Consider the following 57,009-nt stretch of genomic DNA (forward strand, 5'->3'; position numbering starts at 1 on the left):
TGGTGGTGAGCGACGGTTGGCGGCGGCTGGCCGTGTTAGTTGGTATCTTTTCCGGGGGGCGGAGGGGCAGCAGCATACAGGGACGAAATCTGCCTGCAGCCGACGCCCAGCATGCTCCCCTCGCCATGCAAAGCCAGTAGCCTCCGACGCTACTTCCCTCCACCAAAGCGCAGCCACCCGTCCCGGAGCCCACCTCTCTCCTGTCCCTGCCTGCCGGTGCCTCCCGCTGACACCTGCCCCAGACGCCTGCCACCACCGCCGCCCTCCAATGCCTTCTTCCACTGACGCCGACGTCGCTGCCTTGGCCAACGCTCACGGCCCTGCACTGCCAGACGCCCTCAGACTCGTACTACAGCCAGCAGGGACCCCCTTACCAGGGACCCGGCTCCCTGGTTCCCACGCAGGCCTCGCTGCCTTCCAGCAGCCTCAGGTCATAGTAACCGCCCCCACGTTGGCTTGGCTTTTTTATCAGGGGTTTTGAGGGTGTTGCATGGGCCCTGGGAGGAAAGTGGAAAGCTGTGGGTGGGCATTGGAAAGCCATGGGCAGCACACGCACCTACCCAGCCAAGGTGACTGGGTCTCAGCCGGGAACTCCCCAAGCCTGCCAGCTTCTCTGACTTAGGGTAATGGTTTGGATGTCTGGTCGGTGGGCACGGGGGCATGGCTGCTGCAAGGGTGCATCCGCAGGGCCGGGGGGCCTCCCAAACGGGTCAGCGCAGGAGTCCAGGGAGTGTGTCAAGGTCCTTGCGGCTGGTGAGTGCATCGCTGTGGTGTCAGCTGTCCTCCTTCAAGTGTGTGTGTGTGTGTGGTAGCTCTTGCACATGTGGTGGTGTGTGTGTGTGTTAGAGCACTGTGCGGCCTGGGACAGTGTTTGTGTCTGGGTGCCTGTGCACTAGGAGAGCTTGAGGAAGGCAGCTGGCTTTCCATAACTGCCTAGCAGAGTAGTCAGGTGGGGAGACTGGGGCGGGCTGCTGGGGAGGTTGGCCTCAGCAGGGAGGCCCCTGGAGCATGCATAGTCATAGGTGAGAGCATCCTTCCCCACCCCCTTCCCCCTGCCAGGTTGCCTGCAAATCAGGGCTTCCCCTGTGACCCACTCTCCCTGCTTCCAAAAGGGCATCTGCTAGTTGACTGTCCCTTCTTAGTGGGGAAGCCCAGTGGGTCAGGTTCACCCTCTTAGTGACATTTTTGTTTTTCCTATGAGGTCTCCACGGGGAACAACTTCGTCTCTCTGAAGTCAACTCATGAAAGTTCTACTTGATCCATTTCTGCAAACATCTGCTGTTCCCTACCTCCAGGGTCACACGAGGCAGGTAGGTAATTCCTTTTAGCATCCTTAGCAAGCCACCATTCAGTGCCCTTCCTCATTCCATAGCATGACACAGAGCACAGCTGTTTTCCGAGAAACCTCCTTCCTGCTTTCCACAGTGGCTGCACCAACTTGGAGCCGTTGTCCCACCAGCGTTCCATTGTCTCCACATCCTTGTTGATACCTGTTATTTTTGTCTCTTGGATTTTGGACATTCTGACTGATGTGACGTGACATCTCAGGGTTTAGTCTTGCATTTCTCTGATGATGAGTGATATTGAGCATCTGTTGGCCATCTGCATACCTCCTTGGCAAAAATGTCTTTGAAGTAGGTAAGGGGTGAGAAAATGAGAATATTTGATATCTTGATCTAGGCGATGGTGATGTGTGTACATATGTCAGAATTCATCGAACTTTACGATTTGTACATTTTATTGTATGTATTTTGGTGTAAAGTTTTTTAAGAGCAAAAATTGTGGTCCTTTGACAAGGGTCAGTGTTGGAGAGACACACTGTGTATTCTGGCACTCTGTGGAGGTGAATTCGGGCTGCTCTAATATACATGCATCTGTGGGTGTAGGAATGGGTATTTTCTGTCTTGCAGCCATCTAGGCAGGCTACTCAGTGAAGTGGTCATTCCTGCTTGCTGATGCAACTCAATCTGGTACATGCTATTAGAAAATTCATGGTGAAGTACAGTATAGTTAAAATTTTGTTCCATGGTTCCGTCAAAACAGAGGGTAGCTTTGGGACAGAGAAGGCGAGGAGGCCTGAAGTGCACATAAACCCCTGGCCCCCCTCTCCTTGGTGTTACTTACAGACCCTGATGGGCACCATGAAGCCCAGCGAGAGGGTCAGTTTCCTGTGGTAAATATCAGGTAGCGTCGAGTTCATTCTCCCTCTACGCTTGTGGCTCCCAAGGCCTTAGCCTGAGTTGAAAGGGGCATGCCATGGAAGTATAAAGGACATAAACCTATAATTTAACTTTGACTAAGTTATGTAAATTTTGCTAATACTTCAAAAATTGAGAAAGAGGTTATGATACTGGCTTGACACCATTTTTTGGGGGTTTGATTCCTTGTTTGCTTAAGTTTACAAAGGCAGGCTCCTTAAATGTATGGTAAGGTGGGGAGCAGCTGTGTAATCATTCAAGATTAGTATTAGTTCTACTAGGTGCACCTCTCATTTAGAAGCAAAAGCTTCTCAGGTTATAAAAATTATAATGGCATTTAGTGAAATAAAGGATCCTATGGATGACACAGTATTTCATGTTGTGTAAGCATCTGGGTAATCAGAATAACACTGGTATTCCTGAAAGTCCGAGAAAATGTTGAGGGGAAAAAAATTATATTAACACCCACAAATATAATTGTAAAGTGAATCTTTGCTCATGTAGGGTTGAGGGTATATCCTGAAAATATAGGAAATCAATGTACAAATCCCCCCATAATAGCAAAAACTGCGCCTATGGAAAGCACATAATAAAATGGGCTCTACTACATAGTAAGTATCATGAAGAACAATATCTAATGATGAATTAACTAATACAATACTAGTTAAGCACCCTGCTGTAAACAAGAAAATAAAGCTCAGGGCCCATAATATGGCCAGGGATCATTTTATATTTCTGCCGTGCAGAGTTGCTAATCAACTGAATACTTTCACACCTGTTGGAATTGCAATAATTATAGTGGTGGATGTAAAACAGGCTTGTGTATCAATGTCTATGCCTACTGTAAATATATATGCTCACATAATGAAGCCTAGAAAGCCAATTGACATTATTGCCCAGACTATGCCCATATACCCAAAAGGTTCTTTTTTCCCAGAATAGTAGGTTACAATATGAGAGAGGATTCCAAAGCCAGGAAGGATTAAAATATACACTTAGGGGTGACCAAAAATCAGAATAAGTGTTGATATAAAATTGGACCCCCTCCCCCAGCAGGATCAAAAAATGTATTTAGGTTGCAATCTTTTAAAAGCATAGTAATGCCGGCAGCTAGAACAGGGTAAAGACAGTAGTAGGAGTACGTCTGTAACTAGAACTGATCACACAAATAGTGGAATTTGATATTGGCTTATAGTGGGAGGTTTTATGTTAATAATAGTTGTGATGAAGTTAATAGCCCCTAGAATTGATAAGACAACTGCCAAGTGAGGAGAAAAAATAGTTAAATCCACTGAGGCCCTTGCATGTGCTAAATTTCCTGCTAAGTAATTTATACGGTTCAGCCGGTTCCAGCTCCTGTTTCGACTGTAGAGGATGCTAGGAGAAGAAGAAAGGAGGGAGGGAGGAATCAAAAGCTTATGTTATTTATATGGGGAAATGCTATGTCTTGGGCACTAATTATTAAAGGCATTAGTCAGTTTCCAAAACCCCCAATTATAATAGTATCACCATAAAGAAAATTATTAAAAAGGTGTGCACGGTTACACTTAACATTATAGATGTGGTCACCACCTAAGAGGGTCCCAGGCTGGCCTAGTTCAGCACCACAAGGAGGCTTAGAGCGGGTCCCACTATTCCAGCTCAAGTGCCAAAAAGAAGGTATAATGTGCCGATGTCTTTGTGATTAGTTGAAAATAATCAATGATTGATAACATGGGTAAGGTGACTGAATAAGTATTAGACTGTAAATCTAAATGTAGAGGTCAAGTCCTCTTCTTGCCAAGTCCTGATGTGTTTTACATACTGAATTGCAAATTCAGAGAAGCAGCTTCAATTCTGCCTGGACTTCTCCTGCCACCTTTTTTTTTTTTTTTTTATGGCGGGAGAAGTAGATTGAAGCCAGCTGATTAGGGTTTTTGGCTGTTAACTGAAGTTTCATGGGTTTGTATCCCATCAATCTAGTGAAGATTTAGCTTAATAAAAATGTTTGATTTGCATTCATGTGATGTAGGATAGAGTCTTACAGTCCTTAGGATCAGAAATTAAGTGTTTTATACTTGCTTAGACCTTTGAAGGGTCTTGGTCTGTGTAACCTAAATTTCTAGTTTAGAATTGATATGGTTGGAATTAGTGGACGTAGTATTATGGATAGAATAATTAGGGGTGGAGCTAATTTTTATGTGTTTTGTAGTCTCCAATTGTCACTTTTATGTTGTTGGTTATTGGGAATATTGTTCATGTTGTGGAGTAAGTCAGTGCATATAAAAATTTAAGTTTAGTAGAGCTATCACTGCTATTATTGGTAATATTATGTTGTTTCTGCAGAGTTTTTGAATGTTCATTCATTTAGGTAAAAATCTGGCTAATAGTGGAAGGCCTTCAAGTATAGTTAGGATTGTGAGCATAATGTTTATAATTAGGAGTGTCTTATTTGATAGGTGAGACAAAGATAAGGTTGTTGTCGATGAGTTGGATACTAGCATTATGAATATTGATAGGGTCATTATAATATAAATTAGATTTAGAATAGTAATAGTTGGATTATATGTTATTATTCAACCTATGTGGGCAATTGAGGAGTGAGCTATAATTTTTTGTAATTGTGTTTGGTTTAGACCCACTCAGCCTCCACTTAAAATTGAGAGTGTTGCTGTAGGTATTATCAAGTTTATGTTAACTGTGGGTGAAATTTGACACAGAACTGAGATGGGTGTGATTTTTTGTCATGTTAATATTAGTATGCCCTATGACAGCAGGGTTCCTTGTGCTACTTCTGGAACTCAGAAGTGGAATGGGGCTATTCCCAGTTTTATGGCTATGGCTGTGCTAATGATGATAGATGCCATGATATCATACATTTTCGTAATAGCCCATTGTCCAGAGAATATGAGATTGATAGTGATGGCTAGCATTAGTAATACAGACACAATGGCTTGTACTAGGAAATATTTTGTTGTTGCCTCTATAGCTTGTGGATTTAATTTTTTCGTTAAAATAGGAATCATAGCAAGTGTGTTTATTTCGAGTCCTGGGGGAGACCTGGAGAGAGCCAGCTGGACTGCAGTGCTGGAGGAGATGCGGCAGTGGCAGACGCTGCCCAGGGACGGGAAAGGGGAATTGGAGAGAATTCAGGCGCCCAAGGCCCTGGGTTAGGAGTGGACGCCTGGCCTCACCTGCTTTTCCAGGAACGTGCTGTGGGTCCCTCTCCTGTACAGCAGCAGCTGAATGCTGGTGTTGCTGGGCAGGTCTCTCCCTGGGTACTAGGTGAAACCTCAACCTGGATTGGGGACAGTTCTTGACTCTGATAAGGAAAGAATTCTCGACCAGGTCAAATGTGTGCCAGGAAGAAAGGAATTCATTACAGCAAGAGTAGAAGCAAATGTCAGCCCAGCTGTGCAGGCAGTAGAGAGCAAGGCAGAGCAGAGGGAGAAAAAGAAAGTTCGTTGAATTGCTCTCGGCACAGGGCATATTTCTTGGCAACTCCTGAAGCCAGGGTCACCTGGCATCCGGTGTCCACTTGATCTGCATGGCGTGAGACTTATATCCCTACAATCCCAGAATTTGGGGAGCCCTGGAGCCCTGGATGGAGTGAGATTATGTTCTAAGAACTACTGCTTCCCCAATGGCCTTAAATAAAACAGGGAGAGAGAAAAGGATTGTAAAACTAGAAAGCTGAAGTAGCCAGGTGACAGAGACGTTTACCTCTGGATGTGGAGGTCAGAGGGTTTTTGTCTTGATTAGGTAAAGAGTTCAGATAGAAGTCCAGTTGGCTCTTGCAACAATAAGGTTCATTTACTGTTAGCACACACCCAGATGGGAGTGCAGGTGACCTGAGAGAGGAGGCGCAGTTAAGGGCCTTTTGGGTAGCTGTGGGCGTAAGGCATGCTGCATACAGGTGATTCCTAATTCCTTTGAAGTTTTGTCTTAAGACTAGGGTTATTCAGGGGACTATGTTGATCCAGATCTCAGCATTTTTTATCCCCCTAGGTTCATGTACACTTTGGAGGTCGATCTCCATCCTGGTTACAAGGTTCCTTAATTGATAGAGGGGGTGGAAGAAGCAGAACAGCATGTAGATGAAGTTAAAGTATAGAGTGGGCTTTTTTCAGGCTGAGTATATTTCACAGTGGCATGACCCTCGTGCCATTTCCCTGCTCTGTCTCACTGCGAATGCACAGAGTGGATTGAGAAGGTGTCTCAAAAACTTCTGCACTTTTGTTTGACAGTCAAAACTTCCTAGTAACATCCAACTAGTTCTCATCTTCATCACCAGAGGCAGCAGTGAACAGGTAACATGGGTGCTGTCACTCAGAAGTGGGACCTGGTGCTTAGACATTCTTTGTGCTCCAGTGTAGTCAGAGCAGCAGAAAGTCTACTCATACTCAGGAAATCAAAATTCTAGATTTGGGAAATTTCCCCCCAGCTACACCCAATCGTGCTGCCTTGCAAGTGCTCAGACAGCCAGGAAGCATCTCTGGCGGAAGTGGAGCTTGTGCTGCCCCATTTGACATGGCGACGGGGAGTCACTGGGCCACCTCCTCTTCCCTGTTGGGTTTTTCCAATCTGAACCCTGAGAGGAGTGGAGCCCCTCGCGTTGCAAAGCTGAGCACACACGGTAGCTGTTCAGCTGCTCTGACTCCAGGATTTTGTTCTTCACAGGCCCCTGTGTGTCAGGCTGGGTGGTGAGGTGACAGCTGAGGCTGGGGTGGTGGAGAGCGGCTGACAGGAAAACAGACTCCTGAAGCCCTTTCTCCCATCTCTCTGCCCCATGTCCCTGGGGAGGAGGGCCTCCTCGGCCTTGGCATATTCCAGAAGCCTTCACTTTATCCTCCTGAAAGGGATCGTCTTTGGTGCAGATCAATGTCACAAGTAGGAAGGAAATTATGGTGGGAGTGGGAGTTCTGTGCCTCCTCTCGGGGAGAGAGAGGTCCCTGCAGGCATTATGGGTATGTGGGGACACCTGTTGTGATACAATGATTGATAAGAAGTAAATATTTGGTAATTCTGATGACCAAAATAATTTCCTAGGTATTTTTGCTCCTCATCCAGTTCCTGAAAATCCTTCTGAGCCATAACTGTCCAATGGGTGTCTTGTTAGATTAATGCAGAGGCTTTGGGGCCCTATCCCAGGGTAGAGGCTGGTTGCCAGGGGCACCAAGCTTGTGATTAGAGGATGGGAACTCTCGGCCCTCAGCCCCCAGGGAAGAGGAAAGGGATGAGGGCTGGAGGTTGAATCAGAAACGGCCTGTGATTCAGTCAGTCATGACTCTGCAGTGAAGCCCTCACAAAACGCTATGAGAAGAGCACATCTCTCTCTCATCTCCTGCTTCTCTGTCGGACCTTCCATGCTTGGGGAACCAGGTTACCTGCACAGGCCACCATGCCAGGCCCCAAGCCCCGGGAGGATAGAAGCTCTTTTATTTGGGACCTAGCCATATGTGTGTGTTCATCCGGCTGTTGTGTCCTTTATGGTACTCTTTGTTAAACTGGTAAACGTGAGTGTTCTCCTGAGCTTCTGAGGCACCCTAGCAATTTGGTCAGACCTAAGGGGGAGGTTGTTGGAACCCCCAATCTTAGCCTGTAGGTGGGAAGCACAGGCTAATTGCACCGGGCTTGCAACCGGGTTCTGGAGCTGGGGTGGAGGGCAGTCTTGAGGATAGAAACCTTACCCTGGGGAATCTGGTGCTGTCTCCAGGCAGATAGCCTCAGAATTGAGTTCTCAGATACCCTGCTGGTGTTTGAGAATTGCTTGGTGTTGTATGCATTGGAAGCAGGTCTGGTATCCTGAAAGGAGTTACACTGCTGTGTATGAAAAAGAATGCTGGGTCATATGATACCGCTATTAATATTTTGAGGAACCTCCACACTGTTTTCCATAGTAGCTGCACCAATTTACATGGTCACCAACAGTGCCCAGGGTTCCCTTTTATCCATATCCTCATCAATGCTTGTTATTTCTTGTGTTTTTGGTACTAGCCATTCTGACTGGTATGAGGTGACAGCTCGTTGTGATTTTTTTTTTGTTACCATTAATGTACAATTACACGAGCAACATTATGGTTACTAGACTCTCCCCCAATATCAAGTCCCCACCCCATACCCCATTACAGTCACTGTCCATCAGTGTAGTAAGATGCTATGGAATCACAACTTGTCTTCTCTGTGTTGTACTGCCTTCCTTGTGCTGCCACCCCCCACCCAACACACATACATTATATGTGCTAATTGTAATGCCCCCTTTTCCCCTTTCTCCCTCCCTTCCCACCCATCCTCCCTAGTCCCTTTCCCTTTGGTAACTGTTAGTCCATTCTTGGGTTCTGTGAGTCTGCTGCTGTTTTGTTCCTTCAGTTTTTGCTTTGTTCTTATACTCCACAGATGAGTGAAATCACTTGGTACTTGTCTTTCTCCACATGGCTTATTTTACTGAGCATAATACTCTCTAGCTCCATCCATGTTGTTACAAATGGTACAGTTTGTTTTCTTCTTGTGGCTGAATAATATTCCATTGTGTATATGTACCACCTCTTCTTTATCCATTCATCTATTGATGAACATTTCCATTTCTTGGCTATTGTAAATAGTGCTGCAATAAACATATGGGTGCATATGTCTGTTTCAAACTGGGCTCCTGCATTCTCAGGGTAAATTCCTAAGAGTGAAATTCCTGGGTCAAATGGTATTTCTATTTTTAGTTTTTTGCAGAAACTCCACACTACTTTCCCCAATGGTTGAACTAATTTACATTCCCACCAGCAATGAAAGGGTTCCTCTTTCTCCACATCCTCGCCAACATTTGTTATTGTCTGTCTTTTGGATGTTGGCCATCCTGACTGGTGTGAGGTGATACCTCATTGTCGTTTTAATTTGCATTTCTCTGATGATTAGCTATGTGGAGCATCTTTTCATGTGCCTGTTGGCCATCTGAGTTTCTTCTTTGGAGAAGTGTGTGTTCAGATCCTCCACCCATTTTTTAATTTGATTATTTGCGTTTTGTTTGTTGAGGTGTGTGAGCTCTTTTTATATTTTGGATGTCAACCCTTTATTGGATCTGTCATTTATGAATATATTCTCCCATACTGTCGGATGCCTTTTTGTTCTATTGATAGTGTCCTTTGCTGTACAGAAGCTTTTCAGCTTGATATAGTCCCACTTGTTCATTTCTGCTTTTGTTTCCCTTGCCCGAGGAGATGCATTCAGGAAAAAGTTGCTCATGTTTATATTCAAGAGATTTTTGCCTATGTTTTCTTTTCAAAAGTTCTGTTCTTTCATGCCTTTAGGTATTTAATCAATTTTGAATCAAGTTTTGTGCATGATGTTAGACAGTGATGCAATACCAGTCTCCTGCAATTAGCTCTCTGGTTTTCCCAGCACCATTTATTGAAGAGACTGTCTTTTCCCCATTGTATATTCTTGCCTCTTTTGTCATGTTTTAACTGACCATATACGTGTGGGTTTATTTCTTAGTTATCTGTTCAGTTCATTGATTCATGTATTTGTTCTTGTGTCAGAACCATACTGTTTAATTCACTGCAGCTTTGTAGTATAGCTCTTTACCCCCAGCATTGTTCTTCATTGTCAAGATTTCCTTGTCTCTTCAGGGTCTTTTCAGGTTATGTATAGATTTTAGGATTCTTTGCTCTAGTTGAGTGAAAAATGCCATTGGTTTTTTGATAGGGATTGCATTGAATCTATGGGTTGCTTTGGATAATATGGCCATTTTAACAATATTCATTCATCCTGTCCAGGAGCACGGGATAGCTTTCCATTTATTTGTGTCTTCCTCAGTTTCTTTCATCAGTGTCTTAGAGTTTTGAGAGTACAGGTCTTTATCTGCCTTGGTTGAATTTTATTCCCAGTGGTTTTATTCTTTTTGAGACAATGATAAATGGGATTCTTTCCTAAATCTCTTTCTGTTAGTTCATTTGTATGTGTAAATGCGGCAGACTTTTGTGCATTGGTTTTGTTTGCTGTGACTTTTACTGAGTTCATTTATTAATTCTAGTAGTTTTTTGATGCAGTGTTTAGGGTTTTCTCTATACAGTATCATGTCACCTGCAAATAGGGGAAATTTGACTTCTTCCTTACCAACTTGGATGCCTTTTACTTGTCTGGTTGCTGTGGCTAGGACTTTCAGGACTATGTTTAATAAAAGTGGTGACAGTGGGCATTCTTGTCTTGTTCCTGATCTTAGAGGAAAAGCTTTCAGCTTTTTGCCATTCAGTGTGATGGCAGCTGTGAATTTGTCATATATGGCCTTTGTTATGTTGATGTATGTTCCCTCTATACACACTTTGTTGAGTTTTTAGCATAAAAGCATGTTGGGTTTTGTGATCCTTTTTAGTACCTATTGTGATGACGATAGTTTTTTTTTTTTTAGACTCACTAAATGAGCTTTATTTCATTGATAGTTATTAAAATTTCTGATCTTATTTTTCAAGAATAATAGATTTATAGGAAAAATACATCAGGCTTAACTAATTAGCAAAAATATATTTGCATTTGTCCACAAATTCTATAAAGTCAAGAAATATAAGACAAGATTCAATCAAATTACCATCATTGTGCACATTTGTCCTTTTTTTTTTCCATTTGATTTTTATACTTGATTTATATGTGAATCCCACATTTCTCCCTTATTATTATTATTATTATTTTTTAATAAAATGCTGAAGTGGTAGGTACATGCAAGATAAAGGTACATAACAATTTAGTGCTGTAAGAGGGCAAATGTAGACGATCAGGTCTGTGCCTATAGACTAAGTATTAATCCAAGCTAGACAAGGGCAACAAAACATCCACGGATGCAGAAGATTTCTCTCAAAACAGGGGGGGGTGAGGTTCTAAGCCTCCCCTCTGCTGCTCCCCAATTTCTCTCCTGATGGTCCCCCTGCGACTGTGCTTGTTTTAGGTTGTTCCTCCCTTGAGGAATCTTACCCGTCTCTGGCTAACCAGTCATCTTCCGGGGCCATACAGGGAAATGTAAAGTTGGTAAGTGAGAGAGAAGCAATATTCTTTGAAAAGGTTAGCTTTTTACTTCTTTGCAGATTTATGCCCTGTGGCTTCTATGCCCAGCATTTGTCTTGAGGTATCTTTACCACTTGGAAGAATTATGATACTCGGTAAGTTTCGATATGAGGCACTAATTCTATTTAAGGGTTGTAATTAGGAAGGAAGAAGAAAAGCTATAGAAGTAGCAGATGGAAGAAAACATGGGAAGATTGATTATTTCTTTGACATATCTTCTTGTAGAGTAACATAAGCATGTATAGGTTTTAAACTACTAATTAAATTGCGCACATGCATTAACATAATAGGAATACAGCTACATAACAAAAGCAGACCTACAATTACCAGCCATATCCAGTGAAACCAAGAAAACCAGTTGGGCACCTTAGGCATTTCTGAAACTTATCAATGATATGATGGATGTTGTCTAACTGAATTTGAATAGTTTGAGAAAAATCAGACAAATTAAAACAACCCATTCCTGGGGACTGTTCACATCCCATATGTTCTTTTAACAGTAGATAGTCTATAGTCGCACGATTTTGGAGCACTGCAACTTGCACTTCTCCTAATTCTTGGTTGAGTTCCGACAGTATAGATCAGTCAAATTTGTTGTTTTACTATATGCACAGGCCAGCTTAGATATCTCCTTCTTCATTCCAATGGCAAGTCCAGGAACCGGTGGGATGAATGCAGCTACAACTGCAGCAGCGCCAGGATCTTTGTTGAAGTTTTTTGATGTTCATCTTCTGGAATGGCTCTTCCAGAGGATGTTGATGTTGGAAGTTCTTCTTCATATCGTATCTTAATTCGTTTTCTGTGTAGCCAAATTAGGCTTTGATCCTCTGTATAAACACAAACAAACCCTTTGCCCACACTTTGATATGCCCTTTATACCATTGTGAAGAACCTAGTGGAGATCACCACACAGGAACTGCTTTTTTTTTTTTTTTTTTAAAGAGAAAGGAATATTATCAGAAAAATGTACTTCCATAGCTGATCATTTGACACCCTTTGAAAGATCAAAATTAAGGATATGTAAAGCATGCATTAATCGTTGATTTGCAGTTAGTTTTATCCTATCAGGGAGTAATCCCCCTTTTCTTTTTCTTTTTTTTTTTTTTTTTTGTTATCATTAATCTACATTTACATGAAGAATATTATGTTTACTAGGCTCTCCCCTATACCAGGTCCCCCCTATAAACCCCTTTACAGTCACTGTCCATCAGCATAGCAAATGCTGTAGAATCACTACTTGCCTTCTCTGTGTTGTACAGCCCTCCCTTTTCTCCTACCCCCCCATGCATGCTAATCTTAATACTCCCCTTCTTCTTCTCCCCCCTTATCCCTCCCTACCCACCCATCCTCCCCAGTCCCTTTCCCTTTGGTACCTGTTAGTCCATTTTTGGGTTCTGTGATTCCGCTGCTGTTTTGTTTCTTCAGTTTTTCCTTTGTTCTTATACTCCACAGATGAGTGAAATCATTTGGTATTTCTCTTTCTCTGTTTGGCTTATTTCACTGAGCATAATACCCTCTAGTTCCATCCATGTTGTTGCAAATGGTATCATTTGTTTTCTTCTTATGGCTGAGTAATATTCCATTGTGTATATGTACCGCATCTTCTTTATCCATTCATCTACTGATGGACACTTAGGTTGCTTCCAATTCTTGGCTATTGTAAATAGTGCTGCGATAAACATAGGTGTTGGGAGCGAGCCTGTGGACTTTGGGCAATGCCAGTTGTGTGGGTCTTGGGACAACAGCAATCATTTCTGCAGTATCCTGGAGGGAGCGGAGCTGCTCTCCTAGCCAAACAAGTGTAGGTCTTGCGGTCAAGTTGCTAGGCAGTGTTTCCTCCTCTGTTCTTTCCACTGGCCTTCTGGTCCTGCCAACACCCTGCTTCTCGGAACGCCTGCTGCCCCAGGGGAAAGCCCCACCCTTAAACCTCCCTCCTAAGGGACCCCACCCACAAGATGGCGAACTCCCTGCTTCTCTTCCGGGTCCTCCGCTCCTTCTGGCGCCAGCTGAGGCTCAATCACCCCTCTGCACCTTCCCGCCGGCGCCACCTAAGGCCCAATCACCTTCTGACCCACCCCTTCCTCGCTACCTGTATAAATTGAGCCTGCAAACAATAAACTGCGTCAGCTTGATCAGACATCCTGTCTTGCTGTCCGTTCTTTGTGTCTCTTGCCCCTTCATTCTCTCCTCCAGGTCGTCGACCCCCATTGACTGTCCTGTGGGTCGGGACACATAGGGGTGCATGTGATGACGATAGTTTTTATCCTTCCTTTTGTTAATGTGGTGTGTCACATTGATTTGCAGATATTTCACCATCTTTGCATCCCTGGAATAAATCCTACTTGTTCTTGGTTAATGAGTCTTGTAATGTATTTTTTAATTCAGTTTGCTGCTAGTTTTTTTGAGGATTTTCACAAATGTGTTCACCAAGGATGGTGGTGTCTGGTGTTCCTTTTTTGTACTGTTTTTCTTGGATTTGGTATTGGGGTGTTGCTGACCTAATAAAATGGCATGAAGTTTTCCTTTGTTTTCAAGGTTTAGAAGTAGTTTGAGAAAAGTAAATATTAACTGTACTTTAAATGTTTGGTGGAAGTAATTTTGAAACCATCTGGTCCTTGACTCTGTAAGGAGTGTTTTTTTTTTTTTTGATTATCAGTGCAGTTCATTACTGTCAATCTGTCAGTGGAGATTTTCTATTTCTTCTGGTTCAGTTTTGGAATATTGTGCATTTCTAGGAGCTTACCTTTTATCCTGTGTTTCCCAATTTGATGTCGTGATATTTTTTATAACAGCCTCTTGCAGTCCTTTGTGTTTCTGTTGTGTCAGTTGTGACTTCTCTTTCATTTCTGACTTGAGTTGTCTGTATTCATTTACATATGGCCATTCTTTTGCCTCATCTCCATTTGTTGATGGTGGTGAATTCTAAATAAGACAATGGAAGAATAAAGACTAAACGCTCTATTTTCTTTATGGAAGTGCTTTCATTTCTTGGGCCAGGTTCAAGTTTCTGTAATTGTTGGGTCCATTTGTGAACTTCTGTTCTATTTCAATTATTAGTGTGTTTTTATTTATTTATTTATTTATATTTTATTAATCAGGGGAAAAGAAGTGCAATTTATAGTGTGGCTTGACATTTAAATCAGAAGTTTCGTCTCAACACACCTGCCCAATAGAAGGGTGAATGACCTGTGGAAACCTCTGGTAGGTGTTTGTTCTAGACATCAACATCAAGGAAGCTGGGTTTTTAAGTGGAGGGTGTCAAGTACACATTTGGTTTTGACTGGTACAACAGATGATTAGAACTAGTTGGGTTTTAGGGGTTTGAAAATATTCAGGCTAATGAAGACAGGTTTACAGATCAGGGTAATACTGCAGAATGGAAAAACAATTTGTTCACTTAATCTAGTGCAGTTTTATAACTATCTAATCTGTAAGTTGCTTGCCTCCTGAAATTGGAGTAACATGCTTGGCAAGTCTGTTATCCACTTGCAGCCAGGAGGATCCTTGTTGGAGCACAGATAACAAACAGGGCAACTAATAAGAAGTGTTCTGTTATTTTTTTTCTAGAAGTTTAGTAGTCAGTTTGATGATTTTTTAATAGCAAGACAAAATCTCTTCTCAGTCATCTTCTGGATCCATTAGGATGAAATTGCTGCTTTGGGCAATTACCATGAAGTCTCAGTCAAGGGCTGTCAAGTTCTGTTTCTTCAGTGGTTTCTATCAGGGTAGAGAAGGTGTCAGTGCTTTTGTGGTTAGGAGACTTGTTTTGGGTCACTCTGATGCCGGGGTTCTTGTTCACGGAGCCGAAGAATGAGCTTCATAAACACTCAAGGTAGGAGAGCAAGGTATAGGCTTTTATTTAGAGATAAAGCGAAATGACAGAGCTCCTGGCTCACACCAGAAGGGGACAAGAGAGCCCCTGTGTCTATTCATTTTAAATATTATGCTCCTTTAATTATTGTAACTGTGCAATTAAGCTTGAAATTTTAATGTTTGAGTTCAACTTTTTCTTTATCATTGTTGCAGAGATGAACAGGTATTCAAATGAGTTGTCAATTCCTGCAAGATAGTGTGGTAAGGTTATTGGGATTACTTGAGGTCTCTAAGTCAATTTGAGGAAAATAGACATCTTAGTAATGGAATTTTGATCATGGACAGTATATCTCAGTTGTTTAGTTTTTTCTTTCATTGCTCTCAAAAATGTTTCACATGTTTTCCCCCAGAGATCTACAAGTATTTTGCTGCATTTATATTTGAGCATTTGTATTTTTGCATTTTTAATTTTTGGTGGATATAAATTATACTGTTTCTTACATATTCCAATCATATGTTAATGGTTGACTGAAGATCAGAAATTTTTATGCTCACTTTGAACTTAAGTTTATGGTATATGTGTAAAATCCCATCTGGGCACAGAATGGGCTCCATTTCTGTTTGAACTTAATCATATATTTTCACTGAATAATCCATATATTGAATTTGAACCCTTTACCAGGACTTTTAAGAAGGGACCCAACCATCAATAGTGATTATGTTTGAGCTATGGGATGCCTGAACCTGCCTTTTCTGTCACGCATTGAGCACGTGTGCTCCTCCCGTGCACTCTGGTACCTTTGTTAGAGTGAAGACTTGAGCTTTTCTATCTGCAGGACCCAGGAGGCTGGGCTGCAACTTTGGGATGACTTGGAGCCCAGTCCACCAGGAGGAAAATGCTTCCCGTAAGGGGTCCTGACACCTGCAGAGGGGGCTTTGCCATGATTTCTTCTGGTTATTTCTGTAAGGAGTGAGTATGGAACCTGCCATTTTCTATCATATTCCTTAATGCTTTCTTTATTAAATTCTCATATAGTTTTGTAACTTTTTTTTACATGTGTTGTATAAAATTTCTTAGAAAGGTAAATAGGGCTGGTGTTATCTATACAATAAAACTGTTATGAAAGACCAGAATTAGATTATATAATAACTCCAGGGTCTGGGGAGTAGTGTGTGCCCAGAAGGCATAATATTTTGTGAATTTAAAATGTTTTATGGAAGCAGATCAAGTGAGGAATGAGCCAGCTCTTAGAGCTTTGTGCCCTTCTGTGAATCATCTTTAAAGATCTGACCCTGTAATAATTAATGTGCAATATTTGTCATTCACTGAGGGTTTCTAAGGATTAACTTTGTATTATTCTGTATCATTTTGATTCAGGATTGTTTTGGTAAAGAAATCCCTATTCAGCCTCATGTACAGTCATAAAATTCATATCAAGAAATGGGACCAGCCAGTCTTCCCTGCAACCTGAGGCAAAGAGAGAAAAGTCACATCCTAATAAGTCCCTTCACTCACCTGTATTGTTACTTTTCCAACATTAAAGTAATTGAGATCCACTGAAAAGTGGAAGTTTTAAGTACATTAAAATTCAGAACATTATTTTGAGTTCTGCTATTTTATTAATGCCAGACCAGAATTTAGTATGCTTTGATGTTCCTAGCTTTCAAAAAGCTAACTTATCAATATGTCAATATCCCCTGTAGCTTGTCATTTCAAACGGGATTATCATTGTGCTTGATGATTTCTCCTGAATTAGTGTTGAACATAATTTTTAAAAATTATCTTCATCCACTAATATGTTCTTTGCCAGACCTCTGTGTGAATGTATTTGTTAAAACATACATAAATGAATCAAGGCAACATCTGTCTATTTTGATACACGATTAGAGTGAGCAAATTTCATGAATCAGTTTTAGAAGATCAAAATATGATATCTTCTCTCTTCATGCCATCTACTGCAAGCTGCTTAAAACCATCTAAGGTGAAGTTGTTACCAAATGAAACTAAGCTGTTTCCACTCAGCCAACATACAGCAAAGCCAAACACTGACATGAGCAGTGAAACCAAACCCTGACATTGGGATGTGGTGAAAGAAGATGGGTGTTCCCCAAGCAAGGAGAATGGATAGCTAAAGCTTAAAGTCCTGCACTCACTATTGCCTTATAAGCAAGGGCTTTTAAAGGTTATGGGAAAGGATTGCAGGATGTGTGATGAGCTTGTGGCATTGTTCTGACAGGTCTGTGGTGAGGTGATGGGACTGTTTCAGGAGTGTTAGCTGTCAGCCTTCTGGCTCCACTGAGGCTGGAGTCCACGTGCTCATTGTCAGGAGGTGGCATGTCTGGTGTGGCCTAAATTCCTGCAAAACAAGTCAAGGGATACCTGAGTCAAGAATCTGTCCATGGCCTTGAGGGGGAAATCAGAGTCCTGGGCCATTTTAGTTTGCTTTACCTTGGTTTGCAAACTCCCATTTTCTTTAATCTTAACTTATACATTCTGATTCCCGTACTGTGAGTCATAATTGATGGACCCAGTCTTCTGTATCAGTGAGATGTCTGAGGGCCTTTATCAGATGGGAAATGCCTGCACAGTTACAAAACATCTTTAGGACTGAAATCACTGTAACGCTTAAGAGCCAAAACATTGGCTGCTTTTTCTAAATGAGATGCATTTATGGAAAACAAATTTTCTCAGGTTCCAAGTAGAAAGTCTGAAGGTACTTTACTTTTGTGTATCTTGGTTTCTGAGATGACAGTGAGATGTTTCTAATCTCCTTCCTTTTTTATGTGCTTCCTTCTTGTAATAATGGAAAATTCAAGTTTCTCTTTAGCATGCTCATTCCTTTACTTTTTGGTCTATTTTGAGCTTCAGAAAAAAATGTACATAAACCTTGCTTTAGCTTTACATTCCTCTAATATACTTTCTACCTAATATGTTTTTATTGGTAAGCTAGACGGCAGGCATTTTAATAAGCATGAGGAATTACATATTGTCCTGGTTTTTCACTAGAGCTGTTTTTTAACCATTTGCTTATGATTCATATGATCATCTCATCATGATCCATTGCATTAAATTTGAGAGTGTATCTGTGCCAGCGTGCTTGTGAGTTTAGCACTGTGTATTTTATGTGTTACAACTCCTGAGGAAGCTTTCTTAATTACTTAAGGAATCTAAAATTTTCTGGACTATTAACATGGGTTTTGTTTTAGTTTCTTATAACTATTGTATAGAATCTTTATTTTACAAGGCTGTCTATGTCTATAAAACCTATAGCATGCTGTAGGTTTTACTTCTTCTGAATTGTTTTCATGGAGGAAGCCTGACACAGATTCACACACAGGGGAAGTAGGTGTACATTCAGGGGATTGTCTGCTTGAATTGTGGAAAGTATGACCATGGAATTCAGATGCTTTTTACCAATGCTTCTATTAATTCTCATAATGGTTAATTTCCTATCACATTGGAATAATTGAAATTCTCTTAAATATTTAAAGAGTGTATGTATTATGTCTCACAATGTAATATTTCAAGTTCACATATTTATACTAAAACCAGAAATATTTTCAATTTACTGTTTTTAATTTTCAAATTCATAAAGTATATCCATGTGCCTTATTAAAGTTTTACATTCATACAACATACTTCCAAATTTATATCCTCTCATTATTTTTTAAAAAATGAGTGAACTAATAATCATGCTGCTTGATTAAATTGTCAGTTTTCAGGAGAGTCTTAAAATTGTCAGGAGACACCTAAAATTTATTTCCAGTCACTTCAAATATCATTCCACATTGCTAATTTGCATACAATTTTATAATGATTTTGCATCAAGATTTGGATTCAGCATAGTGGATATTCTCCTTTGATATTCCATATATTAACTTTTGAGTCATGTTAACCTGTGTCAAAGTGCACCAATTACATGTAGTCCCCTACAGCAGCACAAAGGGGTTAGTCTCTTCATCACATAGCCCACATACCTCTGCACCATAAATTCCCCGCAAGGTCACGTTGCTCCTTCCTGCCGCTTACACGGTAATTTGTCCTAAGAGAATCCCACCTCAACAGAGCCAGAGTGGTGATTCTAGCTCTCCAGTCCCCTCTCTTCATGTTGCTGGGTCATACCTGCAGGGACAGACTCAGAGCAGCACCATGCAGAAAAGCAAAATGACAGCTGAGACCCCAGCTTCCGTCCTCTGTCGGACTTGTGGAGAGGACAGGGTGCAGTGGTTCGGGGGCTCCATGAGCCTTAACGGGAGGAGGGGCGATAAGAGGGAATGCCCTTGTCCCTGTCCTGTGCCCTGTGGCAAGGGTTAGAGAGTTTTCATAGTAGCCAGGTGAGGAAAGGCATCATGATAGAAAAAGGGGTTTAAAGTTCTCAGTGTTTCCCCAGGCTCCACAAATTATCCATCACACTGGAGGTACAATAACATTAATACAATACTCATGTACTGCCTTCTAAATGTTGAGTTTCTTACAAGGTTGACTAGCTTTAGCTTTACAACTTGGTTCATCTGGGGTAAATCAAGCTCTTCATCTGTAACATATTTTGCCGTCAGATAGGCTTAATGGCTTAGTGTGAACACAGTCATTTAGAAGAGTGTTTTCAGATAATTTCAGACTTTCAGAAAACCTGCAATATCCCTGATATTCCTTCATTCAGATTTTCCAGTGGTCAGTGCACCACTACATTTGCTCCGTCATAGAAAATTGTCCACTGTATTTTTCCAGTTAGAGGCACAATTTACCACAGAAATACTACATGGCCCACATTATGAAATCAAAATTGTTGATAATTCTTACCTGAAGACCAGCTTTAAATATCAGCAAGTGCATCAACTATGAGAACAATATGTCTGCATTCTGGTCCATAGACTTTCCATCATTTTCGTGACCTCAGTTGAGTTAGGGTCTAAAGTTCTGCAACATCATGTGTGCAGGCTCAAGAGTCCTTGTCTTCTTGGCCTTAGAGGGGAAGCTTTCAATGTTTCACTGCTGAGTATAATGTTAACTATAGGTTTGTTGTATATGGACATTATCATGCTGAGGATGTTCCTTCTCTGCTGTTTCTTGCAGGTTTTTATGGTAAAAGTATATTGTATTTTGTAGCATGCTTATTCTGACTACTGAGATGATATGATTTTTTTCATTTACTTCTACTAATCTCATATGATTTGCATATTGAACCATCCTTGCCTCCTTGGGATAAGTGTCAGCTGGTCATGTGGGAAATCCCTTTAATGTGACCTTGAATTTGGTTTACTAATATTTTTAGAAAATGCTCATCTATTTTATTTTTTATTTTTTTTATTAAGATATCATTGATACATAATCTTACGAATGTTTCACATGAGCAGCAGTTGTGGTTACTACATTCCCCCTTATTATCAAGTCCACAACATATACCCATTACAGGCACTATGCATCAGCATAGTAAGAATTTTGCATCTATTTTCAATAAGAATATTGGTCTGCAGTTGTGTTTTTTGATGGCATCCTAATCTGGATTGATATCAGGGTAATGGTGGCCTCATAGAGTGAGCTTGGAAGTGTTCTGTACGCTTCAATTTTTTGAAAGATTTTGAGAAAGATTGACATTAAGTCTTTAAGAGTTTGGTAGAATTCTCCAGTGAAGCTCTCTGATAACGGAATCTCTTGTACAGCCAGTGTTCTCTGTCTTTTTTTTCATTCATTTATTCTTTCATCAAATACTTATTTATTTATTTTGTTATTTATTTTGGTATCATTAATATACAATATACAATCACATGAGCAACATTGTGCTTACTAGATTCCCCCCATTATCATGTCCCCACCACATACCCCATTACAGTCACTGTCCATCAGCGTACTAAGATGCTACAGAGTCACTACTTCTCTTCTTGGTGCTATACTGTCTTCCCTGTTCCCCCGACTACATTGTGGGTGCTAATCATGATGCTCCTTATTCCCCTTCTCCCTCCCTTCCCACCCACCCTTGCCAGTCCCTTTCCCTTTTGTAACTGTTAGTCCAGTCTTGGGTTCTGTGAGTCTGCTGCTGTTATGTTCCCTCAATTTTTGCTTGGTTGTTAACGCTGCACAGATGAGTGAAATCATTTGGTACTTGTCTTTTTCCACCTGGCTTATTTCACTGAGCATAATACCCTCTAGCTCCATCCATGTTGTTGCAAATGGTAGGATTTGCTTCTTTCTTATGGTTGAATAGTATTCTATTGCGTATATGTACCACCTCTTCTTTATCCGTTCATCTACTGATGGACACTTAGGTTGCTTCCATTTCTTGGCTATTGTAAATAGTGCTGCAGTAAACATGGGGGGTGTTGCATGTGTCTTTTTGAATATGAGATTTTGTTTTCTTTGGGTAAATTCCTAGGAGTGGAATTCCCAGGTTACATGGTATTTCTATTTTGAGTTTTTTGAGGAACCTCCATACTACTTTCCACAATGGTTGAACTAATTTACATTCCTACCAGCAGTGTAGAATGGTTCTTCTTTCTCCCCGTCCTTGCCAGCATTTGTTGTTCCTAATCTTTTGATGTTGGCCATCCTAACTGATATAAGGTGATACTTTATTGTGGTTTTAATTTGTACTTCCCTGATAATTAGCGATGTGGAGCATCTTTTCATGTGCCTGATTGCCATCTGAATTTCTTCTTTGGAGAAGTGTCTGTTCATATCCTCTGCCTATTTTTTAAAAGGGTTATTTGCTTTTTGGGTGTTGAGGAGTGTGGGTTATGTATTTTGGATGTTAACCCCTTGTCGGATATGCCATTTACAAATATATTCTCCCATACTGTAAGATGCGTTTTTGTTCTGCTGATGGTGTCCTTTGCTGTACTGAAGCTTTTTAACAATGATGTAGTCCCATTTGTTCATTTTTTATTTTGTTTCCCTTGCCTGAGGAGATGTGTTCAGGAAAAAGTTGCTCATGTTTATATTCAAGAGAATTTTGCCTATTGCCTATGTTTTCTTCTAAGAGTTTTATGGTTTCATGACTTACATTCAGGTCTTTGATGCATTTTGAGTTTGCTTTTGTGTTTGGGGTTAGAGAACAATCCAGGTTCATTCTCTTGCATGTAGCTGTCCAGTTTTGCCAACACCAGTTGTTGAAGAAGCTGTCATTTCCCCATTGTGTATCCATGGCTCCTTTATTGTATATAAATTGACCATATATGCTTGGGTTAATATCTGGGTTCTCTAGTCTGTTCCATTGGTCTATGGGTCTGTTCTTGTGCCATTACCAAATTGTCTTGATTACTGTGGCTTTGTAGTAGAGCTTGAAGTTGGGGAGCATGATCCCCCTCATTTTATTCTTTGTTTTCAGGATTGCTTTGGCTATTTGGGGTCTTCTGTGGTTCCATACAAAATTATTTGCTATAGTTCATTGAAGAATGCTGTTGGTATTTCGATAGGGATTGCATTGAATCTGTAGATTGCTTCAGGGAAGATGGCCATTTTGACAATATTTTTCTTCCTATCTGTGAGCACAGGATGTGTTTCCATTTGTTGGTATCATCTTTAATTTCTCTCATGAGTGTCTTGTAGTTTTCAGATTATATGTCTTTTACCTCTTGGTTAGGTTTATTCCTAGGTATTCTTTTTGATGTAAATGTGAATGGAATTGTTTTCCTGATTTCTATTTCTGCCCGTTTATCATTAGTGTATAGGAATGTAAGAGATTTCTGTGTATTTTCTATCCTGCAACTTTGCTGAATTCAGATATTAGATCCAGCAGTTTTGGAGTGGGTTATTTAGGATTTTTTATGTACAATATCATGTCATCTGCAAACATGAGAGTTTAACTTCTTCCTTACCAATCTGGATGCCCTTTATTTCTTTGTGTTGTCTAATTCCTGTGGCAAGGACCTTCATAACCATGTTGAATAAAAGTGAGAAGAGTGGGAATCCTTGTCTTGTTCCCGATCTTAAAAGGAAAGGCTTTCAGCTTCTCTCTGTTAAGTATGATGTTGGCTGTGGGTTTGTCATATATGGCCTTTATTATGTTGAGGTACTTGCTCTTTATACCCATTTTGTTGAGAGTTTGTATCATGAATGGATGTTGAATTTTGTCGAATGCTTTTTCAGCATCTATGGAGATGATCATGTAGTTTTTGTCCTTTTTGTTGATGTGGCGGATGATGTTGATGGATTTTCTAATATTGTACCATCCTTGAATCCCTGAAATAAATGCTACTTGGTCATGGTGGATGATCTTCTTGATAATATTTTTGAATTTGGTTTGCTAATATTTGGTGAGTATTTTTCCATCTATGTTCATCAGGGATAGTGGTGTGTAATTTTCTTTTTTTTGTGGTGTCTTTGCCTGGTTTTGGTATTAAAGTGATGCTGGCTTCATAGAATGAGTTTGGGAGTATTCCCTCCTCTTCTACTTTTTGGAAAACTAAGGAGGATGGGTGTTAGATCTTCTCTAAATGTTTGATAAAATTCAGTGGTTTAGGCATCTGATCCGAGGGTTTTGTTCTTTAGGTAGTTTTTTGATTACCAATTCAGTTTCGTTGCTGGTAATTGGTCTGTTCAGATTTTCTGTTTTTCTTGTCAGTCTTGGAAGGTTGTATTTTTCTAGAAAGTTGTCCGTTTCTTCTAGGTTATCCAGTTTGTTAGCATATAATTTTTCATAGTATTCTCTCATAGTTCTTTGTATTTCTGTGGTGTCCATAGTGATTCTTCCTTTATCATTTCTGATTCTGCTTGTGTGTGTAGACTCCCCTTTTTCTTGTTAAGTCTGGCTAGGGGCTTATCTATTTTGTTTATTTTCTCTAAGAGACAGCTCCTGCTTTCATTGATTATTGTTTTATCCTTCTCGATTTTATATATTTGTGCTCTAATCTTATGTCCCTCCTTCTGCTGACTTTGGCCCTCATTTGTTCTTCTTTTTCTAGTTTCACTGTGAGTTTAGACTGTTTATATGGGACTGTTCCTCTTTCCTGAGGTAGGCCTGTATTGCAGTATACTTCCCTCTTAGGACGGCCTCTGCTGTGTCCCACAGATTTTGTGATGTTGAATCATTGTTGTCATTTGTCTCTATATATTGCTTGATCACTCTGTCTTTATTTGGTCATTGATCCTTTGATTATTTAGGAGTATGTTATTAAGCCTCCATGTGTTTGTGGGCTTTTTTGTTTTCTTTGTGTAATTTCTTTCTACTTTCATACCTTTCTGATCTGAGAAGCTGTTTGGTAGAATTTCTATCTTTTTGAATTTACTGAGGATCTTTTTGTGGGCTAGTACATGATCTATTCTTGAAAAAGTTCCATTTACACACAGGGAGAGGCCTCTATGATTTGTGTTTGTAGCTGCTCTGGGTTGGCCATCCTCTTTCTAGCCAGGCATGATTGCCGGGGCAGTGAATTATGAGCCAATGCCGGCTGGGAGGAAGGTGCAGCAGGCTGTGTATCATGGTAGGGGGCCTTGGAGCTGCATAGCCAGCCAGGGAGGTAGAGCGTCTGAAGCTCCTAAAAGGTCCCCCACCTGTTGGGCAGAGTGCACCCGGGCAGTTTGGTGCACCTGTGCTTTCTCCTGAGCAGCAAGCTCTTGTGGAAGCCTTGCCCCTTTAGCAGCTCTCTCGCTGTTAGGAAGTCTCTCAGACTGCCCACCTTTCTTTTGTCCCACAGTGGCCAGATGTGGATCCCTGTGTTGTCCCACAGTGGCTGGAATCTCAAGTCTCTCGAAGTCTTCTGCCTGCCTTCGCATTCCAACCCCACCGATCCTCCAGAGCACCATGTAAGGTAGGTTTGTCCTCCCACAGCAGATCTCCAGGGCTGGGTGTTCAGCAGTCCTAGGTCTCCAGCCCCTCCCCAGTCTGGTGAGCTCTTGTGGGCGAAAGGCTTGGGTGCCCCTGGATCACAGCTTTGGTACATCCCCATTCTCAATGAGGTCTGCTGGTCTCTCCAAGTGTAGGCAGTCTGCTGAAGCTTTCTTTCCTGTTGTTCTTCCAGGATTCAGTGTAGTTGTTATATTTTCATATTATATGTATGTGGTTTTTGGAGGTTTCTTCCTCAACTCTCAAGCCGCCATCTTTAATCCCATCAGACCATCATTACTTTTTTCAGTTTCACTTGTGTAGGTTACCTTTTCCCACCTCCCTTCATCTTGTAGTTTGTTTCTCTCCTTGGATCTCAAGTGAGTCTCTTGTAGGGAGTGTGTAGATGATCTTGAGTTTTCATCCATTCATTCAGCCTGTGTCTTTGGATTAGAGCATTTCAAGTCTTTTCCATTTACTGTGATAATTGATAGTTGTGTCCTTATTGCACTTTGTAAGTTTGATTTCTTTCTTCTTTTTGGTTGTAGTTCTCTCTAATTTAATCGTTGTTCTCCTGGTTATGAGCGATACCTTTGTTTACTGTTAGACTTTTTCCTCTTTATTTTTTTGTGTGTATCCATTCAAGATTTTTGGTTTGTGGGTATTATGAGGTTCACCTATGATATCCTAAGTGTAGAGTGGTCTATAAGAAATAGATGGCCATCTAAGTTCCATACATTCTAATGGCAGTAATGGTTGCAGCCACTCACCCATGTTTTGTGCATACAATTACTTGCTTTTCAGGATGATTTCCTTACCCAATTTGTTACATAATATGGATTTCCTAGTTTTGTCTTTGAACCTTCCTGGTAACTTTTTCCTGCTGACGAAACTTTTCATCTGTTCTTCAACTCTGGATGAGCTTGCTGGGTAGAGGGTTCTTGACTGAAGCTCCTTTCCTGCCAGGACTGTGAATATATCCTGCTGCTCCCTTCTGGCCCATAGAGGTTTTTGCTGAACAGTCATCTTGACAGAATGATACAGTTACCCCAGCATCATGCCTTTGCTGCCTTTACGGTTGTCTCTTTATCTTGAGCCTTGCACATACTCATCATGAATGGGTCTTGGTGTGGCCTCCTTGGCTTCCTCCTGTTTGGGGTTCTTTGTGATTCCTGGGCCTAGGTGTCTGTTTTGTTTCACAGATTGGGAAGTTTTAGGCTATTCCTCAGATGAGTATACAGGACATTCCACCCTCTCTTTTTCCAGAAATCCTGTCACACGAATGTCTGTGTGCTTGATGTTCTGGTAGTCGTTCCTTAGACCATCCTCATGCTTGACAAGTACTGTTTCTGTTTGCTGTCAACTAGAATGTCCCCATCAGATTGTCTTCTGGGCGGCTGGTCCATTCTGCATCCTCTCATCTGCCATAGGTTCCCCACAGTGTATTTTCCTTCTCACTTGTTCTGTACTTCAGCTTTGATTGGTTCTTTGCCATGTTTCCTCTCCCTCTGTTAATGTGCTCACCAAGTTCACCTGCTCTTTCTCTCAAGTCTCGTGAGTACATGTGTAACCATAGCCTTGAACTCTGTATCAGGTAGATTTCTTTACTCAATGTCATATAGTCATTTTCTCAATTTGTCACTAGGCACACATTCATTCCTCTGTCTTCATACAAGTCTCAATTCCTTGTGTTTGTTTCTGTGACTTAGCTGTGTCTTTGGGTCTTGAGAGGAGTGGCCGAGGGTGGGAACATCTGGGTAGGTGACACGAGTCTGCTGGGTGTGGATGGAGGGCTAGACTCTTGAACCTGTGTGGGCTGGGGCATTCGGCTGCTCTGCCCTGGGGCCGGCCCTGCTGGGGTGGCTGCGTGAGCTGCGGGGCGGATCCGAGGCCCCACGCAGGGAGCACCCTGGCTGGGCTGCGGGGACTGAGGCAGGTGCATGCTTAGTAGTAGGTCTTTGTGCCTGTGCGCCGATGTCACCTCGGCGGCCCTGCTTGGTTGCTCATCTCCAGAGAGCATGTGTAGTCACAGGTTAAGGAAACTACCTTTTGGTGACATGCAGGGCTGTTGTGGGATGGTGGCCCGTGGGCTTGCTGAGGTGGCAGGCCAGCTAGCTTGTGGGCAAACTGCTCCCCTCTGCTGTCAAGGTGGAGGTGGACTTTCAGTGTATTTAGGCATTTAGATGTGAGTGAGGTCTATAAGAAATGGAATAGTAGCATTGAGAGCTAAGTTTCATGTTTGTATGAAAAGGGTGCTGAGCATAAAGAGTTGGGTGATGGTGGCAGGAATTCTAGGAATGTTTATGTCCCTGCATTTATTTATTTTCTGTTAAGGGAAGTGATTCTGAAGTAACTTTTTACTCATGGATGAAGGTGGTGCATAAGGTCATCCCACGTCAGCCATGGTGAGCTGAAGTGATGTAGTAGAACTAAAGCCTGTACACCTTGGCCTGATGCATAGGAGACACACCGTGGGTGCTCTTTGCTGCTCTCCTGTCCTGGCTTATTACCTTAACTAACTTGATGGTTCAGAGTGGTCCCAGCAACATTTCCAGCAAGATCTTTCTAAAATTGCATAGAAACACTTGGCAAAGATATCCCCAGAGGCTAGTGGAAAATTTTACTCTTTCTGGTCATAGTTTGCAAGATGTTTGCCCTATCCTGCATTGCTTTGTTACTTTTGCATCTCCTGTGATTGTAGACCGATAGGGGCAGTGGTGTACACACACACACTTACACGCACAGACACACACACACGGCTGAGAGTTAACGGAGACCCCAGTTATTGGAAACTGCAGCCCACACTTTAAAAAAAAAACGTGCCTAAGTTGTGCTCCTGGTGTTGCCCCCATAGGGAGCAGACTTCAAAGTGCAGAGGTGGATGGGCACAGATACCTATGCAGACACCTAAGCACAAATATCTATGCGTAGGCTCTCTCCATCCATCGTCTAAGTGCGCCTCTGTTTACCTACATATCTATGTTAGTCTACTCTAGCTGATAACCAGACTGTCATTGAGTGGGGGCTTAATCCATAGACACTGATTTCTCGCCGTTCTGGAAGTGAAAGTCCAAGACCAAGGCAGCTTCAGTTCCTGGTGAGGTCCCTTCTTCTGGCTTGCATACAGCTGCATCCCTGCTGTGTCCTCACAGGGTCGAGGGAGAAAGCTCTTTCCTCTGTTCCTCTTAATAGCACTGATTGTGTAATGGCAGCTCCACCCACACCCTCATGATATCTTCCAAACCTAATTACCTCCAAAGGCCTCACGTCCCAATACCATGACAGTGGGGGTTAGGGCTTCAACCCTGACTCAATTCAAATATGAATTTGTGTGTGTGTGTGTGTGTGTGTGTGTGTGTGTGTGTGTGTGTGTGTGTGCGCGCGCGCGGTGGGGGCAGGGGTTTAGGAGAAGGGGGAGATGGTGAGGTGAGGGCCCAAAAATTCAGTCCATAACTCTGTATATGTCATCTATCTATCGTCTATCTAATCTATCAATATCTATCATCTATCTGTCTAATCTATCTAACCTACCTATATCATCTATCCTGTCTAGTCTATCATCTATCTATTATCTGTCATCTGTATATATCTTATCTATCATCTCTTTGTCAATCTATTCATCTAATCTGTGAATATCTATCATCTATCTATATCTATCTAATCTACCATCTATCACCTTTCATCTATCTGTCATCTACCTATCATCATCATCTTTTTGTCTACCCATCTGTCCTTATGTACAGAACAGTTAACCCAAGATGGCTATCTAACATGGCTATCTATCATCTGTCTGTTCTGTCTATACCTATCATGTATCCTATCTAATCTATCATCTATCAATCTATCTATCTATCTATCTATCTGTCATCATCTTTTTGTCTACCCATCTATCCTTATGTATAGAACAGTTAACAAGATGGCTTATATGTCACTTCCCTACTTATGTTTCCAAGAACTTGCAAGGTAACTAGGCCGTAGAGACAGCACTGAGTTCACTGAGACATTTGCACATCGAGTCAACAGTGTGTGATTACGAAACTAGTAAATGGTGGTGCGGGAACTTCAACCCATATCTCTGTCCCTGGTCCTCTTTTCCCTCCTTGCTGACTGTATTCTAGCTGCATTTGTTGACTGTGACTGCTCCCTGAAGACCACAAGATTCCTTCTTTTTGGCTTTTTCAGTAATTTATCCCATTGTATGGAATGCTTTTCCCTCAGATACCTGGTTCAGTCACCTCCTTCTAGACTGTTCAAGTCCCACCTCCCTGGTGAGGCTTACCCTGTCCACTGTTTATTTTGAAAGCCCTGCTTTTCTCTGCCTATAATCTCAGTCCTCCATATCCTGCTTTTTATTCTTCATAGTGTTTGTTACCAGCTAAGCTACTGGAAAACTTACAGATGTTCATTGTCTCTTTCCTCCCCTCCAACTAGAATGTGGTCTCCACAAGTTAGGAATTCTGCGTGTATTAAGTCTGGGGGAGATCCTGCAGACTCTAGGGTCAGCAAGAAGCGGGCACAGTTGTAACTCAACGTGGTTTGACATTTTAGCAGTTTAGGTTAGAGTCAGGCCAGGCAGTCATTAAAGAGGACCTTTTCTGATATTACTAAGCTACCTGATAAATTGTAAGCAAGCTTAAATTTTCAATAATCATGCAGCAGGCAGAAGCACTTCCTTCCATCGTTCCTCCAGCCTCGAGGACCTGGATGCCAAATCTGTTCTCTTGTGGGGAAGTGGGAATGTGTGAGGATGATCGGCCAAAGTCTAAGTTACACAAGACGCACCCATACAGAACTAAACATGTTTAAAAACCAAAATGATAATGAGTGGTTTCCTGTGTCACATCAGGGATTCCCTAGCCTCCGGTGAGCTCAGAGCAGTGGGAGAGGAGAGGGAAGGGGCCACATAAGCCAACCCGGTCTCCTTCCTCTGGGCTTGCCTCCCCCTGGGTTGTCATCCATTAAATGCTCAGCACGCAGACCTCGCGGTGAGCACGCACAGTCATAAAACACCGCTACTTCCACATCCCAGTCACTGGGGCATGGAACATGTTGCATAGTTAAGTGTGGCTCAGAACAGTATCACTCATGTATGTGTGTTCTTCCTCTGTCGCCGAGTCAAAGAGTAAACAGAGCAGAGGCATACTAGCAAGAACAGGGTTTAGTGTGAATATATAACATACACACATATTGTGGGAAAGATTTTGTTAAATGGATAGGAGGACATAGGCCTTGTCTGGAGCCGGGGGAGACCTGTAGGTGCCGTTGGCAAGGGCTGTGGTGTGTCTACCGGGTCGGAGTCCGAGTTAGGGGTAGGGCCGAGGCCGTTGGCTGTGCCTCCCACGGCATCGTATGGGTCCAGGGGTGACCGGAGGATGACTGCCCACGCCGTGGGTGTCTGAGGTGCGCAGGAGGCCGGCAGTGGTGCTGCCCACGGCCTCGTGTTAGGCCAGTGGGGACCGGAGGATGACGGCCATCGAGGGTTGTGTCGTGTCCCATCGGCTCGTCTCGAGCGTCATTGTCGGCCTTCGGGCCGGCAGTGGTGCTGCCCACAGCCTTGCGTGGGGCCAGGGGGGACCGCAAGATCACGGCCAGCCAGGGTGGCGTCGTGTCCATTGGCTTGTCTTGAGCGTCAGCGTCGGCCTTAAGGCCGGCGCTTATACTGCCCATGGCCTAGTCTGGGGCCAGGGGGCAGTTGTAGGTTCCTTTCCCGAGGGCGGTGGCGTGCCCATTGGGTCATCCGACTTGGGGGTAGGGCCGAGGCTGTCGTCTGTGCCTCCCATGGCATCGTGTGGTTCCAGGGGAGACCGAACGATGACCGCTCGCGCGGTGGGTGTCTGAGGTGTGCAGGAGGCCGGCGGTGGTGCTGCCCACGGCCTCGTGTGGGGCCCGGTGGGGACTGGAAGATGACAGCTAGCGACAGTGGCGTCATGTCCATTGGCTCGTCTTGAGAGTCAGAGTGAGCCTTTGCGCCGGTGCTTGTGCTGCCCTCTGCGTCGTCTGGGGCCCGGGGGGACAAGTAGGTGCCTTTCCCGATGGCGGTGGCATGCCCATCGGGTCCTAGTCTGACTTGTGGGTAGGTCTGAGGCCGTCGTCTGTGCCTCCCATGGCATCGTGTGGGGCCAGGGAAGACAGGACGATGACCGCCCACGTGGTGGGTGTCTGAGGTGTGCATGAGGCCGGCGATGGTGCTGCCCACAGCCTCGTGTGGGGCCCTGGGGGGCTAGTAGGTGCCTTTCCCGAGGGTGGTGGCATGCCCATTGGGTCCTAGTCTGACTTGGGGGTAGGGCCAAGACCGTCGTCTGTGCCTCCCACGGCATCGTATGGGTCCAGGGGAGTCCAGAGGATGACTTCCCACGCGGTAGGAGTCTGAGGTGCGCAGGAGGCTGGCGGTGGTGCTGCCCATGGCCTCGTGTGGGGCTGGGGGGTCTGGAAGATGACGGCCATCGAGGGTGGTGTTGTGTCCATCGGCTCGTCTTGAGCGTCAGCGTCAGCCTTCAGGCCAGCGCTTGTGCTGCCCTGTGCCTTGTCTGGGGCCGGGGGCAGTTGTAGGTGCCTTTCCCAAGGGCGGTGGCATGCCCATCGGGTCCGAGGCTGACTTACGGGTAGGGCCGAAGCCGTCTGTGCCTCCCATGGCATCGTATGGGTCCAGGGGAGACCAGACGATGACTGCCCACGTGGTGGATGTTTGGGGTGCACAGGAGGCTGGCGGTGGTGCTGCCCACGGCCTCGTGTGCGGCCAGAGGGGAGCAGAAGATGACGGCCATCGAGGGTGGTGTTGTGTCCATCGGCTCGTCTTGCACGTCAGCCTTCAGGCTGGCGCTTGTGCAGCCCACGGACTTGTCCGGGGCCGGGGGGCAGTTGTAGGTGCCTTTCCTGAAGGCGGTGGCGTGCCCATCGGGTCATCGTCCGCCTTGCAGGTAGGGCCGAGGCCGTCGTCTGTGCCTCCCACGGCATCGTATGTGGCCAGGGGAGACCAGACGATGACCGTCCGCGCGGTGGGTGTCTGAGGTGCACAGGAGGCCGGCAATGGTGCTGCCCATGGCCTCATGTGGGGCCAGGGGGGACCAGAAGATGACGGCCAGCGATGGTGGCGTCATGTCCATCGGCTCGTCTTGAGCATCAGAGCCAGCCATCAGGCCGGTGCTTGTGCTGCCCACGGCCTTGTCTGTTGGCTGACTCTGGATGGCGGTTTTGCAGAGGCAGGACACCTCGAGGCAGGCTGGTAATGGTGCCCGTGTGCCCTGCAGAGGAGGAGCTTGTCTGGGTGGGCTCTCTCAAGTCGTCTGCTGGGAGCCTAGGATGGTCCAGAGGCCCAGGACTGCTCCCCGTGGAAGTGGGAACTCTGCTGGTAAAAGTGGGAAAAGCCAGCTGCTAAAGGCACAGGATCCCAGTGGAACAGCCTGTGACCAGGGCAGTGGGCAGGTGCAGGGTGCTTCCTGGCAGGAGGGGTAGGGGACAGCATCCCGGAGACGGGAAGGACTGGCGGGTGAAGAAGGTGGGGCTGGGGAGGTGGCGGGCAGGGTGGGGCACGAACCTTAGGAAGGAGGAAACTGTCCACACGGAAAAATGGGTTGTGGTGTGCGCCAAACGATCTGAGGAAAGGGTCTGAAGCTAGGGAGAGGGTCTCCTTTGCCACTAACTCCTTCTCAGGCCAAGCACGCACTGAGCTGCCCAGCTAGGGCAAGCCTGATATGTATGTCAGCCAGGGGATGCATCACAAAGCGGCCTGGGCCACTGTGACGTCACCCAGGGGCCGCATCACCAAGCCCCCACTGCCTTAAGCACACCGGCTCCGCCCAGAGGAGACCCTGGGCCAGTGCCAAGGCCACGGTGCGGCCCCAAGGCCAACCTCAATAGAATCCCTAGCCCCCGGGACTGCCCGCTGAGGGCCGTGCAGGTGTTTGGACCAATGAGGCCACCATGCAGACTGTCGAGGCCTGCAGTGCCCGTGTCTGTCAGAGCTCAGCACACCCGAATGCCGGCTCTGCATGGGCTCGGCACCCAGGGTGCGGTGGGCGGCAAGTGCCGTGCCCCCGCGCTCCCGGAGGCCAGGGCCTGCTCACAGACCGGCGCAGAGCCACCCAGAGGCTGCCCAGGGCACAGCCTGCCCTTTCCTGGGCCTTCCCAGCTTCTCTGGGACACCTGGAGCCAGGCATGCCTTCTCGGCCATGGCCAGCCAGGCGGCTGACTTCTGAGGAGGGCGCAGACCCCATGACTTGCCTTTCTAGCTAGTGGGCAGGTTCTTTATTTGCTTCTCACAGAAAGCGTAGGTCGGGGACCACTGGGTCTCATCATAGCCACATCCCGCATTCTGACTGGGCCTGGCCGCCCAGATTTTCTCTTTGATCTAGTTTTGGGGGCTTGTGTCTCGTACGTGAATAACACAACACAGTAAACTGGGAAACACTTTTTATTTTTAAAATGCTTCTCCTTTAGACTCTTCGTCTCGATGGTGTTGCCGTTCTTGCCTGTCAGCCAAGCTGGAAGCTTGCGGGGCAACCTCGCCTCCTCTCAGCAGTCAGCCTGTCCATTCCTGATCCTGACAGTTTATCCTTTATGTTATAACCTGTGAAGCTCGTGTCCCATGTCAGTAACCCTGCTTCTAGTTTCTCAGGTCTTTCCTGGTGGACCTAGTCCCTGCTTGCTCACTGCTTCACTGTGGAAGCACTGACATTGTTTCAGAATAAAATGTGAAATTCTCCAGCCCCAACTCACGGTCTGGCCTTAACTTTATCTACATCTCCATCCCTATGAGCCAAGCTCCCTGCTTCTTGAAAAGATCCTGTCTCGTGCCTTTTCGTCTCTGAATTATTTCCTCTGGGGGTTCCCACCTCTTACCTCTGGTTTTTAAGACATTTCACCCCAGCAGAACAACATGGATCGTTGAAGACCCACCTCTCTAGTCACCTCCTCTTGGAGGCTTCCCGTGCACTCTCACTTAGGCGTGCCCTCCTCTCCCTTCTCCGCACTTGGTGAGAACCTCCCTTATCAAATGTGAGTGTGTCAGCTTGTGCACATCAGTCTTCAGGTCACTGGATCTGTTGAACAGTGGTGACAGTGAATGACTGACTGGACTTGGCTTCAAAGCTCAGCTGCCCGTTCAGTGGTACCTGGTGCCGCTCGCTCCTCCGCCAACCATTCGTTATGTTCCAAACTGTGCGGAACATAAATGCGGGCGAGATACCACCGACGACCCCTCAGTCCCCGCAGTGTGTACCTCCGGGTGCTTAGGGAGAGGCCCAGTGAGCCGAGCCCACAACCTTATCTTTAACGGCGATGAGCGCAGAGTGTGTGGTGCAGGCCCCAGCTGCTGCTGCTGTGATGACTCCTCTCTCTGGCCCAGTGGGGTAAGATTCCAGATCTCTTCTTGTTCTCTGCCTGTGCTTTTTCCATAGTGGTGTAGTTTTGTTGTATGGGGGCGGCTTCTTTCGTGTCTCTAAAGGAATTAAATATGGGTCTCAGAAGTCCCTTGTGTCAGTTTTCATTGTACTGTACCATCTTCTATTTCTACGTCCTTGGGTTTTCTCCCACTGCTACTGCTTTTCCTCTGAGAGGACCTGTACCACCGGCCTGTTGTAGACAGAAGAGTAAACTTGGTGCTTTGCTCACCACCATGTTTGAGGGACATCGGTGTCACTGCTGATAGGAGGAGGGACAGGTAAAAAGGAACACCGAGTTCTAGACAGGAGCATTTGGGAGCAAAGAGTGTGTTGTGGAGTGATGTGTTTGGTTGAGCATCCAAACTTCCCTCTGTATCTGGTTATTGCTTCTTTACATTCGTAAACATCATGAAATCCACTGATTTCAAAAGCCCAGACGCATATTATTACAGCACTTCAGTTGTTGAGGTGAGAAAAAATGAGAAGGGCCTCGCTATTACCACTGAAGCTATGACTGGGCACTGCCAAAACCAAACAGAAAGAATCCACGGTGGCTGGAAGGGCTATTTGCTACTGACTGTCTCTCTGGGGACTTAAAACAGAATCTTTTTTTTTGGTGTCAGCAATGTACAATTACATGAGCAACATTATGGTTACTAGACTCCCCCTCCTCCCCCTTCCCCTCCATTATCAAGTCTGATCCCCACACCCCATTACAGTCGCTGTCCATCAATGTAGTAAGATGCTATAGAATCACTACCTGTCTTCTGTGTGTTATACTGCAATCCCCGTGGCCCCCCACCCCCTACATTATGTGTGTGGATCGTAATGCCCCCTTTACCTCCTTAACCCTCCCTTCCCACCCATCTTCCCAGGTCCCTTTCCCTTTGGTAACTGTTAGTCCATTCCTGGGTTCTGTGAGTCTGCTGCTGTTTTGTTCCTTCCTGTTTTTGCTTTGTTCTCATACTTCACAGAGGAGTGAAATCCTTGGATACTTGTCTTTCTCCACCTGGCTTATTTCACTGAGCATAACACCCTCTAGCTCCATCCGTGTTGTTGCAAATGGTGGTAGGATTTGTTTTCTTCTTATGGCTGAATGATATTCCATAGTGTGTATGTACCACCTCTTCTTTATCCATTCATCTCCTGATGGACACTTAGGTTGCTTCCATTTCTTGGGTATTGTAAATAGTGCTGCGATCAACATAGGGGTGCATCTGTCTCTTTCAAACTGGGCTCCTGCATTCTTAGGGTAAATTCCTAGGAGAGGAATTCCTGGGTCAAATGGTATTTCTGTTCTTTGGTTTTTTGGGGAACCTCCATACTGCTTTCCACAATGGTTGAGCTGACTGACATTCCCACCAGCAGTGTAGGAGGATTCCCTTTTCTCCACACCCTTGCCGACATCTGTTGTTGTCTGTCTTTTGGGTGGTGGCCATCCTAACTGGTGTGAGGTGATACCCCATTGTGGTTTTAATGTGCATTTTTCTGATGGTTAGCGATGTGGAGTGTCTTTTCATGTGCCTGTTGGCCACCTGAAATTGCTTCTGTGGAGAAGTGTCTGTTCAGATCCTCTGCCCATTTTGTAATTGGATTTATTTGCTTTTTGTGTGTTGAGGTTCGTGAGCTCTTGGTACATATTTTGGATGGCAACGCCTTATCAAATATGTCATCAGTGAATATATTCTCCCATACTGAAGGATGTCTTTTGGTTCTACTGATGGTGGTCAAACAGAATCTTATACCCCCTACCATTTCATTCCAAATCTGACTATTTTTTTTTTTCCAGAACACCAACCAGCCGAGAAAACTGGAACGAAGAGGAGAAGCTGTGATGCAGGAACATCTAGCGTAAAGCTGAGAAGTGAGATGGTGTGGAGACTGGTAGGTTGTATCTTTCCATGTGCTGCTTTCAAGGGTCATAGGGAAAAAAGATTGCCAAGGAGATAAAGCCCGGGGTGCTGACGTCACCTGGTATCGGTGGAGCCACGTAGCCACTAGCCATTGATGGGAAGGCTAGCATGTGGCACTGTTGTCTTTCCTGCGGAGTTAGATGTGCGGCGTCCCCCATTTGCAGTTCAGTCAGAGCCCGTGTGGGACTGTCCTGGCACTGGCCGGGGTGGACCCGAGATCTGTGCCGTTCCTGCTGGGCTGATGCAGCATCCCTCTCAGAAGAGGGCCTCAGCAGCGCTCCCGGTAGAGAGAGATAGAGAGAGAATTGCGCTCGAGAGACAGGGGCAGTTTTTTTCTCTGTAGCTCTATGAGCATGCTCCTGATGTTTATTTTGAGATCTCTTTCTCAGGAAGATTGATTTGAGTCCAGTTACCAGGTTCCTTTGAAGGTTCATATTTGTAGGTGGCGCCCTCTAGCTCCCAGAAGCTTTACTCTCTGGAGATGCTCAGCCCTTGGGGGAATGGCAGGGGTCACAGGGGAGCAGTGCTGGTGCCCACCCCCGCCGGGAGGAAAGAGTCTTTCCTGCTTCCCGGCCGCAGTGCCCGTCTCCACTGCCAGGGCCAGTTTGCGGAGCATGCAGGGAGAAGCTGCCGTAGGTGGGGGCGGCCGTTTTGCAGGCCGGTGCCGGCGGGGAGGCAGGCCGTGTGCCAGTCACAGCACGGTAAGGGGCCTTGGAGTTGCGAGGCCAGCCAGGGGGATGGAGCGCCCGGAGCTCCTGAAAGTTCCCCCGCCTGCTGGGCAGAGTGCATCCGGGCAGTTTGGCGCACCTGTGCTTTCTCCTGAGCGGCAAGCTCTGTGGAAGCCTTGCCCCTTTAGTAGCTCTCTTGCTGTTAGGAAGTCTCTCAGACTGCCCGCCTTTCTTTTATCCCACAGCGGCTGGATGTGGATCCCTGTGTTGTCCCACAAGTGGCTGGAATCTCAAGTGTCTTGAAGTCTTCCGCCTGTCTTCGCTTTCCAACCCCACCGATCCTCCAGAGCGCACCACGTGTACGGTAGGCTCGTGCTCCCAGAGCACACCTCCAGGGCTGGGTGTTTGGCAGTCCTAGGCCTCCACCCCCCTCCTCAGTTCTGTTTCTCATCCTCCCCCGGTGAGCTTGGGTGCGGGAAGGGCTTTGGGGTCCCTCTGGATCACAGGCTTCAGTATGTCACCCTTCTCCTTGAGGTGACAGCCTGCCGCAGCAGCCTTCTTCCCTGCTGCTCTCCCAGGATTTGGTGTAGTTGTCCTATTTCCATATTGTACGTATGTATGTGGTTTTGGTCTTGGGAGGAGCGTTCTGCCTCCCCTCTCACGCCGCAGTCTTTAATCCCATCAACCCATCTTTTTTTTCAGTTTCACTTGTGTAGGGTACCTTTCCCCACCCCTTCGACTTGTAGTTTGTCTGTGTCCTTGGATCTCAAGTGAGTCTCCTGTAAGGGAGCACGTAGGTGGTCTTGAGTTTTTGTCCCTTCTTTTAACCCTGTGTCTTTTGATTGGAGCATTTAAAGTCTGTCCTTCTTTTCTGATAATTGAGAGCTGTGTCCTTATTGCAGTTTTTAAACTGGATTTCTTTCTTTTTTCTTTGTACTTCCTCTCTGTGCTTTCATCGTTGGTCTGCTGGTTATGAGCGACAGCTTTGTTTTAATCAGTATGTATCTGTATCTGTCTGTCTGTCTGTCTATCTGATCTATCTATATGTATCTAATCAATCTATCTATTTCTATCATCTATCTCTAATCTCTATCTAATCTATCATCTATCTATCATCTATATCTATCTATCTATCTATCTATCTGTCTATCTATCTATCTATCTATCTATAACTATCTATGTATCTAATCTGTCTAACTGTCTAATCTATCTATCTGTCTGTCTACAGACGGCAGCTCCCGTGACTGTGGCTGAAGTTCTGCTGGCACCTTCCTGCCCCAGTGCTCAGGGTGCCCTGGGGTGCCCTGGATGGGCTTCTTCAATCCCTTGTGAGAGGCATCTTGAGGGATTGTGAGCCCATAGGTGCCTGGTATGTCATTCTCTGTATGTTTGAAATGTTCCATAATTAAGATTTAAAAATAATGAGATGAAGGGCAATACAAGCAGGACCAGAAAAAGCAGACCTGAGCACACCCAGCTCTGAGAGCTGGCTGGCAGGGTGAGCTGAAGACACTGTTTGTAGGGTCACCAGGGGCTGCAAGGAGCCTGCAGACTCAAAACTTGGAAGAGGTCAGAAGAAGACAGAGAAGCTGTTGGGGAATAAAGGAACCAGCTGGGGGAAAGGCTTATACTTTGCAAAGCACCACACCCTATTTGCAAGGCCTTTTAGACAATGCTAAAATTTACAGAAAAATAAAAATGTCACTAATGAATTTTGAGGAGACACTTGCTTTCCACTTAATTCTGTGGGGAGTTTTCCTTGGGAAGGCCTCCTGTGCAAAGTAAAAGCGCACATCTCTGAGCTCAACAGTGACAGAACCAGTGTGCGTGCCCCCGCAGCAGAGCTGGGAAGTGCATGTCCGCAGGGAGGTGCCCTTGCCCCTCGAGGCTGCAGGGTGGGCTCTCCTGTCTGTCTACCAAAGGGAGGGTGTTATCGTGGGTTAGAGCCACCCTGCCAGGATGAAAGATCCCTGGGGGCTCGAGGGTGAGACGAGTCACTGAGTGTTCTTCGTGGATAGCAGAGAAGGAGGGTGACAACAGCATTCCCCTGCTCCGTCCCCACGGCCCCCAGATGCAGCCAGCCAGCTGGGAATCCACGGAATGGAGAAGAGGTCAGAGCAGCACCCAAGTGCTGGTTACAATGCTCAGCAGGATAAACACCACCTATGACATTTACAGCCCATACAGATACGTGGTGCTGATTTATAAATATCGTGTTGGCTTGGAAAGTCCATTTATCATTTGTCTGGACAACTGCCAGAGCTTGTCCCTAGGATCTTATAACAAAGTGCCTGAGAAAGTTTATAAGGTCTGGAGTCAAATCATGGGCACAAATAGAAGAAACAAAAGCTGGCCATGGGGACAGCCAGAGCTGCTCTGCTGGCACAGTGGCTTCGGCAGCATTTCCCCAGGAGCATGAGTGGCGACCATCAAGTGAAGCTTAGAAAAAATGTATTATTCCTGTGAGAGGCCAGGACACCCAAGTCTCTCCCTTGGGTGCTCGGGTCCCGGCATCATTCCTTCTCATCCACCCCCCCCCCCACTATCACTCCTCCCCCTCACCATCAGACACCAGGGCTCGCCCACCTCCAGGTGCCCCAGGTATGGCTCCCAGCTGAGATCACTCCCCTGCCTCTGCTTGCTTCCTCTCTCTCCCAAACCCCTACTAGTGCCAGAACTGCCCTGTACAAGTTTTTCCTTTTGAATGTCTATCAATATGTTTTCTACCGTTGCCCCTTCGAAGGCCTGACACTGCAGGTAGCTGGCCTAGAGTTGCCCCGTGGAACACGTGCGGGTCTCTGTGGGTGAGGGTGCCAGCGGGGAGGAGAGCCGGCCCTTAGGGCAGCCGACAGGCAGGTCCTTGCATCGTCAGGCCTGTGCTCCAATCATCTTGTCATGGGAGCTCTTCTTCTCTATGAAGGTCTGTGCAGGTCTCCAGGTAGCTCAGGAGTCCATGGACTATTGACGACAAAGGATCAGGGTCCCTAAAATTCTACAGGAAGGGCAGGAAGAGCCGCTGGTAGGGAAGATGCCAGATGCTTTTGGAAGGACGCACAGAGACAGACCCAGGACGGCAGGGAGGCCCGCCTGCTCTGACATTCCCGTGGCTGGGGCCTTGGAGGGGTCGGTCTGACCCCTTAGATCTCAGTTACTGATTGACAGAATAAATGGAGTGCCTTCTATGTGCTCTTCTTCTTAAGTGTCTTTCACAGAACACTGGTTCTTCACAAACACTGGTTCTGTTTAACTTTAAACAAAATTAATTGCCCTCACAAAGTCAAACGGTTTATACTAAACCATCGATTCTCGTTTTTGGAATGTAGTGTGTTTATGTGTGTGTGTGTTGGGGCACAGAGGTCATCTATCCATCTAGGTGTCATGCTGGTCTCCCCTGCTTCGACCCCTATAGCCAGATTTTATCTCAGACATTTGGATGCCTATGGCTGCTTACATTCTAGGAGGACTGGCCACGTCTCTGGGAGAAGAAAAGCTGATGCACCCAGGTGACTCTGTCTTTGACAGCTCCCCAGAGGTGTGCCGTGCCCGCCAAGGACAATGGAGCCACCAGGGATGGGGGAGGTTGAGTGGAGCAGGTATTCATCTGTCAAAACCTCCTAGTTGGCTTGCAAGGGAGTGGCAGTTTAACTTTCAACAATCCACAGCTAAAGGAGGAAAATGACCAGACGAGAACTACAGCTGGAAGCTCCATGTTCTTCAAACCGCACACTGCCCAGCAGCCACGGGCTTGGAGCCTGGAGCTGCCTCATCCGTTCAGTGGCCGCGGGAGCGCAGGCCCTGCCTGCCAGCTGTGTTGGTCCCTCTCTCATTCACACTGCGTCACCTCTGCCAGCACGTCTTCATGTCCCACCCCTGCCCTGCTGCCTCCCATCTGGAGGCCCTAGTTTCCCTTGGCCAGCCTCCCGCCTCCCCAGGGCAGCGCATGGCCCTGAGAACCACAGCCCCTTATCCACCACCAGCACTCCCGCCCTCGTGAGAGCCTTCCTACCTCCTTTCCTTCGGGTCTCAGGTGTCCCTAAGGCTGGAGGCACCACCCCCTGGTCCTGAGGTGGGGGATCTGAGACCCAGGTGTGGGCAGGCCTGATTCTTCCTGAGGCTGAGGAGACCCTGCCCCAGGCCTCTTCCCTGGCTCCTGGTGGTCAGGTAGCCATTTTTGGTGCTCCTTGGTTTATAGAAGCATCAACCCATCTCTCTCTGCCTTTATCAGAGCAGGGGTGTTCGTATGGCTTCACCCTGAGTGCATGTCTGTGTGTCCAAGATCCTCTTTTGTATAGGACACCCTTTTTTTGCATTCCCACCCTAACAACTTCATTTTAACTTCGTGCCTCTGAAAAGATCCCATCTCCAAATAAGGTCATATTTTGAGGTCCATAGGGAGGGGATTTCAACATCTGAATTTGGGGAGACACAATTCAACCCATAAAGGGTGTGTTTATAATATGCCGTTTACAGTCTGTTCGCCTATGACATGGAGGGCAGGGATTTAGCTGCTCTGTTAACAGCCATCCATTCAGCCCCAGGGAAAGAATGGAGGTCATGGCAGTGCCCAACACAAAGGAGTGAATCCGAAGGGCAAAGAGGTCACCTACCGCCAGCTGCTGCTTTCTGCTGGGACAGCTGGCTGTGCCAAGGAGGCATCCAGAAGACTCTCCAGGCTGAACGTAGAAAGGTTTACACTCGGACTTTGTGATGTTGAAAGGAGTTAAGTGGTTTATTATTACTACATACACGTTAGTGCCTCCCAGCTCACTTGACGCTGGTGGTGTGCTCAACAAAGCCACCGCTAATTTGATAGCGAGTTTCACAGCTGGGCATTTTATAATCACAAAAAGAGTGAGATCACTGTCACTCCTTTGTTCTGACTCTGCTCTTAGCTGTTCAGACAGGAGACAGTCTCCCGTGAATCTCAGGCCCACTGGTGCACCCTCTCTCCCGCTGCCTCCCAGGGAACTGGAGGTGCTGTGGCCATAAATGATTGCACCTGCTCTATTTGCATGCCCGGCATGCTTACCCAGCCCCAGGTGACTGAACGAGCCTCGTCTGCATATGCTGGAAGTGCACCAGCCTGGCTGCGGCCCTAGCACATGCTGCTGGGAAAGACTTCAGCAGGCCTAGGTGGGGCTGGGGATTCAGAGCGTAAGTGCTGCCTCTCATAACACATGCAAAGAGAAAGATAACCAAAAACCAACCTACCAAACAAAGACAAAAACCACCTTTTCAAGTTAATATGAGCTAACCAAGTAGAGGATATTCTTTCTCTTGGCTGAGGAGTTAAAGTGAAGGCTCTCAGGTGATGAAGTCTCTCCTAGAGTGATGATGTTGACTTGAAATGGGACTGAGCCCATTTCCTTCAGGGCAGAAGAAGGTAGGTGGCTCTGGGGTCCCCATGCCCCTATTAAGCATTCCGTCTGTGCTGGAACCGACAGTAGGGACGAGCAGCCGATAATGCCACGGGGCCCTGAAAGATGCCTGGCATAACCAGGGGTTCCCATTCCATCACCCACAGGGCCCAGATATGCACGGACTAATTAAGCTTTCTGCAGGAGACCACCAGAGAAGGTCCCTTCCTGTGCAGGGCGAGGGACACCTGGAAGAGATTGCTTCATGGAAAGTAGCCCCTGGAAGAGGATGAACTTAGAGATGGAAACCTGTGGCCAGCACTAAGCCCCTGCAGGTTGTTGCCATGCTTCCCAGTGTGTGTGCCCATCCTCTCACCTACGTGCTCTCTGTATTAGGCATCACGCCAATGGAGCCCCTAAGAATTTTGAGCAGAGAGCTCTGAGTTGGGGTCAGCCTCAGTGCTGGCCACTGGGTGTTCCCACGGAGCCTGGGCAGGCCAGACGCACGGTGGCCTCTAAATGCTTGTTCAGCTGGTCACGCCTCTCTTGGGTCTGGTTCCCCTGGTCCCCAGGCCAAGTGTCTGACAAAGGAGCCCTCCTGTGTCGTTCCCTGGGGCTGCTGTGACAAATGACCAGATTGGGCTTCATGGCTTAAAGCGACACGCACTCCCTCTCTCTCAGGTTTGCAGGCCAGCAGGCGGAAATCCGAGGGGCAGGAGGGACTGAAAGTGCTGGGGGTCTGAGCCCCTGCCGGAGCTCTGGGAACAATCTACCCCCTGCCTCTCCCAGCTGCTGGCGGTTGTGGGTGCTCCCTGGCCCCTAGTTATGTCACTCAGATCTTCAAGGCCAGCCTTGAACACACAAATCCCCGTGTATTCTGTTGTCACCATGGCTTCCTCTGGGCAGAACCCTCTGCCTCTCCCCTAGAAGGACACCTGTAATTTCATACCTACAGACAAGCCAGGATGGCCTCCCCATTTCAGATCCTGAATGCATCTGCAAAGTCTCTTTGGCCTCACAGAAGATGGTATTATAGGCTCTGAGGATTGGGACCTGATAACTCCACCCAGCCCATCTGTCTGAAGAGAAGGACACCTGGACCTGGAGGGGGTGGCTCATGTGCAGTGCTATGGAATGAAGGACAGGGCTGGGCTGCTCAACCTGCAGCTGCCCTGCACAACAGCAGGATAACATTTGGGCTAAGAAACAAAAGCCCGGAGTTATCTAGACCCAGAATCCTGGGCTCAGAGGGTGGGACGGGCCTTTTGTGAATGCCTACTTCAGTTCCCACTGCACTCTAGGCTGCAGTCACTCTGCCTAAACACTATAAGGCTGTGGGCATTTATCAGACACACATACAGACTGTTGCTCTGAGACCATCTGGTCATACTGCTTCCTGCGTGAGCACATCAGTGGGGCCTCTTCCCCCTTGGGTATGACATTCGAGCTGCCCTACCTGCCTTTCAAGCCCTGTGTGGTGTCGGACGCAAACAAGTCCTCATTAACCCTCGAGGACCTCTGCTCCAGGCAAGCATTACGGCACCCTGAGCACGCCCTGCCAGTCCATGCCTGCTGACACGGCGGGGCCGTCTCTCTGGGAAAGCTGCCTCCACAGTATTCCTGTGATGTGGACGTCCACCTGTGCTTTGGGAAATTCTTGCTTAATCTGTTTGGAGGCTCTGTTACAAGGTATATGCAATTTAAAATTGTACATAGTCCTATAGGTCCACTTATGTCCTACCTTCTTTATCCTGAATGCCTTCAACCTTAGAGCCTAGTTTGTCTGACGTGAGCACAGCTATCCTTGGTGCAATGCACCAGCATTTCCTGGTAGAGCTCTTTTCCATCTTCCTACTTGTGACTTTTATTCACCTTGATGTTATAGATGCGTCGCATGTACAGCATATGTCTGATATCACACGTTAGAAATGATCTCTGACAGCTTCTGTCTAGTAATGAAAACCTGTGTGTGTTGAGGTATTCAGATTTCCCAAACTCATGTCATTCTAGTAGGTCCTTCATGATTTTTGCCTACCATGAAGCCTCTCTAATATTATATATATTTAAATTGACTCAATTTTTAAAAATTTGAATAGATGCTACCTACTTAGACCTTGTCCTAATTAAGAGTATCCATATCTGAACAGTCACAGGTTTAATGAAATATGTATGTATGTATATATGAACCTGTGTGCTAAAGTATGTTAAAATAAGTATGTGGGTGTTGAGATAGAGAAGCTTGTCCATGTGATGCTTGAAGTGTCCTGGGGAACCTCCAGGATGCACACCATTCTTTCAGAAGCCCTGGAAAAATGAATGATCTTTTATTTTCTAAGTAAAGAACCATCTATTTAGGCAGGCCAACTTAGATCAGCAAAGGCTTTGGGGATGTTTACACCAATAAATACAGGATAACAAAATTATCAGCCAAGGACACCTGGAAAAAGGAAAGTGCATGTGAAATGTGGTCTGCTAGACACAGGCCCTACATTTTCATTTTGTAGAAAAATTAGGACAAAAACATGAATGGTCACTATTCATAGTGACCAAACATAGAAGTTGATAAATAGATGAGATCTTCAGGAAGAATCCAAATGTTCTAGTAGTTGTGACATAAATTTGCCACAGGTCCCCATGGCAGTGGGGGCCAGCATGTAACGCTGGCTTCTCTAGCAGCCTGGGGTAAACATGCAGTTGACCACACATCTCCTTCGGCACTCTGCGGCCTGGACTGAGAAGGTAAGGCCAGGGGATGGCCCGTGAGGATGCAGGAGGCCTGTTGTGCTGGGTAGAGCATCGCTTTACTCTTTCTTCCTGGTACCCCTGAGCCAAGGCTGAGGGGTACACCACTGAAGGAGAACCTTCCATAGATAGGACCTCCATCCCCTGAGCTGTTGATATGCCCTTGAGTGGCAGAGAGTCCCAATTATACTGAAAGATAGCTGGAGCGTGGCCCTTGCCCTGTACTGCGTGCATGCCATTTGGTAGCCCAGGGTAGATTTGCCTCTATCTGTGGAAGAGGAAGGAGAAGCCTCACAAGGAGTGGACTTCAGTAAAGGCTATCAAGAGAAATCAGCCCCCGAGAGGCCGTGATTCCACTGTGACCTCATGAAGGAGGCAGGGAGTCAGAGCCTCAGCCCTGCCCCATGTCCTGACCCTCTGGTCTTCTCTCGACATCAGCCTTGAGAGACATTGAACTTTGTGGATGTTAGTCATTAATGTTTAGATTTTTCTTTTGAAATAATTATACCAGTGGTAAGTGAACAAATTATTACTGGAAAAGATTTAAGCTACATAGAAGTATCAGACCAAACTGTGTAAACCCTTCTTGACCACTCCCCTGAGTCTCCCAGAGACAATCCCTGGGCATCAATTATGATGGTGTACTATGCATTTACATACACCACACATGCACACATGTATGAACACATACATGTATGAAGTCTCATACAACCTCACACACCCCATACATATTGTGCACACATACACACCCACACTTTACTATTACATTTTAAAAATAGAAGTTACATATAGATTTATATTACTGAGTTACAAATTAAGATGCCAATATTATTTTATAAATGTTGGGTTCTTATTTGTAAACACTTGGTATTTTGCCTGGCTCACAGTTAAAGGTCTGTTCTTGATGCACATCATTAGTAATTTAATACCCCTCAGATAATTTATGTGCCCTAAACATCAAATCAAAATAAGGACTAGAAAAGAATATTTGTATGATAAATACTGATAGTTCTTTTTTTCCTGGAGGGACTAAAAACAGTTTTTCCTCAGGTACTTAAGAGATTTTTGCCATTTTCTACTCACATTCTGAGTAGACCTCACATTTACTGTCTACCTTGTGAAAAGCTCACCTAGTCCATTTGACTGGTAAGTTATATTTGATTGATCTTGTTTATAATTCTGTTCAAAGTGTGGAGAACCTGGATGTACACTAGCATCTGGGCAGTAGCTGATCATTTGTGTTAGCTTATGTCCCTTGAGCAGAGCCTGAGTGTGTCGGCCAGAAAGAGGCATCGGGGGAGAGAGCAGCTGCTGGAGGGAACAGGGTAGGATGAGGCCTGCCTGAACTTTTGACATTAAAGAAGCAAATCGCAACACACAGCAAGTACAAATTAGCATGCATTCTGATCATAGCACACGGCCCGGTGGCTGACTGTATTTGAGATTTGGTGTGTGTGTGTGTGTGTGTGTGTGTGTGTGTGTGTGTGTGTGTGTGTGTGTGTGTGTGTGTGTGTGTCTAAGTCTGACTGTATTTGAGATTTGGTGTGTGTGTGTGTGTGTGTGTGTCTAAGTTTCTTCTGTGTGTGTGTGTGTGTGTGTGTGTGTGTGTGTGTGTGTGTGTGTGTGTGTGTCTAAGTTTCTTCTCCCTCCAGTCAAAAGTTAGCTGGGAAGGGATGAGGAGGATGGGTGGGTGTGTGTGTGTGTGTGTGTGTGTGTGTGTGTGTGTGTGTGTGTGTGTGTGTGTCTAAGTTTCTTCTCCCTCCAGTCAAAAGTTAGCTGGGAAGGGATGAGGAGGATGGGTGTGTGTGTGTGTGTGTGTGTGTGTGTGTGTGTGTGTGTGTGTGTGTCTAAGTTTCTTCTCCCTCCAGTCAAAAGTTAGCTGGGAAGGGATGAGGAGGATGGGTGAGTGAAACAGTGTGATTAAATGCCAGGACTTGGCTTAGCTGCATCCCCGATCTGCTTGGCAACAGAAAGCCAAGTCAAACACACTCTAGGAGTTGCTGTGTATTAATGAGAAACCCCAGCCTCCAGGGGCAAATGTGATAAAATCTGAAAATGTGGGGCTTTAAAGATGTTGCCGAGGAAAGAACAATGCTTGGGTTTTTCCAGTCCAAGATGTGTGGGTTGACTGGCTTTTTATTTTATTTTTTCTTCATTTCCTGAATATGTAGGCACCAGTTGTGTGCCCTGGAGGCCTGGGTGGGGGTACAGCTGCAGCAAGTCCTGACCCTCTGGGAGAATTACAGAATGGAGAGAAGGGAAGGGTTCAGGGAGGCTGATGGGTGGGACTGAGCTGGGTTCTGTATCTGGAAGAGGGAAGGACAGGCCACCATTCCCTACCTAGGGCCTAGGACATTTGACACATTATGTTCAGGTGGCTGGAAAATGCTTCCTGTCCACAGTCAGGGCTGTAGCTTCACCAAAAGCCAAGTTCTATAGGAGTGACGAGCCAGTGTTTTCAGATTTTTGTAGCTGTACTTGGAAAAAAGGGCTTTGAGGGGCTGTGGGGTGGATGGGAGAGGCTTAAGGAGGACCTGAAAAAGCAGATTAGGTCTTTTACAGTTTTTAATCTCTAGTATAATATCTGCATACAAATGATCATCTTCAGTCTGCTTGTACCCTGAGAAGTGCACACCCGGTGTCACAGCACAGCCATACCCCGACACCTGTCAGGCCATGACACAGTGGACACAGCAGCAGGTGGTCCTGCTGGAAAGGAGAAGAAGGACAAAGTCTGGCTGTGGAAGAATGACTGGCGGAAGAGAGGCATCATCAAAAGGACTGGAGCCTCCATCTGCCTTGGCCAATAACCATACTAAACCAAATCACACACACAAAATGCAAGCCTGAAGGACACCAGTGGTAGGTAAGGAAGCGACGCTGGAAGAAGGGTCAGTAATCTACCTAAAATATGCAATGAAACTATTCCCATTTTCTTCAGTATTGTATTGTTCTTCTTTATCAAGTCAGGCGTTAATTCCTTAGGATTACTTGGAAAATAATTAAATGAATGGACCCGTTTTTTTCTGTAATACTTTTCTTGCTTTTATGTCCTCCTTGAAAAGTGTGAATCCCCACTGGAGTCATCACAAGGAAAAAAAGACTAAGTCCTTGGGAGGAAATGTAGGCATGAGGTTCCATGACCTTGGTTTAGACATTAGTTTCCTAAATAAGACACCAAAAGCACAAACAATTAAAGACAAAAATAGATAAACTGGCCTTCATCAAAATTAACTTTTGTTCTTCAAAGGACACAATAAAGTGAAAAGACAACTCACAGGATGGGAGAAAATATTTGTCAATCATATATCTTTTTTTATTTTTTATTTTTGTAGATAATTATTTTTTATTGAAGGGTAGTTGACACACAGTATTACATTACATTAGTTTCAGGTGTACAACACAGTGACTCAACATTTATATACATGATAATTCTAGGTACCAGCTTTCACCATACCAAGTTGTTACAATATTTTGACTATATTCCTTATGCTATACATTATATCCCAGTTACTTATTTATTTTACAATTGGAAGTATGTACTTTTTTTTTTGTTGTTGTTGTTGTGAGGGCATCTCTCATATTTATTGATCAAATGGTTGTTAACAACAATAAAATTCTGTATAGGGGAGTCAATGCTCAATGCACAATCATTAATCCACCCCAAGCCTAATTTTCATCAGTCTCCAATCTTCTGAAGCATAACGAACAAGTTCTTACATGGAGAATAAATTCTTACATAGTGAATAAATTACATGGTGAACATTACAAGGGCAGTCATCACAGAAGCTTTCGGTTTTGCTTATGCATTATGAACTATAAACAGTTCAAATATGAATACTCATTTGATTTTTATACTTGATTTATATGTGGATACCACATTTCTCTATTATTATTATTTTTAATAAAATGCTGAAGTGGTAGGTAGATACAAGATAAAGGTAGAAAACATAGTTTAGTGTTGTAAGAGAGCAAATGTAGATGATCAGGTGTGTGCCTGTAGACTATGTGTTAATCCAAGCTAGACCAGGGCAATAAAACATCCACGTATGCAGAAGATTTCTCTCAGAACAGGGGGGGTGAGGTTCTAAGCCTCACCTCTTTTGATCCCCAATTTCTCACCTGATGGCCCCCCTGCGACTGCCTGTCTTAGGTTGTTCCTCCCTTGAGGAATCTTACCCGTCTCTGGCTAACCAGTCATCTTCCGGGGCCATACAGGGAAATGTAAAGTTGGTAAGTGAGAGAGAAGCCTTATTGTTTGAAAGGGTTAGCTTTTTACTTCTTTGCATATTTATGCCCTATGGCTTCTATGCCCAGCATTTGTCTTGAGGTATCTTTACCACTTGGAAGAATTATGACACTTGGTAAATTTGATATGAGGCACGAATTCTATTTAAGGGTTGTAATTAGGAAGGAAGAAGAAAAGCTATAGAAGTAGCAGGCGGAAGAAAACACGGGAAGATTGATTATTTGACATATCTTCTTGTAGAGTAACTTCAGCATGTATAGGTTTTAAACTACTACTTAAATTGCGCACACACATTAACATAATAGGAGTATAGTTACATAACCAAAGCATACCTGTAATTACCAGCCATATCCAGTGAAACCAAGAAAACCAGTTAGGCACCTTAGGCATTTGTGAAAACTTATCTATGATATGGTGGATATTGTCCAACTGAGCTTGAACAGTCTGAGAGAAATCAGACAAATTAAAACAACCCATTCCTGGGGACTGTTCACATCCCATATGTTCTTTTAACAGTAAATAGTCTGTAGTTGTAAGATTTTGGAGTGCTACAATTTGCACTTCGCCTAATTCTTGGTTGAGTTCCAACAGTATAGATCCAGTCAAATTTGTTGTTTTACTGTATGCACAGGCCAGCTTACATAGCTCCTTCTTCATTCCCATGGCAAGTCCAGGAACTGGTGGGATGAGTGCATCTACAGCTGTAGCAGTGCGTTGATCTTTGTTGGGGTTTTTTGATGATCATCTTCTGGCATGAGTCTTCCAGAGAGTGCTGATGTTGGAAGTTCTTTTTCATATCGTATCTTAGTTCATTTTCGGGGTAGCCCAATTAGGCTTTGATCCTCTGTATAAACACAAACAGACCCTTTGCCTACACTTTTATATGCCCTTTATACCCTTGTGTAGGACTCACTGGAGGTCTCCACACAGGAACTGCCTTTTTTTTTTTTTTGTATCATTAATCTACACTTACATGATGAATATTATGTTTACTAGGCTCTCCCCTATACCAGGTCCCCCCTATAAACCCCTTTACAGTCACCGTCCATCAGCATAGCAAATGTTGTAGAATCACTACTTGCCTTCGCTGTGTTGTACAGCCCTCCCCTTTCTCCCACCCCCCCATGCATGCTAATCTTAATACCCCCCTTCTTCTCCCCCCCCTTATCCCTCCCTACCCACCCATCCTCCCCAGTCCCTTTCCCTTTGGTACCTGTTAGTCCATTCTTGAGTTCTGTGATTCTGCTGCTGTTTTGTTCCTTCAGTTTTTCCTTTGTTCTTATATTCCACAGATGAGTGAAATCATTTGGTATTTCTCTTTGTCCGCTTGGCTTGTTTCACTGAGCATAATACCCTCCAGCTCTATCCATGTTGCTGCAAATGGTAGGATTTGCCCTTTTCTTATGGCTGAGTAGTATTCCATTGTGTATATGTACCACATCTTCTTTATACATTCATCTATCGATGGACATTTAGGTTGCTTCCAATTCTTGGCTATTGTAAATAGTGCTGCGATAAACATAGGGGTGCATTGGTCTTTCTCATACTTGATTGCTGCATTCTTAGGGTAAATTCCTAGGAGTGCAATTCCTGGGTCAAATGGTAAGTCTGTTTTGAGCATTTTGATGTACCTCCATACTGCTTTCCACAATGGTTGAACTAATTTACATTTTCACCAGCAGTGTAGGAGGGTTCCCCTTTCTCCACAGCCTCGCCAACATTTGTTGTGGTTTGTCTTTTGGATGGCAGCCATCCTTACTGGTGTGAGGTGATACCTCATTGTAGTTTTAATTTGCAATTCTCTGATAATTAGCAATGTGGAGCATCTTTTCATGTGTCTGTTGGCCATCTGTATTTCTGTTTTGGAGAACTGTCTGTTCAGTTCCTCTGCCCATTTTTTAATTGGGTTATTTGTTTTTTGTTTGTTGAGGCATGTGAGCTCTTTATATATTCTGGACGTCAAGCCTTTATCAGATGTGTCATTTTCAAATATATTTTCCCATACTGTAGGGTTCCTTTTTGTTCTATTGATGGTGTCTTTTGCTGTACAGAAGCTTTTCAGCTTAATATAGTCCCACTTGTTCATTTTTGCTGTTGTTTTCCTTGCCCGGGGAGATATGTTCAAGAAGAGGTCACTCATGTTTATGTCTAAGAGGTTTTTGCCTATGTTTCCTTCCAAGAGTTTAATGGTTTCATGACTTACATTCAGGTCTTTGATCCATTTTGAGTTTAATTTTGTATATGGGGTTAGACAATGGTCAAGTTTCATTCTCCTACATGTAGCTGTCCAGTTTTGCCAGCACCATCTGTTGAAGAGACTGTCATTTCGCCATTGTATGTCCATGGCTCCTTTATCAAAATTAATTGACCATATGTGTCTGGGTTAATGTCTGGATTCTCTATTCTGTTCCATTGGTCTGTGGCTCTGTTCTTGTGCCAGTACCAAATTGTCTTGATTACTATGGCTTTATAGTAGAGCTTGAAGTTGGGGAGTGAGATCCCCCCTACTTTATTCTTCTTTCTCAGGATTGCTTTGGCTATTCGGGGTTTTTGGTGTTTCTATATGAATTTTTGAATTATTTGTTCCAGTTCATTGAAGAATGTTGCTGGTAGTTTCATAGGGATTGCATCAAATCTGTATATTGCTTTGGGCAGGATGGCCATTTTGACGATATTAATTCTTCCTAGCCATGAGCATGGGATGAGTTTCCATCTGTTAGTGTCCCCTTTAATTTCTCTTAAGAGTGACTTGTAGTTTTCAGAGTATAAGTCTTTCACTTCTTTGGTTAGGTTTATTCCTAGGTATTTTATTTTTTTTGATGCAATTGTGAATGGGGCTGTTTTCCTGATTTCTCTTTCTGTTGGTTCATTGTTAGTGTATAGGAAAGCCACAGATTTCTGTGTGTTGATTTTGTATCCTGCAACTTTGCTCTATTCCGTTATCAGTTCTAGTAGTTTTGGGGTGGAGTCTTTAGGGTTTTTTATGTACAGTATCATGTCATCTGCAAATAGTGACAGTTTAACTTCTTCTTTACCAATCTGGATTCCTTGTATTTGTTTGTTTTGTCTGATTGCCGTGGCTAACACCTCCAGTACTATGTTAAATAACAGTGGGGAGAGTGGGCATCCCTGTCTAGTTCCTGATCTCAGAGGAAATGCTTTCAGCTTCTCGCTGTTTAATATAATGTTGGCTGCGGGTTTATCATAGATGGCCTTTATTATGTTGAGGTACTTGCCCTCTATTCCCATTTTGCTCAGAGTTTTTATCAGGAATGGATGTTGAACTTTGTCAAATGCTTTTTCAGCATCTATGGAGATGATCATGTGGTTTTTGTCTTTCCTTTTGTTGATGTGGTGGATGATGTTGATGGACTTTCGAATGCTGTACCATCCTTGCATCCCTGGGATGAATCCCACTTGGTCATGGTGTATGATCCTTTTGATGTATTTTTGAATTTGGTTTGCTAATATTTTGTTGAGTATTTTTGCGTCTACGTTCATCAGGGATATTGGTCTGTAGTTCTCTTTTTTGGTGGGGTCTTTGCCTGGTTTTGGTATTAGGGTGATGTTAGCTTCATAGAATGAGTTTGGGAGTATCCCCTCCTCTTCTATTTCTTGGAAAACTTTAAGGAGAATGGGTATTATGTCTTCCCTGTATGTCTGATAAAATTCCGAGGTAAATCCATCTGGCCCGGGGGTTTTGTTCTTTGGTATTTTTTTGATTACCGCTTCAATTTCGTTGCTGGTAATTGGTCTGTTTAGATTTTCTGTTTCTTTTTGGGTCAGTCTTGGAAGGTTGTAGTTTTCTAGGAAGTTGTCCATTTCTCCTAGGTTTCCCAGCTTGTTAGCATATAGGTTTTCATAGTATTCTCTAATAATTCTTTGTATTTCTGTGGGGTCCGTCGTGATTTTTCCTTTCTCGTTTCTGATACTGTTGATTTGTGTTGACTCTCTTTTCCTCTTAATAAGTCTGGCTAGAGGCTTATCTATTTTGTTTATTTTCTCGAAGAACCAGCTCTTGGTTTCATTGATTTTTGCTATTGTTTTATTCTTCTCAATTTTATTTATTTCTTCTCTGATGTTTATTATGTCCCTCCTTCTGCTGACCTTAGGCCTCATTTGTTCTTCTTTTTCCAATTTCGATAATTGTGACAATAGACCATTCATTTGGGATTGTTCTTCTTTTTTTAAATATGCTTGGATTGCTATATACTTTCCTCTTAAGACTGCTTTTGCTGTGTCCCACAGAAGTTGGGGCTTAGTGTTGTTGTTGTCATTTGTTTCCATATATTGCTGGATCTCCATTTTGATTTGGTCATTGATCCATTGATTATTTAGGAGTGTGTTGTTAAGCCTCCATGTGTTTGTGAGCCATTTTGCTTTCTTTGTACAGTTTATTTCTAGTTTTATGCCTTTGTGGTTTGAAAAGTTGGTTGGTAGGATTTCAATATTTTGGAATTTTCTGAGGCTTTTTTTGTGGCCTATTATGTGGTCTATTCTGGAGAATGTTCCATGTGCACTTGAGAAGAATGTGTATCCTGTTGCTTTTGGATGTAGAGTTCTATAGATGTCTATTAGTTCCATCTGCTCTACTGTGTTGTTCAGTGCTTCCGTGTCCTTACTTATTTTCTGCCCAGTGGATCTATCCTTTGGGGTGAGTGGTGTGTTGAAGTCTCCCAGAATGAATGCACTGCAGTCTATTTCCCCCTTTAGTTCTGTCAGTATTTGTTTCACATATGCTGGTGCTCCTGTGTTGGGTGCATATATATTTAGAATGGTTATATCCTCTTGTTGGACTGAGCCCTTTATCATTATGTAGTGTCCTTCTTTATCTCTTGTTACTTTCTTTGTTTTGAAGTCTATTTTGTCTGATATTAGTACTGCAACCCCTGCTTTCTTCTCGCTATTGTTTGCCTAAAATATGTTTTTCCACCCCTTGACTTTTAGTCTGTACATGTCTTTGGGTTTGAGGTGAGTTTCTTGTAAGCAGCATATAGATGGGTCTTGCTTTTTTATCCATTCTGTTACTCTGTGTCTTTTGATTGGTGCATTCAGTCCATTAACATTTAGGGTGACTTTTGAAAGATATGTACTTATTGCCATTGCACGCTTTAAATTCGTGGTTACCAAAGGTTCAAGGTTAGCCTCTTTAGTATCTTACTGCCTAACTTAGCTCGCTTATTGAGCTGTTATATACACTGTCTGGAGATTCTTTTCTTCTATCCCTTCTTATTCCTCCTCCTCGATTCTTCATATGTTGGGTGTTTTGTGCTGTGCTCTTTCTAGGAGTGCTCCCATCTAGAGCAGTCCCTGTAAGATGTCCTGTAGAGGTGGTTTGTGGAAAGCAAATTCCCTCAGCTTTTGTTTGTCTGGGAATTGTTTAATCCCACCATCATATTTGAATGATAGTCGTGCTGGATACAGTATCCTTGGTTCAAGGCCCTTCTGTTTCATTGCATTAAATATATCATGCCATTCTCTTCTGGCCTGTAGGGTTTCTGTCGAGAAGTCTGATGTTAGCCTGATGGGTTTTCCTTTATAGGTGACCTTTTTCTCTCTAGCTTCCTTTAAAACTCTTTCCTTGTCCTTGATCTTTGCCATTTTAATTATTATGTGTCTTGGTGTTGTCCTCCTTGTATCCTTTCTGTTGGGAGTTCTGTGTATTTCCGTGGTCTGTTCAATTATTTCCTCCCCTAGATTGGGGAAGTTTTCAGCAATTATTTCTTCTAAGATACTTTCCATCTCTTTTCCTCTCTCTTCTTCTTCTGGGACCCCTATAATACGGATATTGTTCCTTTTGGATTGGTCACACAGTTCTCGTAATATTGTTTCATTCCTGGAGATCCTTTTGTCTCTCTCTATGTCAGCTTCTATGCGTTCCTGTTCTCTGGTTTCAATTCCATCAATGGCCTCTTGCATTCTATCCATTCTGCTTATAAACCCTTCCAGAGTTTGTTTCATTTCTGCGATCTCCTTTCTGGCATCTGTGATCTCCCTCCGGACTTCATCCCATTTCTCTTGCGTATTTCTCTGCATCTCTGTCAGCATGTTTATGATTCTTATTTTGAAATCTTTTTCAGGGAGACTGGTTAGGTCTGTCTCCTTCTCTGGTGTGGTCTCTGTGATCTTTGTCAGCCTGTAGCTTTGCCTTTTCATGGTGATAAGAATAGTTTGGAGAGCTGGGAGGAGTGACGGCTGGAAGAACTTCCCTTCTTCTTGGTTTGTGGCCCTCCTCTCCTGGGAGAACAGCGACCTCTAGTGGCTTGTGCTTGGCAGCTGCGTGCAGACAGGGCTTCTGATTCCTGCCCGGCTGCTATGGAGTTTATCTCCGCTGTTGCTGTGGGCGTGGCCTGGCTCGGGCAGCCGCTCCAAAATATTGGAGTAATGTTGGAGGGGGAGCGGCCTGGAGGCTCTTTATCTCCGTAAGGGGCCTCCCTGCTCCCTGCAGCCCAGGGGTTAGGGTGCCCAGAAATCCCTGGATTCTCTACCTCTGGATTAAGTGTCCCGCCCTGCCCCTTTAAGACTTCCAAAAAGCACCCGCAGAAACAAAACAACGACCACAAAAAAAAATAAAATTTTTTAAATTAAAAAAAAAAAAAAAAAAATGGCCGCTCGTTTTTCTTTATTCTCTGGCGCCAGCCTCAGGCATCTGCTCACCAGTCTTGCTGCCCTGTTTCCCTAGTATTGGGGTCCCTATCCCTTTAAGATTTCCAAAAAGCGCTCTCCAAAACAAAACAGAAAAAAGAAATGGCCGCTCGCTTTTCTTATGTCCTCCGGCGCCAGGCCTCCGGTACCCTCTCTCTGTTCTTGCTGCCCTGTTTCCCTAGTATCCAGAGCCCCCCGTGCATGCACTGTGTCTGCGCTCTGGCCCGGATGGCTGGGGCTGGGTGTTCAGCAGTCCTGGGCTCCAACTCCCTCCTGCTCTGCCTACTCTTCTCCCGCAGGGAGCAGTGGGGAGGGGCGCTCGGGTCCCACGGGGCCGGGGCTTGTATCTTACCCTTTTCGCGAGGCACTGTGTTCTCATAGTTGTGGATGTGGTCTGGATGTTGTTCTGTGTCCTCTGGTCTTTATTCTAGGAAGAGTTGTCTTTGTTATATTTTCATAGATATATGTGGTTTTGGGAGGAGATTGCTGCTGCTCTACTCATGCCGCCATCTTGGCTCCAATCTCCAATCATATATCTTATACTGGCTTATATCCACAATATATAAAGAACTCTTACAACTTAACAATTAAGAAGACAAATATCCCAATTAAAAAATTGGGAAAGCTTTTATATACACATCCAAATAAAGTACACAAGTGTTCCATGGATGTGTGCAAAGATGTCTAATATCATGTATCATAAGGAAATGCAAATCAAAAGCACAGTGAGATACCACCTCACATTCATCAGGATGGGGAAAGCGGGAAAGGACAGCAACAAGTGCTGACGAGGGTGGGGAAGACAGAGCCCACGTGCGTTGCTGGTGGGCACTCCAAATGGTGCATCCTCTTTGGAAAACAGTTTGGCCGTTCCTCAGAATGTTGAACAGAGGGTCACCATGTGACCGAGCTATTCTACTAGCCGTGCACCCCTGAGAAAGGAAGGCGTATGTCCGCACAAAGCCTTGGGCACATAGCAAAAAGGTGGAAATTACCCAAATCTCTGCTGGTTCCTGGATCAACCAAATGTGGTATTTCTATTACCTGCTGTAAAAAGGAGCGAAGCAGTAATGCATGCTACAGCCAGGATGGAACTTGGAAACATGATGCTCCATGAAAGAAGTTAGGCACAGTGGCCACATGCTGTATGATTCCTTTTATGTGAAATGTTCAGAGGAGTCAGTCACGAAGAAAGACAGTAAACTGGTGGTCACCGCAGGCAAGGACCTGCCGCTAGCAGGAGGGAATGACTTTTTGAGATG

At 44.7% G+C, this 57,009-nt stretch overlaps 1 long non-coding RNA gene across 5 annotated transcripts; it reads left to right on the plus strand.

Moving 5' to 3' along the window:
- Window positions 1–755: 755 nt before the first annotated feature.
- Window positions 756–40,050, plus strand: LOC118929581 (uncharacterized). 5 transcript variants are annotated; one of them, XR_008995519.1, is made up of 8 exons: window positions 756–1,310; window positions 14,321–14,423; window positions 15,872–16,005; window positions 24,666–24,779; window positions 35,963–36,037; window positions 37,000–37,118; window positions 37,983–38,116; window positions 39,675–40,050. It is a non-coding gene; the product is annotated as an uncharacterized LOC118929581 (long non-coding RNA). The 5 variants fall into 5 exon arrangements; XR_008995518.1 differs by lacking the exon at window positions 37,983–38,116; XR_008995517.1 differs by lacking the exon at window positions 39,675–40,050 and having other exon boundaries at window positions 37,983–38,466.
- The last annotated feature ends 16,959 nt before the right edge of the window (window positions 40,051–57,009 follow it).

Source organism: Manis pentadactyla, chromosome 2 (assembly GCF_030020395.1).
Source record: "Manis pentadactyla isolate mManPen7 chromosome 2, mManPen7.hap1, whole genome shotgun sequence".
NCBI classification, from domain to species: Eukaryota; Metazoa; Chordata; class Mammalia; order Pholidota; family Manidae; genus Manis; species Manis pentadactyla.